The sequence below is a fragment of the Meleagris gallopavo genome, chromosome 9 (assembly GCF_000146605.3).
Source record: "Meleagris gallopavo isolate NT-WF06-2002-E0010 breed Aviagen turkey brand Nicholas breeding stock chromosome 9, Turkey_5.1, whole genome shotgun sequence".
Lineage (NCBI taxonomy): Eukaryota > Metazoa > Chordata > Aves > Galliformes > Phasianidae > Meleagris > Meleagris gallopavo.
Window position 1 is genome coordinate 11,471,896 of NC_015019.2, and position 72,089 is coordinate 11,543,984.

Genomic DNA, 72,089 nt, shown 5'->3' on the forward strand with positions numbered 1-72,089 from the left:
CAGGCATGCACTAACCATATGAACTCCAGGCACAATTTGCAAACTGCAAATACAACTTGGGTACTCTTAAGAGAAAGACCTTAACTTCTGTAAAACTGGACTCCTCCACAAAAAAATTTTTCTCTGCTCAATTTTTCTTCTTTCTTTTGCTCAAAGTAGCATTCCCAAACATTTACATTCTTAACCTGACACATCTTTCCATTTTCTGGAGCAGAACGGCTCCTCTCTTTCAGGACATTTGGAGTGAAACTTCTCCGAGTTACCATTCAATGGCACTCTTCTCATTTAAGCTCATCTATTCTGCCTTTGGCACACCACAACATTTTGAAGGCTGTCATGATATAAATCATAACAAGCACAACTCTGATAACATTATTCAACAATTCCACTAATCTCATATGACAGTTTTGGCAAAAATCATATCACAGCAAGATTTAGGTTTCTCAGGAAGACCGTAAGATAAAATATTAGTGAGATGGATGACAGAGGAGGTTTCTAGAGATGCTTTGTCCAACACTTTTCTTTGTTCTCGGTCACTTTCAGAAGTTCATGACATCATATTAATATTTCATAGTCTTGGATCCCATGGGTCAAAACTCTCTGTTTATGAAAGGCTTCTGCTTGGAAAATATGTCAGCTTCGCCTTGGGGAAAGCCAGTGTCTAACTGAAAAAAGAGCTATAGGAAAGGATTCAGTAGATGTGCTCACAGCTCGTCTCCAGCATTTTGTCCAGATGCTTGTCTCAAGCACTCTGTCTCCAGCAGTGGAGATTGCTTCAGAAGTACAGATGCTTGGGAATTCAGTAGTTTCGGAATAATCAGCACATGAAGATGGGTAATGTCTAAGTCTTAACAAGGAACAATCACCACATGTCTCCCCATGGAGAAGGCTGTTCTGCAGGGATACTGGGTGCTTTCTGCTGTGATCACCATCATCTTTCACCACATATTTTGATTTTGCTGCCTGACTTAAGAGCCATCTCTTTTCTCTCCACAGAATAACGCTCAGGCCTGAATCTTTAGCACTTACAGACACTGTGTACCACAGGGAGGAGCACTACATGGCACAAAATTCAGATCAGCCCTTGTGGATACTGAGAGTTACAGCAAGACTGCAGATCTGCAGCAGACACGGTTAAAGAGGCTGGACTGGACTTTTGGGCTACTTACAGCTATGTAGCCTAACAGGGAGGCATGGACTCATTGGTGACACATCATGGGATTAATCAATTATTTTTACAAAAGGAATCAATAACATTCATTTCCATATGGACTTTTTTTTCTTACTTTGATTTCCTAATGTCACTATCCTGGATCACTTTGAGCTGGAAAGACAACTTTGCAGATCTGGAAATATCCACAGAAACACTTGTGACAACAACTAAGGGAATCACAATCTGTTTAAAGTTCCTTCTGCAAGTTAAGGTATAATTTAATTTGTAACATAGTTGTACTAATCTGAAACTACTGAACCAATAAAGCTTTTCAAGAAAAACTACTTATTCTCAAATCCTTAGTGGGGAAAGAGGAATCACAGAATCATAGAATGGTTTGCATTGGAAGGAACCTTTAAGATGATCTAGTTCCAAAACCCCTGCTATAGGCAGGGACACCTCCCTCTAGGCCATGTTGCTCAAAGCTCCATCCAGCCTGGCCTTGAATGCTTCCAGGGAGGGGGGCATCCACAGCCTCCCTGGGCAACCTGTTCCAGTGTCTCCTCACCCTCATAGAAAAGAATTTCTTCCTGATATCTAGTCTAAATCTACCCTCTTCCATTTAAAACCATTTCCCTCATCCTGAATAAATTATCTAGTTTCAGATGAAACTGATGAAGAAAGGCAAATTCATGCAGAGCAATGTTAAAAAAAATAATAATGAGAAAGTCAATAAATGTTTCTTCTCTTTTTATGGAGAGAATTTGGAACTACATTTAGATTTGTAACCAGAAAATGGCATTCAGTATTCTGAAAAAGAACTGTGTCCACAAAGACTTAGCTTCAGTGTAATGTAACACAGGGTCAGTGTTGTTATCAGCTATCTCTAATTTCTACCCCTCTGAATAGATCTTTTCTGTCCAAGAATTCCATTAGAAGATCAGTCAAATGCTGCTTTCAGGCTGAATTCATTATCTTGTTGCAAAGGATCTGAGACTTCAAAACTAAAGATATTTTTCCTTTCTTATATGCCCACCCACACACACAAATGCGTAAGCTCCGAGGTTGTGGGAAGCTTTTATCATTGCTGGGTTTCTCACTTGATTTGAGATCATCCAGTCTTTGCTTCCATTTGTTTCCCTATGACATGTCATTTCACTGTGGAAATGTGTCATCGGTGCAAAAGAAACTATACAAGGCACAAAATGGAAGAGAGTGAATATGGAAAAAGGTAGAACCTCATTATGGTAAATAGCAACATCTGCATTCAGGCTTAAGTGAATAGTGACAAGAAGCAATTTAAATCTCAGCTGTTGAGCCTACATAACACATATTTAGCAACACGATGGGCAGGGACCACTGCTGATGCTGCTGCCAGCAAAGCCAACATCACCACAAACAGGACTGCATGAGGGAGAGTGCACACTTCTGCAGACACTCTGGCAGATAGCATAAAGGAAGGCCCAGCAATGTGGAAAGCAGAAGCAGGCCTCCCAAGTGCTGTGTGTCTGTTGGCTCTTTATGAGGAATAACCTGTTCTGGGAAATGAGTGAAAGTTGAGATGACGGATTTTGTAGGAGCAGCACCTGGCAACCTGTGAAGTGCTTTGGCTTTGGAAACCAGGTTTCTATGAGCACAGATGATGATCTGCCAGACAGTTACCCTTGGCAAGGTGCTGGATGTGCCAGCTCTGAGGAGTTCTAGGTAGAGACGGGAACAGCTATGTAGCCTCTTACTAAACACCGTGCCCCTTGTTTTGTCCTACTGTGTTCAGTAATGAGTTGAAGTTCAGTAAACAAAAAGACTGCAGAGGCAGCTAAAGAATATTGGAGGTGATTGTCCCTTATATAACTCAGACATTCTGATTATTTTGCCGGGAATAGGACTGATAGGGTTTGAAATAAAATTCTTAGATGAGGGAAGATGGGAGAGGGGCCTTAGTCACTTATTTGCCAGCAGCAAAACAATAGAGGAAAAGGATGTTAGACATTTGACTGAAGGAAGGATGGCACACAAATGTAATCCTGCCCAGTAGGGTATACATAAATCCGTTAAAAGACAGGAAAAAAAAACCTTAAATATTTCACAACATATGCATTCGCTCTGATTATCTGTAAAGCATCATAGATGTGCTTGGCACTTTACTGACAGAAACATTGGCAGGTCTCTGCCTCAGGGCATCTATAATTAAAGCACAGCAAAGGAAGATGATGGAAAAGAGTGTATGGGAGGACAGGGATGCAACGGTGAAAGAGCATGAAGAGCTTTACATACATTTCTCCAGATTTGTTGTTATTCTTTCCATTTAAATGTGATATATTTAAAATCTAGAACTGAGAAATGACAGAACTTCCAATACTTGCTCCACAAACTTTCTTCTACCCCAAACCAGAACAGAAAACTGAAGTTTTGAAATTTCTCATGAAACAAATGCATTCAAAATGGTGATCAAGAGATGGTATCACAGAACTGCATTACTTCGCCAGGTGGAAGTATTTTCAGCATTTTGAAAAGTGTTACGTTCAGACACGAGAAATGAAAAAACAAGTCTTCAGCTTTGCCAGTGAGAAATACCGATGCCCACAGCACAAAGTTCTTGAATGTCGGAATGTTTGTTTGCTACAAAATTTTGTAGGAGCAGATGCTCCTGTGAAGTGGTTTGGTGTAGCTCAGTGAACACTCTCTTCAGGAAAATAGCCTTAGCAGAAATCTTTCAACCGAATCCAACACAAAGACCATATTTTCAAAGAAGGCAGAACCAGGGAGAACATACTGGGCATAGAATAGTATTTTTCAATAGAGGAAAAATGAAGGAAGAAAGATGACTCCAGAACAGCTATCCCTTCAAAGAGGCTAAGAGCACCAGGAAAACTCTGCTTTTTTTTTAATATTTGAAGTAATTTCACAACTGAAGGAACTTTCTTAGTGAAGCTGGCATGAGGGTTAGGAGACTATGAAGGCAGTTGTTCAAGTCCTAAAGAGCAGCACTGAGGCACTGAGCCCCCAGAAGCCCCTCTGTCCATGAGCTGTGAGAGGTGGCACGTTGATATTGCTGTGGTACTGGAGGGAGGCTAGACACCAAGCAGGGCAGCTAGCATTTCATGGGCCCCTTTAAAACAAATCCCTTTCTTTGGTTACAAAAGAGAATAACTGAGATGAACTCATAAGTCCTATGGGAACCAAAGAGAGATCAGCTACTGACTTCCAAGAGGACATCACTGGCCTGGAGACATTAACAACTTCTGATCCACAGCCCCATGCAAGAAATCTAAGCAGGCAACCAATTTCCAAACCTTTTCAAGTCTGTTAACACAGTTCTGAAGCACAGAGCTCTCCCTCAGATCCATAATTGTGATTAGAAAGTCTCTATCTGTGTCTTGCACATTAATGAGTCACTGTATTTTCCTTCTGCCTAAGAAACAATGGAGGAATGAGAAAGGCAAAACATCTAGATTCTGAGGAGAAAATAACCTGAGTTAAGCCTTTACTTGATTTGCACTCACTAGAATAAGCCCTTGGGTGGCCTAATGTCACTAATAGGGAGGAGGAAAACACATTGAGTAGATTAGTACATGTACTGTGCTACAGATACACCTTTGTGAAGGCAAGCACATCAGGCTAGGAGCAAAGCAACAGAAAGCAGTCACAAGCCATGACATTCACCCTGTGCTGTAATCAGCCAGAGTGCCCCTTTCTCCACCTTATAAACACTAATGGAGTATCCGGAAACCTGGAAAATGACAATGAATTACTCTCAGCAGGGTAAACCGCTTGTCTGTGGAGAAAAAATTGTGTTCCATGCCATTCATAATGCAAACAACATCAAGGCAAAGGTTAGCAGGTGGCTGCTTCCCTTGGAGCTGTAATTAATATCATCTGAGCAATGCAAAGAGACCCAGAGAATGCCAGGTGTCTCCTCTCTGCAACCATCTGTGGAAAAAAAGGATGTTGATCCTGATAACAGAAGTCTTTCCTGCAAAGCAGGAGGTTAGGAGGATGGGGAAAATAGATTATTTGAAGGAGCATCTGTTAATAGTGTGATCCTATAGCATGTCTGTGAGTGTAAAAGATGTCAGCAACAGTGACCAACAAATTTGACCTTGACAAATTTGATCCTTTCAACATCTGCTACCATTTAACATTCTTTCTGTGGATGGCAGATAATTGCTGCTTGTAAGGCTGAGGGGATGCAGTAAATGGTTTTCATGCTACCAAAGAAATCTAATGAGCAGATATGAGTTTGGGGTATACCACAGTTCTGCACCATTTCCAGTAGGATTCCTCATCCATCCAAGAACTGATGCATAGAAACCACCTATTCCCTTGGATACTTCCATTAATTTACCCTGCTTTTCCTAAAACACACCAGAGCACTTTCATATCTAGTCCATTAAGGATCATATCTCATGGAAACAGCCCAGCCTCTGCTGTAACCATTGCTAACATGAAGATGACTGCAAACCACCTACCTGAAGGCTTAGGTGGCATCTACTTTTAAAAGAGGCTACATAACAAAGGAGACAGGAGATCTTTTCAGGTTGCTTATTGTATTTGCCTGCCTTGGGTGTGCTTTCTGCCCTTCTCTGGTAACTGTACAGAGAAAAGGTCTGGTACTACAGGACAGCTAAGGATCTGCATCAAGTCAGTGCAACAGTGGGGCTGCCTAAGGCCTCCCTGCTCCACCAGGAAGCCTACTTTAATGCACTGACCACTAAATTGCTTTGCACAGAGATTGGAAGAACCAGAGAATGGTATGTTACTGTTTCTGATAAAAGGGAACAGATAAAAAATGAAAATGTTCTGCTCATCTGACGTTACCAGGCCGAGTTCCTGCTTTGCACTGCCTGAGAAAACAAAGTCTGAAGAAAGTCACATCTTGATACCATGCTGGTTTTCCCCTACCAGAAAGTGCTTGTAGGTGAACCAAAAGGCTTTTAACTTACCTCTCAGTGTGTCTGCATTGTTTGTGTCTTGCTGCTGCTGACATCTAAAACTGTTCAGGGAGTGATTCTCCTTCCTCTGAAACCGCTGCTTTCAGTTGCACTGATTTGCTCTGTGGCTATAAAGATGTAAACCTGCTAATGGCCGGTTTGCAACGAGACACGGTGGAATACTTTTCCAAGGAACTTTGGAACGTTTCACAAGCTCAAACTTCTACCTCCTCTTCCTCTGAGCAATAACCTGCTACTGTTTGACATTTCTGTCTCATTCCCTCCCACAAAGGCAGTGGAGAGTATTAGGGGCTTACACTGCTTACAGAACATAAGGCCCACAATATGGACTCCACAGTGTTCTGCCTGGAACCAGTACTATTCTCACTTCACCCAATTCCAGGGATTGCAGCAGATCTGTAGCTAGAGGTGTCAAAGGCCATGTTCCTACTGACTACAGAAAGGTGTTTTTCATATGGAATCAGACTTAAGGGCTCTGAAGAGCAAAAATATTGCTGTTGTGAACATCAGCATTCAGAATTTCTACTAATTACAGCAATCTGTGCTCAGCAACTCCAAGATTAATTAGCAACAGCAGAAACAAGACTTAATAAATGAGAATATTATGCTCAATTGTCTTAGGGATGGAAGACACCAGTTCTGCAAACTCCAAGACTATACCTTGAATGTAAGTAACCTATTCCTCCCCATTCCCCTTCTGAGTTATGAGTCACAGAATGTTGGCCTCAACTCCAAATCAATAGTTTTTTCTTCTATTTCTCTGTGGCCCAGTAAAGTTCAGATGTTGGACAATAATCCCAAACTGATAGGATTGTTATTTTCCTCTGTTTAAAGAAGAATAAAATAATTTTAAACAAGTCTGATTTCCCTTTTCCCGGGAAGAGCTGGTATTTAGCAGACCCTATAATGGGAAACATTAAGTTAATATAAAATTTAACATCATGCAGCTTCCCTGTATGCATCTCCTTTCTTCGGTGCTATTTTAATAGGATCAGAGCAGAAAATATAAATATTGTTTTAACTACTGTTTCTGTACTTTCCTGCAACCTCCTATAGATTTTCCAGAGCTCAAGCTGTGTATTAACAGGCCTGACAGGTTTGTTCTGGGTGTGATCCTAAAAATCCACAGAGCTCAGAAAATTAATCCCAGTGAGTAATGAAAATATTTTTCAAGAAATCAGTGAATAAAGGGCAAAGTGTCCCCCTTTCTAGATGGAACTGCTTGATTTATGGATCTGCAGGCTGCCATCATTCACTCACAGCTTCCTGTTAGAGTTCCAGTTATACTGGTTCAGACTTATTCTTTCCACATGCTCCTGGCATCCTTTAGGTGCTGTAAGGAAGCTGAGGATACACCTTTCCTCACAGATACTATCACAAAGCCAGCAACTGCCCTTCTGACCAACTACTGCTACAACACAACACTAACTTTGACTCCTTATCCAAAACCATTATGTTCCACAATGGATAAGCTGATGCAAGCAGTGCACGGCTCAAGCAACAAAACCCTCAGCCAGCTGTTGAAGCAGGCTGAATCCCATTCAGATCTCTGTGTGAGGGGTCAAACCCAGCCTTGCTTAGCGCTCGTGCTAAATAAGCCGTATCTAAAAGATATAACTGTTTATAACAGAGGTGCCTGATTATGGAACCAGAGGCTCTGTAGTCCAGATTCCTAACGTGCCTGCCTTGGTACTTGTTAAAATTGTTAATTATAACTTTATGCAACAACAAATTATGTAGAACAGCTGTGCTGGCAGAACCGTAATTTGTGTCAACACCCTGTGGTCCCATTAGAAAAAGTGATCTAGGAATGCATATGCTGAAAAAAGATACTCATTTCCTACTGGCACATTTCACTGAAGGTGTCATTAACACGGCCAGTGATTGGTTAGAACAGGAGCAGCAACACTTCTAAGCCTTTCGTTCCCGTTACCAGGATTCTTCAATCATATCTCAATAATGTCAATTTGCTGGCACCATTAGCACTGCTGGAAATGGCCCCTCTGAACTCTTCAGGCACCTTGTTTTTAGCTGTGTTCTCCAAGGGTGCAGCACTGAGAGGAAAACACATATTACTGCTGATCAGATAATGAGACACTCCTGGATTATGACTGCCATTCTGTTCTTCAGCAGGTGCCGTTTCACCACGTGCTTCTTTCTGTAGCCAGCTATTGGGAAGCAGAGAGGTCACTATTGCCAGCAAGACACTAGTTATTTCAGCTCCAGCACAAACCCATGCATGCTGCACACTCAGGCCTGTAACACTGTCCTCAGTGCAGTTCACACTGTCTCCTTTCCAGAATCTGCTCCAAATGCCCAAAATGCCACATATCCACAAGTGGGTTATAAAACACCTTCCGTGTTTGCCCCAGAGCAACTCCCTCTCTGCACTACAAATCCCAAAGCAACACAGTTATTACCACAGGAAGCCAGTGACAAGCGGATGTTGCAAGTTTACTCATATGTCGGGGTGCCATATGCTGTATGGTAATATTTTGTGCTTTTAGAAAAAGCGTTGGTTTTCTTCTGTTTTTAATGTGTGTGAGAAATATCTACCATGAAGTAATGTCACTCCATTGAGTTAGAAGTAAGGCGTCCCAAGTACCCCTGGAGAATGATCTGTTTGGTCATGATGGGGTATTGCATCACTGCACAACAAAAACTGAGTGAGCAAGCGAGTGAGAGAACTCCCTGACACAGATTTCAGGAAGTAGCTTGCTGAAAAGGTGAGTGGAGGATGGTGGCAGCTGGCAGATACAAGGCTACTATGAACTCCGTGTTCAGCTGTCACTCACCCATTCGCTCACTCCTGGGAACTTGAGTAAGAAATTCCTGTCTCTTGGAGATAGCATCCCTCTGTGTAATGGGCATCTGCAGTGGGAACTGTTCTGCTTCGCTGTTCCTGTAAAAGTAGAGGATTTGTGTCCTCTGCCAACAGCTCCAAACCTACCCAGCACCCGGAGGGATTCCTCCTCGTAGTCACAAACCTGATGCCAACCAAAGGGCATGTCAGAATTCAGCAAAAGGACACAGAGCAGTTCACAAGAATGTCATCTAACAATTTTTTGCCAGACCTATTTCCAAATGTTTGATTTTATCTTTTTTTTTTTTAAATAAATCTAGTACTAATGAAAGAACTGTACACCAGTCTGACTCAAACATTTGCCATTATTTACCATAGATTCATAGCCTACACGGTTGAGTAACTAAAGCTCTTTTCTTTGTCTTGCTTATCTTCATAGCATAGCTAAGGAATTGATCATTCCTAAAATAAAAGGCAGAAGCTCAGTTTTCGCTCTTACTTAGCCACAGTCTTCTTTCTTATCATCAGAAATGTCAGTTCATTTTCAGTGATGAATGAAGACTGCATGTGTTTTTAAAGAGAGCTCTTTGAAATGTTTCAAATTTATTTCTTAAATACCTACTATGAAGCCCTGAATCTGAAAGACTTTAGTCTCTACAATCTAGATCTGGATTGCTTGATAAAAAGGGAGACCTCAATCTATTTTCTCATCTTTTAAATATGTTTTGCACAAAGAAGTATGCAGGCACTCTCATGTATGTGGAATTCGCATGAAAGTATCACACATTTTTACAGCACATAAAACAGTTAAGTTTCAGTTAACAGAAATCCGTAGGGAATCTTTTAATGTAGTGTAAGAAGAGCCCTTGCTCTTAATTATACATTCTCTCTGCAGTAGTGATTCACTGACATACAGAGATCTCAGATCCTTTTCGTATTTTCTAATTTTCATCTAATAAGCAGGATGGTATTTCTCACCACTAAGACAGCTCTTGCTGCTAAAGCCAGTGCAAGTCAAGGGGTGAACTGGCACGTTTGGGATGCTGTTGCAGTGTTACCAGATCTTGTGGTTCTGAACCAAAATGCTATACCCTATAATATTCCAATTTCCCAGCTCCTCAAATTAGAAAGAAAATGTCAAAAGCAGTCCCCAAACCACAAACTGCAAATGAAGTAAATGCTTGGAAACTGCCAAAAGAATACAGGCTTGTTTCTGAAAATCTAATAAATTTTATGTTGGCCTCAAGGTTTGTGAAAGGCTGGCACTGGCATGCTGCTATGGTGATATAAGGAGGTGAGGCTGCAGAGGCTTAGTGCTATTTTCTCTTTTTGAAGGGTACGACAGGTGGCTGATGTCATTTCTGCGTTATGCAAAGTGCAGGGAAAACACACCAGAGAGCTTAATACTGAATCTCCTGGCCTAGAGCAGGAGAACAAGACAGCACCAACATGGGAACACTAGAGGGAGCAAAGACAAGAAAGCAGATGAAGAGGAATAAAGGCAGGAAGGGAAAAGCCACGCCAGTTTCTGAGATAGCTCTGAGCAGGAGGGAAGGAAAGGAAGGTTTTGTGTCTCATGCCTTGAGCATTGTATCAAGTCCACCGAGTATGCAAAAAGAGGCTTCCTTTCTAAGCATGTATGACAGAAGGGAACCATCTGGATTCTCATTTTGCATCTACTGTTAAGGATTCAAGTTGTGCAGGTCAAACAGCCCTCATTCAAGCAGGTAACACACTTTTGGCAGTGGCTTTGCCTGAGTTCACCTGAAGTTCTTCAGGACAGGACAGACCAATTTCATTCCCCTGGTGCTGCATCTTGAGGGCAAGAAGTAATTAAATAAAGCAAAATGCATTTAGTCATCTCTCAGGGGGCTATGCAGACACGCCTGGTGCACAGAAAGCAGATCATCCCACCCGCTGCTTCTTTCATCCTTAGTCTGGAGCTTCCTAAAACCACAAATGCTAGTTTCATGCTTTCTCACTAGTTTTTCCAGTCAGAATACAAACAGTAGTACATCCCAACCTGCTGCTCTTCAAGTCATCAGCATACGACACAGCTGCTCTTCCCACAATCTAATTCTCTCTCTTTAAAAGTTATTAGAAGTTATTAGCACTTCAGGACTCATTTTACAGCTCCATGCTTTGATCCTCAGCTTACTCAAGTTAGTTCCCACTGAGCTGCTTCATAACATGCTTAATAGCTAATTTGTTTGGACATCATTAAAAGTATTAAGGCTCCAGGCAGCGAGGACATGCCAATTACTGAGTCAAGTGATTTAATTCCAAGGAGGCCAGTAGGAAGCAGCAATTTAAACTGCTTAAAGGCTTGTACCTCTTGCTGCTCAGAAAGCCTGATGATTTCAGTTCAGAGAGGTGTACTTCTGGATCATGTGCTGTGGGTGCTCTGCAGAAGCTGAGACATGGGCTGTGCATGTGAAATACCAGCTTAAGCGGCTCCGTCGTGATGAAGCCTGACTTAGCTCTAAGGAAACTTTACACCACTACAAAAGAAGGCAGTCTTCTGATGAGTGGCATTCTGGTGGGATTTTTTTAAACCATTGGTATTTGTTTGCTGGAGCTCTCCTTGCAAAGTCCTGAATCTGAATCTCAACACACTACAGCTTCATGTAAAAATTCTTAGTGCCACTTATTATTTCAAAAATATTCTGTAAAATAGGTATCCAAACTTGTCTACTCTAGGTATGTTATCGTAGAATCACAGAATGGCTTGGGTTGGAAAGGATTTTAAGCCCAATCAGTTCCAGCCCCTGTATGGGGGGCACAGATATTCCCCATCAGATCAGGCTGCCCAGGGCACCATCCAGCCCAGCATGGAGCACCTCCAGGGATGGGGCACCCACAGCTCTCTGGCTTTTTATAGGCAAAACCTTTGGAAAAGCTTTACTCCAGGGTAAGTTATACCTTATTATTTAAATCTACTGCCGTATTGATTCTTATCAGTAGAAGAAATCCTTATGAACAAAGCAATACATATTAACAGCCACCTATTAGTTACACCCTTTCTGGGAGGCAACACTCACAGCAGCCAATATGTCCTTTTGCGGTGCTCTTAAGCCAATTTCCCAGCAGTCAAATGGCTCCTTTTGCTGGTATTAATTTCATCTTCAGTAGAAATTTGCAGCTTGGCAATATTAAAGTCAGCAAACCTCTCCAGTATATATTCATTTTTTTAGTATTATTTAAAAATGCAGACACCATGGCATCCTAAGGCCTCCCTTGCTGTTTAAGAGCTCCAAAGTGAATGAAACTGCACCAGTAATATTGTACTTTGTATAATACGACAGAACTACCTGCTTGAGGAAAACAAATGCCACAAAAAGGCCAGATTTGGTGACACATGGGCTTCTGCATCACACAGCTTATATTCTCAAATGAGTTACCAAAATCTGACATTAGCTATACCACTATAAATCCTGTTCTAGCACAAGTGCAACTGCATTGGGAATTTCTACTAGCAAAATTAAAAGAAAGAAAAATCATACTACTGAGCAGCACATTACAGAGATACCACTTTCAAGTTAGCTACAAGTAATAGCTATACAAAAGACATTGACAGGCTTTGAGTGGAGAGTTCAGACATCCAGAAAATACAGTAGCATCTGGTGTGTGGAGCAGGAAGAACAAAGCTCTTCAGAATAAATCTGATAAGGGGGAGAAGCACTAGGGCTTGTGAAATCTAACAAGTGATAGATGTGCAAATGAGCCAACAACACATTTCACAAGTTACCACAGGTTTCAAGTTACTTTTTCTTCCCCCAACGTGAATAGGAAACACAACTGTGAATACAAAGACCAAGACACATGCACGCATAAATTCAAAGGCTGATGTAGATAGGAGGTACATCTAGCACATGGGTATAATATTAAAGCTCCATACCCAAACAGCTTCAGACCAACTGCTGGGAAAAGAAGACAAAGAAGAAAATAGAAACAGATCAAAAACTTGTCACATTTACCACGTTTCATAGAGAGAGAGATACTGCTGTGGAACTAAAACTGGGCTCGCTGCTGCAGCAGTAATCCAGGCTGTAGTCTGGGTTCCTTTGGTGATCATCTGCATATGTCCACCTAGCACTGTCATGCTGATAAGAATTCCAAAGCCATTGGCCAATTAAATCCAATTTCAAAAGGGTTCAAGGAAGACCACATTTCATGAAAACATGAGGCTGGATAGAGCAAAGAGACAGTAATTCCCCTTAGAGCAACACCTCTTACAGGAGCATCTTGACTGGGAGAACAGACTCAGTGTTAGGTCATTTGCTCTATGCTAATGATTGACACATGAGAGAGATGAAAATGAACCCCTTGCCTAAACAAAAGTCAACAGAACTGTGGTGTAAGACTATTGCATCTTAAATGACCTTGAATATTAACACAGCACTGCTAACAGAACCTAGTAACAGCAGTATGATCTCACTGGGTACTTTAAATCTGTGTCCAAAGTCTTGTTTGGAGCTCTAACTCAAAACTACTTCTGCAGTGGCTAATTCAGCACTGAAGCCACTTGTGCCTAGAACTGAGCCAGAACAGAAAAAAGATTGTTAAGAACTGCTGAGATTGAATGCTGTTGTCAGAACCTGAAGCATGCAGTTCTGATTCAGAAACCTTTCCTGGTAATTTATAAACATGCATGATTCTTTTAAATACCCAGAGCACTGAGTACCATCTCTTCCTACACAGAGTCATTTTCTTTCTGATATATATGCACATATATCATAACGAGGTAACACATGCAATTTGTGAGTTTCCGAATCACATCTCTGGAGCTATATTTTCTCATCTTTCCAGCTACAATTTATGCCCCAGGGTACAAGCTAAGCACTGAGTCTTCTGCAGCAATCTAATACTGACTTCCAGAATTCCAGCTCCACAGGCAGGACATTCCCCCCAGCATAAGCACAGGGAACGTCTGAATTGGTCAAAGAATACCTTTGAAAGTATATATATAGAACTTGTTACACATTACAGACCAAGTTCTGTGGTGACCACTAAGTTCTATTCTAATAGAGAGTGTCTCAATAATGTCACTATAATCTTGATCTAAAAATTGGTTTTTTAGTTGGTTTAAGTTGGTAACATTTCCATGATATGCTATTGTACATGATGAAACTCGTAGTAAAGGAAGACAAACCTTTCAGCTAATGCAGTGTGCTGGACAGAACGTTCTCCCTGGTTCTCCTGATCAATTTGTATTCCAGTCCTAGGAACAATTCTGAGTGACTCTTTGGCCACAGCACACAATGAACACCCAATAACAACTAAATAGGAGATCCCTTAAATGAAGGGATTTATTTTTATGCCTTACTACAGCAGTGTATCTAGTGGTCCTCCTGAAAGAGGTTACAAATTGCCTTTTCTTTTGTGTCAGTATTATGAGGAACAGCAAGAGAAACTCGTCAGTTCTCATTTATGTTCTATGTAATGATGAATGCAAAAAACAAAACTACAAGACTACAGTTTCCATAATAACTAAAGAGATGCTTTAAAAATTAGTTTGTTTCAAAGAAAATAAGCAAAAAACACACATTGTTCCTTATTAGCTCTGCTCTGGTGGTCAAACATGCACCTGCTCACTAGTGTGCTTATCACCTATTTGGAATATTTTGTCTTTCTTCAGCACAACGGAGTCTGCAGAGCTATCAGAGTGGGAACTGGATCCTGTTCTGGTCTAAACACAATGAACAGAGCAGTTAACTGAATTTGGATCACAGAACCTTTCCTGTTGGTAACAGCTGAACCAGTCGAGCTCAGTTTGACTCTCAGATCCCGTGCCAAGCTTGCAGCTGCCTATTATGAAGAACTCTTTCCTTTTATGAAGTGGACAGAGAAACCACTGAGAAATCCCAACCGTGGAGCACCATTAAGCTGCTCTTAGGGTTACTTGCAGACTACAGCCACAAAACACCTCAAAGCAAATGTTTATACTTTACTCCATTAAATACAGTGGGGAAACATTAAATACAGTGGGGAAAACAGTGGGAGTAATTTAGCATGCCAGAAAAGATGGCATCTTCTGCAAATATCTCCCTCCAACCACTCAGTTCCTAACCTTGCAGGATTTCAAAGTCCATAACTTCTTTTAGCACACCAGCTGCTTCTCCTTTAGAAATGGTAACAGCAGGCAGCGTGAAGATGACATGACTTGGAGACAAACCAGTTTTATTTAAAAACAACATTTATATATATTACACACAACACTCCAAGTTAAAAGAACATTATTGAGAATGCTAAGTCAAATAGTCAAAAATTAAGAAATGCCAGAATTAAAATTGCCTATTCAATCTTAATTTGAATCTTTTGTGTCACACAGCGTGCTACTGCCTTCACTTACATGATCAAATACAATTTGCTTTGCAGGACCCTTGCCTCGACTAGTGTAGAGGATGTATGATTCTCAGTTAATGAGCAACTATTCAAAATATGTTTTCTTCTTGCTGTTTAGCGTGCAGCCCATTTCTGATGGCTTGTCTCCACAGGGGGTTACTCAGAAACAGTTGAACAACTCCCTGATTGAATGCTTATTACAGAACAAGATCATTTCATCTCTGCTTAGTTTAACCCACTTTGCTTCACCAATCTCAAGCTCTACTTGGAGAGCATATGATTAATTTATTCATAGCTTTTCTAAGGTACACATTAGGAATACATTTTTGACAAATTTATGGTCCCAATACTTCCATTTTATCTGGATAGATTGTTGAAAAAATGATTAGAAAGTTTCTGTGTTATGAAAGTATTCATTAATTTGGGATATCCAATTTAGAAAATGAGAGCATTCTTTTTGTAGCATGCTTAGCATTATATGGTGCTTTAAATGCTGAAAACTCAGTTCCAGCTGCAGCTCTAAGTATACAGAGCTGCTGCAAATCAGATATCATCTCAAATTGAGTATCCAGAAAACGAGGAACATTCAGTTAATGAACACTTCAAAAAGGTTTCATTTTCAGCAACTTGGCATTAGAATCTTGGTAGTAAAGTCAGAAATTAAATCAAGTTTTCCAAGAGCACATTTAACCGTGTTAATAATGAGACCTAGTGATGCGCTTATGAAGAGAATAAGCAGTGCAGATGAAAGCTTGGGCTTAAGAGTAAGCTGTCACAGGGCTCCAGCACTGCTTTAGAAAACACAGTTTCCTGAACTTCCTTGCCAATATAGAGAGATACGTCAATTCAGTCACTAAAATTGTCTTCTCCCTCTGAATGCTCTCTGAAGGAGACCACGTTTGCTGCCATTTATAGGAGACCAGCACATTTATCTTCATGGGCTAGTTAACTCATAGTCTCTACAGTACTACATGTGTAACTTGGCCAAATGTCTAAACAGAGAAAAAAAAACATAATGGTGATAAATATCATCAGCATTCAGCTCCATACATCAGGACTAGAAGCACCAATACACCAATACCTTAGAAGAAAAGACCAAAACAGGACAGACATAGACAGTTGACAGCGTTACATGTTTGGCAAACTGTTCCAAAGAATTCAATTGAAAAATAGAGCCTAAGCAAAAAGCTTGAGAAAAACTCAGGAACAGAACAATTAACTGATGACCATTGGTTCATAATAAGAGATAAGATACCATGCACTCAAACTGATATTTTTCTGTTTGTCCTTCTGCCTCCAAGCATCTCTGTAAAGAACCATATCATTTCTGGCAGAAAACAGGGAACCAGCAGGGAACAGTGCAAGATACACAGATGCCTATGGTTTGACTTATAAGGGGCACTGATTTAGTGGGAATGAGAGTTAAGTGCAAAGAAGAGGCATACAGATCTCTTGGCAAGGGAAGAGAGAACAGAGATGGATGCACAGGATAACACTGCAGACTGCCCCTGGAATATGAGAGAGAATGTGCTGGGAGGGTGGCACAGATTACCGTAGGCAGCAGCATCTCGCAGGTACAGCTAGTTCAGTCTTCAGAAGAAATGAAGCAAGTGCCTTCAGAACACGAGCCGAGAGCTGCTCTCCCAAAGCTTAAGAGAATTTACTCAGTTTGAGCCCTCTTTGCATCCCCTTAAATCCAAGCTCCTTTCAGGACAGAACAATCACCATGACCACAAAAGCACTGCATGTCCACCAGCACACAGCAGCTACCACAAGAGATTGTCTCAGGTATTTAACAAGCTCCTCCTCTGTAAAATAATCCAAAATGCTAATCCCCTCTGTGTCCTAATACATGGATGTGAGGGTAGAAGCGAGATAAGAAGATGGAGAAGTGGGGTTCACAACGAGCAGCTGACCAGAACTCCCTTTTCCTGCAGACCCATCCCAGAGAGCAGCTCCGCAGAAGAGCCCAGTAACAGGGCCTCTGGGCTGGGCTTCCAGGCAATCTGTGCAGCGAGGCAGCCGTTGTCTTTCTCCTAGTGAGAGAAAATGAGAGACTGTTAACTGTAGATATGCCAACTGTTGCATACAGCTTTCTCATACTCTGAAAGCTTCTGTATTTCCATTTAAAAAGAAAGGCAGAGATGGAGAAGAAACAAAACACAGGAAGGTACGTATAGAATATGTGAGTAACCAGCCATTACATGAATGAGAGATACCGTCCAGAGGCATGTTTAAATTCCACCAGCAGTCTATGTGAGGCCAGACAAGCAACAAAAGAAAATCCAAAAAATGACAAGGCTGCTGCTGGTAGAGATCTATTCTGGGATTACTCCATGTCATTTCGAAGAGCATGACAACTTCTTTAGCAGTTCTGACCTTTGCAATGCAGCAGCGTGAGACAAGATGTACCTATACTGTGTGCATTAGAACACTCTTATTGTGCTTCATACTTCTGGCACATTTATTATTTGATTCAAGCTGTTTTTAGGAGAGTTTTGATCCTGTGAAAGACAAACACTGGCTCTCTACTCACTAGTGCTAGCACTAGAATTTTATGCATCTGTACACCAGAGTTGACCTCCCTGGAGAATTCTAGATCAAGGCCAGGCTGGATGTGGCTCTGGACAGCCTGGTCTGGTAGTTGGCGACCCTGCCTGTGGCAGGGAGGTTGAAACTAGATGATCTTTATGGTCCTTTTCAACCCAGGCCATTCTATGATTCTATGATTTATACTGCTGTTGTCGAACCAGAACTAATTCCTCACCTAGTAGAGGCATAATGCAATAAGAACAGTCCAGAACTGTTTCGTGCTCTTACTCATACAGAGGAAACTCGAAACAGAAAACCTGCCCCAAAGGGAATTTTCTCTTTGCATTTGTGAAGTAGCACTCATCTTACAAATGGAAGCCACAATAAAAGTGTGCTGCCTGTAATTATGGATGCTCTCATTTCCACATAGACACTTTACTGAAATCCTTCAACGCTTTCAATGTTAGTGGAATTCATTGTACCAATGAATTCTAGAGGAGAACAGCATGCTACACACAGAAGTAATTCCTTCCATTAATAGGATCTGTAAAATTTTTCAATTTCATTGCATTTCTTCCTAATCTCAAAAATTGCAGTGATAAATCAGGATAAATCTCTGAAGAAAACTTTCTCAGCTTTATTTGTCTTATATTTTCCTACCGTATCATCTCCTGCCTTCCTCTCTTCTGGAATAAAGAATTCAGGGACTGTCAGTCACCTTCAGGAGCCATTTCAGAGCTACTCACATACAGCAGGAGCAGAACAGCCATAGAATCACAGAATACCCCAAGTTGGAAGGGACCCACCCAGATCACAGACTTCAATTCCAGTCTGCTAATCCAACCAAAAGTGCCTTTAGAAATCTCAACACTCATTCCATGTTCTATGATCAGGTTGCATTCAGTTGAAATCAGTGATACTGACAGATGTAGCAGCAATACCACAGGAAGCCATTCATACTTTATGTGCTTATCCAAGAAATGTATTGTTAACTGATTTTTTAAAAACAAATTTTATCTCTACTCATAAAATCAAACCTCCTCATTAGGATTGAAGAGAAGAACAATATAGAAGCATTGAAACTTTCTGCATAATGCATATTCATTTCGTTATGCTTGGTAATAAATTTTACTCTTCCACTAGAGTATTTTTAACTTTATCAGATGAAGAGGAATTTGATGGCCTGGCTCTGATAAGAAACTTAGCTTGTAATAATTCTTTTTTTAATGTAAGCCTGCTGTATTCTATGTCAGGAAAGCCGTGCTCCTTTCTCACCGCACCAAGGTGAAATACTGACCTATTACACGTAATGGTCTTAGTTCAGTCTTTACACAATGAGATAACACTGACAACACTGAAGGCAGGAAAATAAAACACATTACCTTGGAATAATCCCTTCGTACCAGTTACCTACACTATTTGATCAGTATCATCAGTAAATGATGTGCTTTAATTTGTCACTGTAGTTTAAATTTCTAAGAGAAAGGACAAACTGGAAACATGAAAAATTACTAATTACAACATCTAAAATAGAAGCAGTAATGGAAGTGTCAACAATCTGACTGGGTCATCAGAGATTTCTGCAGTGATGAATAAGGAGCACTTCACTGCAGACTGGGGGAGAAGCTTTGGGTGATTTTTCAAAGCTTGAAGAACTTCTGAAGGAGTTACAAATGCTCGTTTTTCTCCTATTCCTTCAATTATCATTAGAACATCTTGTGGCCTTTCTAATGGCTCCAATGAAATTCCGATAGCATTCACTGTCAAGAGATAGACCAAAGTATTTTTGTGCTTGTGAAAGTCCTATTCAAGTCAGCAGGAGCTGGGCTTTCATATATCACTGCTGACTTAGACCTGTGGGATTAACCATGACATAAAGTATTTATCGAACCACTGATGTCCTGGAAAATAAGTGATTTCCTGCAGGAGACAGTGCTATACTACACAGAGATTGTTTTTAGTGAGACAATAACCCTCCAACATGGCCACAATCTTCATCATAGCTGATAGCTTCTGATCACTTACAAGCCTTGAAATAGCTTCAGAAAGATTCAGAAAGTGCTAAATCTGATAGTGTGAGAAATTTCAGTTTCTTAGACATACTGGATATTAAGGACAAGTATCTGAAAAAAAAAAAAAGACTCGGTGTAGCATAAAAACATATTGGACCATTTTCAGACATTCCATATTGGCTCACTTATAAGTTCAGAAGCAAACATATCAGGGAAGGTAAATATAACTAAAAAGGGAGGAAAAAAAAACTATCTTTGAACTAATACAAACTTATAGAAATTTGAATTGCCTGGACTTTGCGTGTAAAAACACATGCATATGCTACATCTCTAAACATATACACATATACATAGCTTTTCCAGGAGACATAAGAAACTTCATTTAAAAGCTGTGGATAAAAAGAAATACAGGAGGAAGCTTTCTGAAATGCATAAGAGAAAAAAACTTGTCAGTAAGGAAAAAAATAACTTGGAAAAGAAAATATAAACAATGGCTAATGAGACTTGCTAAGCTTTTTTCATTGCTGTCTAGCAATGAAAATATCTCTAACACCTCCGTTGAAAATCAGGTGTCTGTCCACCTGGAACAATTTCCAGGTCAAAAAACAACAGGTTCCCTGCAAGACTAGCTCAGAAATACACCATTTTTTAATTTAAAGCACAGGGACTGTTTCAAACTGTGTTTTCAGTACATCTGTATTGTACAAAGATGCAAAGTGCTTTTTCTACACTTCACTGATTTGCCCTATAAAGGAACCAATTGCTATTCTCTGTCCGCTCTGAGCAGCTGTATCCTCCATTCCTTTAGGAGACCGCAGGCAGCCTGCAACGGGCACTGGCTGCTCCTTTATACCCAAGGCTTGGGGAAACGAGAGCAAGAAGCCTAAGTTATACCCTACAGATTTACCTTCAGAGAATTTAGAGCTACGTATTTTGATTTATACTGACAAGAAGGTTGTTTTTCCTGCTTTGGTAGCTCAATTAACATGACTCCCAACCCAGAGGCTCCTACAAACTAACTTGAGCCCTTCATTAGGGAGTTGCCAACATTCAGCATTTTGTTTCAGCCTTTAACTGCCACAGCTGGCTGATTTGTCTGCGGGCTGAAGGAAGTGCAATTACTCTGTAGACAGGTGCAACTGTTGGATGACTGAGTAATTCTGGGGCACAAGGTGTACAGGCTGTCCTGCAGCTTTATTCAAACCAGACAAATGGAGCCTCTGTGTAGCGGCAAGCCGCTGCGTTCCTCATTTCCCCTTTGTCTGGAATCTTGCATTTGGGTTCTTTGGGGCAGGATGATTCTGTAAGCAAGAAGACAGCCTCGTTTTCCAAGTTAATTTCTTTTTACAAATGTGGACAGGGGAAAGGTGGCAGAAGGTGGGATGTGACGTAAAAGCAGACGGAAATGCTGAACAGTTGCTTAGCACCTATCAAAGTCAGGCCCACTTCTTCACAAGATAGATGTGTATTTTGGTAACCACATTTAGGAATCTGCATTTGAATTTGGGTCCCTAAATAACCTAAGTACATCAGAAGCTTTTTGAATGCATCACTGCTGATTAAATAAACACAGATATTAAAAGTAGTAGGAATCCTGCTGCAGTCCTTGGCACACAGGGACATCTTCTGCTTTACATACACCCCTCATAGGAGCTTTATCATCTCCTCAGGAATGTCAGATCAGAAAAAGGCATCACAGAAACTTAATTTTCAGCCAGTGGGACAATATGGGATCAGCCAGCAGTCTTCCTGCCTTTGTCTGAGCAAGAGATAAAAAATAAAGCTTGGAGTCGGAGACCATTATCCAACCCAGGCTGTTATATGTGGGCATGCATGTGTTTTGGAATGGGTCTGTAGCATCTATCCTGGACCTAATTGATACAACATGGCAGAACAGAGACAAACCAAGCATTTGAAATACTAAAAAATAAGCCAGTGGAAATGCCAAATTGACAGCCAAGGGGATCGTGCTCAGAATTATTCGGAAGCTGAAAACATTTCTTACACATTCCACTCTATTTCTTACTCAAGTAGGAAAACTCACCTGATATAAGGAGCAAAAGATTACCCTGTTTAATGACACAGATAAGGGAGGCAAACAGAAGCACTTAATTCCCGTAAGCATCTCTTGCCTTTGTCTCAGCTTGCTTTTCATGCCTGGATTATGCTAGCACCGTTAATCTTTGTGTCTGTGACTAACTCCTGGGTTTTTATGTTAGTGACCTGATTCTGCACTAACACGCTCCTCCCCATTCGGTGAAGCTCCCCATGTGATCTATTCTTCCCCCTAAATAAAGTTGAAAAATTTGGCTGCGCTCAGCGAGCGCTGCTGAGGGTGTGTGGAGTGGTTCCACCCTCCCCGCAGCTGCAGCACAAGTACGGCGCCCGTTCAGCTGCTCTGCTGTAAGGAACGAGGGGCACGAGAGCAGCCAGGCAGCAGGGGCTCGGGAACCTCCACAGTCAGGCTCCAGCTTCATCCGCTGCTGGCGCTCCCCTCTGAAAGTAGCCCAGCAGGCTGAGGAAGATGTGGCCGGAGAAGGTGAGTGCTGCATGGCTATGATAAATCCTTTGTGCGGAACAGGAGTCTCGTTAGAAAGAGAAGGGAGGAGGGGGCAGGTGCTGCAATCTTTTTTAAAACGAACAAAGTCAAAAGCCTCCCTTCCTTCCCCATTATGCAGAAGGCGTGCGAGCCTCTTTCAGAGGGAATCCAGATAATGAGCCGTTTTCCCGATAAAGCTGATTTTCCCATTATGGGGTACAAAACACGGCGGCAATAAAAGCCTGAGCAATGAAACTGCCCGCTGCAGACGTGCTTCTTGCCTGGCTGGGCAGGCAGGTGCCTTGGAGAGCAGCTGCATCCGGCTCAGCCCTCCGCAGCCTCCCACCGGACAGCACGGTGCGGTGCTTGGCACGTGGGGCGGCACGGTGCGGCACCCGGTGCACAGGGCTGGCACAGCACGGCCGGTACCCAAGCCTGAAGGGTTGGCGTGGCACGGCACCGCGCTACCGGCATGCGGAGCTGGCACGGCGCAGCACTGTGCAGCACAGCATCCAGAGCTGCAGGAGCACGGCTCAAGACCCCTAGCCTCTTTGTTCACCTACAGCCCCAGGAGCCCCAGCCCTTTGCTCACCTACAGGATGTGCCCCACTCCTCGCCCTCCATGCCCACACCGGGTCAGTACATCTCGCTGTGCACGCAGACCAAACCCTGCAACCCACACAAAGGGGTTCCCCTCAGTGCCCTGCATCCCCTCCCACTCACAGCTAAAGCACTGCACTCACTGCCTCTCATGTGTTACCTCAAATGCATTTCACATAACTTGCCCCCAGTCTGGGATGTGATTTCAAGCTAAAACATAAGTCAATCTACACTAATAAGCATTGAGTGCTTCAAGGAAGTCTTTATTCCCTTTTCCCCCACTGCCTATTCCTTTAGGCTCAGCACAGGGACCAGCTGACCACACGCTGGCTCTTTTTGCCCAAAAGACAAAGCACCTGTGCTTTAATTCTGGGAAAGAGGAGAAGAGGGCAGCAGAGAAGAAGGGTGCTCACTGCTTACCTAGAACTCTCAATTTCAACAGAGACTGTCCCAGACCGTGTCATGGGGAAATAAATGTGATCTTATTTCAGAAATGTACGAAGTAGCTGCATCACAAATGACATTCATCACTCCCCCTCTATCCCCCTCTGCTTCCTCCCACCCTTTAACTTGGTATTTCTCTTGCACAATTTTAAAGATAAAATCCCCAGAATACTGAATATGTTGTAGTCCTAGACTGGAGCTATCCATCAAGAACAGGCACACTGGCTGGAAGGAAAAGAGTTTTCTTTTCAAATGAGTTGGATGAACATTTGAATGTTCAAACAATCTCCTGCTCTTCAGTACATTTAAAAAAATGTTATCCCTGCAGGAGTTTCAATCTTGGCAGATTTTATAGAAAGGCTGTAAAGTGTCCCATCCGTAATTGCATTCCTTACCAGCAGTAGGGAAGCAGAAAAAAATGAGATTAAAAAAGGAGGCAAGAGAGGGATAAAAAATAAATAGATTTCATTTGTTCATCTTCTTTTCACAACCCATTAGCCCAGAATCAGATCTTCCTTCACCTGCAAGGAAAATGAGGCTGTAATGAAAAGGCTACTCATTGTCTTCAAATCCTATTTTATAAAGCTTCTTAGGATTTGTTCATCTGAATTCAGCCCTAAACTGCTTTCAGATTTTTACTTATCCTGGGATTCAAAAGAACAGTTAAACAATCTACTTGGACCTGGACTGGTAAGTATTTGCTCTGACTTAAAAAAAAAATGTAAAACAGAGCATAAGAACAAATTGATCTCAGAAACAGACAAATAGAAAAATCATAGAGTTGAAGTGTCAGTGTGGACTAAAGTATTGTTTTTACTTCAAGATTTGTGATTTGTGTTTTCACATAATAACATTTAAAATACAGACAAATGGTAGAATTTACAGGTTGCCTCTCTAAGTCACAGGCTGTAATTGCCCCGAGTTTTGAAGGGTATTTGGGAAGAACAGGGAAGAATGTTGTGCAAAAGAAATGAATACCAACTAAATTAGAAAAAAAGTAACCACAAAAAAAAAAAAGTCTCAAAGGGAAAATAAAGCACATTTTTTTAATAGGATACATTTTTCAGCTAGCAATAGAAGATTGCTCCTTTATAAGGAAAACCAGAGGGTGGCTTATCTGGAAAATCCATCCTCTGAGGACTGTTGTGTGCTGTCTTGAGAAAAGAAATCTTGACGTAGGCTTCACTGCATGTTAAAAAACTAGTTCTAAATGAACATCACAAAGGAACAGATCTGCTCAACTGTTTAGAGAACAGCACTATGATACAGCACTGTTTTTCAAATTCAAACCCAAAAAAATACACTCCAACTCCTTCCCCAGATATGAGCACTTGAAAGGGCTAACAGACCATGTATGTCTCTTCCCAACATGTTTTATTGCAGCATTCATAAGCCTCAGTCAGCATGCCAATTGGGAGCTTTTAATACTCAGTTTCAAAGCTACCCTAAAAATGTTATACTAAGATTTCATTGATCAGGATGATAAACTTTCTTTACACCAGTATATACCTGAAGCAGGTACATCTAGCTAGCACTGATTTGAGATGGGAATTCGTCGAGCATTCCGTCTACAGCATGATTCAGTTGCAGTTTCTTAATGGTAACAGGCATCAGTAGCTTCCACAAGGATTTGAATTGTGCAGGAACAAAAAGCAGTATTTGCAAAAACATGCAGTTATGAGAAGGCTGTAATCACACATGAACAGCTACTGGCATTTATCAAATCATAGTTATACTAAATGAGTGTGTTACACTATCACGAGGAGTCAGTAATCAAAGCAGTGGGATAAGTATCAATTTCAGAGAGAGCCTAAGTCTTACAAGTCTGTTTCTTTAATTGCCCTACTCTTCAGCAATTACTTAATTAAAATTAAAACCTTTAAAAAGAAAAGAAAAAAAGAGCAGAAGTAGCTCCATATGGGTACTTATAAACTGAATGCCCAAGAAAATAGTATGTTACATTTACAGTCCACATTAAGCATAGACACCTGTCCATGTCGGTTGTTCTGGAATAACTCAAAAGCAAACATCCTAAGCAGAGCTTACAGCCTGCAGCTGCCATCCAAATCAGCAGAGGCTGTTTTGCTCAGCATCTCTCAGTGCTGATAAGATGGTATCAGGATCTGCACTAAAGTTGTTTTTGTCATACACAGTCTATCCCTCAAAGTTATCGAAGCCTTTTGCAGCTTTAAGGAGAATCAGAATCCCAATAGACATCATTCCTTTTCCAGGAACAAGATTTAAACCTTCTGTTGATTTACAGATCTGATCAATGCTGGAATGAGGTAATGCAAGTGCTTCCATAACTTGCAATCTTTTCCTCCTCTTGCATCAGTAATCAGGAAACTTCAAAACAAAACCATAATATAGTCAAGAAAACTTACACTGTATTCCAAAGTATAATGAAGACAGAGCAGGCTGAACAACTGTTAAAAGCAGAGTTTTCTTGCTCACTGGGATAAAAATTGGGTAAAGCATTGTAAGAGACAGGGGCAGAAGTTTATACCCTTAATTAAAGAACAGACTGACTTGTTTAAAGTTGCATTTAAGTTGCCTGTTATCTCACTGCACATAATAGTAAGGGTATCATGCAAATGAAGTTTCTGAGGAATGATTCAGTGTAAAAATCTAATATAGATCAGTTTGGGGTTTTGTTTTTAGATTTACAAGGAAAACAAACAAACAAACAAAAAAGGTTGTTTCATTTTAGGATCACTCCAATAAATCTATGGTGCTTAACTCCTACAAATCCAGCAATGTGTTATAAACACACCTGAAGCATGCTGCTGTGCTGTAGCAACCCAATCTTTATTATTTAAGCCTATACCCTAAGTGCACAGAACCTACTGGGAATTACAAAACCTAGCTGGCTCTCAGCTGAAATCTGATCAGACTTGAAACCTCAAGATTTCCAAATGTATTTTATGCATCCAAAGATAAAGACAGATCTGTACTAGTATGTATAAGTGTTTTGAAAACCAAAGAATCATACAGTGGCTTAAGTTGGAGAGGACCTTGAAGATCACCTAGTTCATATCCCCTGCCACAGGCAGGATTGCCACCCACCATATCAGTCTGCCCAGGTCCCCATCCAGCCTGGCCTGAAATGCCTCCGGGCATGGGGTGCCCACAGCTTCCCTGAGCAGCAGTGCCAGTGCTTCACCACCTTCTGAACAAACTTCTCCCTAACATCTTACCTAAATTTCCCCTCTTTTACTTCTAAGTCATTCCTCTTGTCCAATTAGATAGTGTAAAAAGTATCAAATGTCTACAGCAGTCTTATTTACATACTTAAAATACCCATGAAATCTGTCCCTTGTTCTTATATAAGTTTATATATGATGCAGTGAAAAATAAGTAGCAATTTACTGCTACACTTCACTTTCTGAAGTCCTTCCTCATTGCCACATCTCACTTTCTGAAGCCCTTCCTCCCTTCTGCTGTTCTCCCATTCCTTCCTCCCTCATCTCTGCTTTCATTTGCTCTCACTCCCACTCCAGCTTTCATCTGCAATTTTGTGCACAAGTGTATTAGTAGATGCCTTGCTACACTAGTTCTGAAGGAGGAGAAAAGAATCATTTACATATCAGGTTTAGTATATGACAGATACATTTCATACAAATGTTTTCACATCAAAAAGATGCAAATATGGAGAGAGGAAGCACAATCTTCTGTAATGCAATAAAAACAGAAGATACAATTTGAAAGGCAGCAGAAAATTTACAAGTTGAAGGCAGAAAGAAAGCAAGCCTAAAACTACATTAAAAAGCCAATACTTATTAAAGATGATAGAAATGCTAGAAGGAATTCAGCATTTGATTTGAAAATGCTCTGTATGCTTGAGTACATGAAAGAGACACACAAGATAGAAACCAAAGATTCTCCTCCTCCTGGAATCAAAGAGATTTTTGATATTAATTCACAAGGAGTAAGTTATAGTTTCAGGTCAGTGATCTTTGAAAGGATGCTTTTATGTTCACTTGAGAACAGTATTATAACATTGCCTCGCTTTCTACTGGTTTACATGTGCTTATCAACTTTTCTTCCTCTGTGAATAAAACCAAAAAGTCACAGGAAAAAAATCTGAGTTAACCTAAAGATTAACAATTGGCTTCCTACTAAAACAACAGAACTGCAGTACCTCATTTAAAATTTCTGGTCCTCATTCTTTCAATGAAGCTGATGATTTCAGATGTTCACGGAATGCAGCCATTCCTTCAGCTGAAACAAAGAATCAGAAAACAGAGTTATCCTAACAGGAAAAAAAGAAAAAAAAAATTGGCAACTAAAACTCCATACAAGTGCAAGTCTGGCCTCCAAATGAGCATTTTGATTTTATGTGCTTTAAAGGATTCAGTATAAGTTCTCATTATTCTTTTCATTAAAAACACGAGTGACAACATTCTTCATTACCAAATCACTTTCAAACAGAGAGATAAGTTTTGCCCACATAAAACGGCAAGGATTCTCAGTGAAATAAAAAAAAGCTGATGATCAACATTCTTTCTTCTTTTCATAATTCAGCATTTGACAGACACCAATAACCGCAAGAACATTTGAGATTAATTTGTCACTAATTTGCCCTTTGTTTCTCCCCTGTAAGTTGCATGTAACTTTCAGAAGTCAAACTTGGAAAACCAAACAAAAGACAACAGCTGTTTCGTGAACATTACAAAATGAGGAACAAATTTTGTCCTTCTGAGCTTATACCAACTTTTGCTTTACTTCACATATCAGCTTGCTAAAGCATAAAGATATGAAAATAGGAGCCATAGTACCAAAGCCCATGTCTAGGTAAGGACAAATACCTTGCATTTAGCTTACAGATATTTTAGTATGCTTTCATTAAAAGTTTGTTCAAACAAACCCAGTTCACTGTTTGTTCCTGGCCAAAAATCACTTTTTTTTTTCTTTTGTAAATACCTGAACCATTCTAATATATGCTATTAAATGTTAATGGAAATTCCTCAGATACTAGTTTGCATATTTATAACTCTCAGACAAAACACATTGTAGACCTATGACTCACACATGCAAACAACCCAACAATGTAAGAACAATTTATTCTCTGTTTGAATTAAATCAGAGCATAGATACTGAAGAATGTTTTGGGTATTTTTTTAATGGAAAGTTTCCTCAAGAGAACATGCAGACAATGAGTCTTCAGTTGATGGAAACTTGAAACATGCATTGAGTGTGTGTACTTAATACAACAATTACAGATAATGTGAACAGTCCTCTCTAAAATTAAGCATAATGCTAGAGGCTTGACTCTTTTTCAGAAACCAAAATCTCAGACATAGTAATATGAGCTATGATGCTGTGACATTTACCACTGCTGCTACTGTTGTCTTTCCAGTGCTGCGTAGAAGTGAATAATCATCTTCTCAGGTTGCTGGAGATGCTCTTTATAATGCATCTCAGGGTGCCATTGAGCATGCAGCAAGCTCACGTTTAGCTAGGTATCCACCAGAACCCCAGGTCCTGCTCTGCAAAACTGCTTCCTAGCTGGGTGGCCATCAACACACACTTTGCATAAGGTTATTCCTCTCCAGGATCATGTCTTTGCATTTCCCCTCATTAAATTTTGCGTTACTTCTCCTCTACCCATTTCTCCAGCCTCACCATGCCCCAATCTTCACAATTCTCCAGCCCTTACTAGTTTAGAACTCTTCCAATTTGATTAGCAGAGGGAGGAGGCCTTCAGCCAGTACAAGTGAAGATTAAGACTCCTCTTACATCTGCAAGATTTTGAAGAAGTTATACCAGACATACAAACTATCATGTTATTCAATCATTGTTCAAACCAGATGACAACATCACAACAGCTAGTAAGCTCAAACCAGTTTGGTCAGTGTGTTGGCTTGAAAGAAATCCTACTTCCCACTCCTCTGTGGTTCTTGCATGCATAACAGAAAATACAACAATGGATTAAAAAAGCTGTTTTTCATCCCTGTATTTTTTTCTGATTCAGATACAGCACGGTACTGCAGAGTGTGAGGCTCTCAATGACACTAAAGCCTTCAATGGGAGAAAAATATAATAATATCAAGGAATGAGGTAAAGCAATCTATGATCCCAACAAGTTAAAAACAAAAGAAACAAAAAAGGAGAGTTAGCATTGACATAATAATACCTTCTGAGCTGGAAGATAGGGATGGGGAGCAAAATAAACCCCTCATAATTCTAGAGGAAACAGTTAGCAACCTACTACACTAGCTGGACTGTCACAAGTCCATAGGGCCAGATGGGATCCACTCAAGGGTACTAAAGTAGCTGGAAGAAGTGGTTGCCAAGACAGTCCTAGTCAACTGGGGAGGTTCCAGAAAACAAGGCAAATGTGATGCCTGACTACATAAATCATTGGAAGAAGGAACTACAGACCTGTCAGCCTGGCCTCAGTATTGGGGAAGGTCATGGAACAGATATCTTGAATGATATGACAAAGCACACGTGATCCAGAGGGTCAGGTCTAGCCAGCATGGATTCAGTCCTGCCCCACCACCCTCCTCTCCTTCTATGACCACGTGGGCCAGAGTGACTGGCAAACTGCATGGAGAAAAAGGATCTGGGCTGTTAATTGACAGCCAGCTGAACAGGAAGCAGAAGTGTTCCCAAGTGGCCAAGAATGCCAATAGCTCCCCAGTTTGTATCAGAAATAGTGCATCCAGCAGGAGCAAGAGGTGACTGCAGCCTTGTACACAGCTCTGGTGAGGCCATATCTCAAGTACTGTGTTCAGTACTGGGCCCCTCACTACAAGAAAATCACTGAGGCTCTGGAGCATGTCCAGAGAGGGGCAACGAAGCTGTCTGGAGCATAGATGTAATGTAGAAGAGCTAAGGGAACTGGGATTGCTTAGTCAGGAGAAGAGAAGGCTGAGGGGAGACCTTACCACTCCCTACAACTCCCTGAAAGGAGATTGTGGGGGTAGGGAGGGTCAGCTTCTTTTCTCAGGTAACTAGTGATAGAACAGGTAATGGCCTCAAATTGCACTGAGGAGGTTCACGCTGGATATCAGGAAAATTCTCAGAAGGACTAGAGAGGCACTGGAACAGGCTGCCTGGGGAGGCAGTAGAGTCACCGTTGCCAGAAGTTTTCAAGAAACTTGTAGATAAGCACCAAGGGACAAGTTTAGTGAAAATGGCTTGACAGTTGGATCAGATGATCTTAGAGGTCTTTTCCAACCTTAATGATTTTGTATTACCGGCAGAAACTGATTGGTTTGGTCACAGTCACTCAGGGCACAGAAGAACCACAAAACTGAACCCTTAGTCAGTATGCTTTGAAGCAGGGATTTGTCCATAAAAGCAGCCTCCTTCTCCCCAAATGCAGGTTAGGCCCAAGTAATACTTTGCAGACCTTAAAAATCAAAGCATTGTTTTGTTTTTGGAGATGTGTATCGGATTCTGAAATGGAATTACAGTTAACATCCAGTCACATCTCTGGAACAGTACTGTGCAGTACCTGATGTCTAATGACTTCACTTCTTCCCTGTAGGAATCTGATAGCTGTGGATACAGATGAGATGAAACACAGGTTCAGGCAAGTACATCATCATCTGATTTTCATTAGTGCTGAGACATTCCACCCTCCTGGACTTCCGTGTAGGTGGTGGACACAGCTACTTCATAAAACACAAGGGCATTTACTCAGTTTCTTATTTTCTTGCTATTTCTTCAGGCTACCTGAGAAAGCTGCTGAATACGTAACAAGGTAGCACTGAAATATTCTATTGCTCATAATCTCCTTATATACCCCTTGTCAGTAATACAACATGTAGACATTCATTAAAGTTATGGTCTGTTGCACTTGTTTTCTGAAATGAAAAACTTTCAATCAGCTTTACAAACACGTATTTTTTGTCCTAAACAACAGTATAATCTGGCTGTTAAACCTTCTTTAAAAATCAGCATTTATTTTTGACTGTGTGAACATATTGTTCCAAACTGGCAAGAACTGCTCATTTACATCTTTTAACATCAACAGAATACTAATTTATAGTAAACAGTCTTTATTACTAACAAGAATGTGCTGCTGAAAACACTGCTAATTAGTAAAAGAGACCCTCAGTTCTCTGCTAGCCTGAGTGGGATGAGCCACAGATTTTTGATAAAGAGGATGAATTACAATTGCATCCTATCAAACAGAGCATCTCCAAACAGTTATGCTGCACTATCTTTGAAACCTAATTTTGGCCTCAAAGCATTTGGGAATGGGGTGGAGGGGGTTTAGAACAATCTGTTATTTGAAATAAATAGCTCTGAAAGGGCTTACAGCTCCTCAAATTAAAATAACCTCAGCCAAACCTACTGTCCTGAGCCAAAGCAGAAACCAGTAAGAATGAGCCAGCCTTATTCCCCATCAGGTTTAACTTTAAGATGAGAACTACAATAAGGGGCAGAGGACAGACAATGTAAACTCCTCCTTGTACCAGCTCTTTTAACTTCACAAGTGCTCAGATGAATATATGTATTTTAGGATTTGTCACACATAGCATGTATCAAAGCCAACCAACTTAAATGTAAATGAAACTGTGTCAGATTCAATGCCTGTAGGGGAGTTTACCTCCTCAGTAATCCTATGTCATGTTTTTTACCTAGGTCATTTTTCTAGATTCCAGATTTGCAGTCAGTGAGGACATCTCCTAAACTCCAGTACACCAAGGACAAAATTCCCAAACCAAAATCATCTCTGGACAAGCCAAGTGTGCAAGCAAATATCAAAGAAGAGGGAAAAATAATATTAAAAAAAAAACCTGTTCGTTAACATCAGAGCTGTTTTATAACTGATTTTGTTAATGCCTATGATGTCAGCAGAACCAAGCCTACCCCTCAGCAAAAAAATCTGCCTTTGATTTCACATACTTTTAGGAATATTTGGGGAAAAAAAAACAACAAACCCTCGCTGAACAAACGTGCAAGATACAAACTACACCTGTTGCAGACCTTGTGGGGTTTTTTGTTTGTTTGTTTGGTTTGTTTGGTTGTCTTTTTTGTGGGTTTGTTTTTTTTTTTTTTGTTTTTTTTTTGTTTTTTTTTTTTTAAGTCCTGAGGATAAGCTCTGCCACCGCAGTGTTTCTGGAAAACTAATTCATTTTCTTCAATTATCTGTTTAAAAAGACAAAGGATCACAAACTGGCAGTCAAGCAAGCAGCTTCCTCTCACCTCTCAATAAAAGAGAGCAGTGCACAAAGGTTTCTAACTTCAGAACTCTGGATATACATGACCTTTGCTGTTAGCTTCGTGACACTTACTGTTATTCCCACACTATCTGGCTTCCAAAACAAACAAAACTTCTGAGCCTCACTTATGCCTGGAGAACCTGAGGAGAAAACTGTCTTATGAATGTCACAAGTGACAAGGGAACCATAGTTCGTGCTTTTTCAGAAATTTGGACTGAGTGAGAAAAGCTACTGAATCCCAATGAGGCCCAAGTTCAAAGAAGTTGCTGTACCCACACTTTTGGCTTCAACAGAATATGAGAACTTTGCTAAATTAAACACAACAAGAGACACTGAAAATCAGCAGCTAGAGGGGTCCCTCTCATCCACTATTGCACTGATAGTAGTGCTGATTATTATTTTCTGTTTGATAATGACATCCCTAGTAACCTACTGTTTTCACAAGTGGAAACTCAGAGATAAAAAACTGCAGAAAGCACAAGAGGAATATCAGAAAGACCACGAAAGGAGCATTTTTCAAAGCACGCCTGGACTCATTTCATAGAGAAAAAGAAAAAAGGATCCAACAAAATATTGTTGCATTACCTAGAAATAATAAAAAGAATGGCAACTATGAAATTTCCAAGCAAATATATCCTTCTTTTATCTCATTTATAAGAGTTGTTAGCAGTTTGGAGATTTCCTACGGCTTTATTATATATATTTATATATTTAGTCTCATTTGTGCAAAGTAAAAGCAACACAAACGTGTATTTTTAATCTCTATTGTATTACTAATACAGAAAGTTGAACTCTGTCCCTCCTGTCTTTTAAAAAATCCACCGGCCCACAGAAGGCAAAAGGTCAGATGTTGGTTAATGCTAGCAGCACAGCTGATACAAGTCAATGGAGCTGTGTCGTCTTGCACTCATCCAATCATCCACCTGAAGATTCTAAAATCCAGTTATAACCTTAAGTAAATTAGATTCACAGATATTCAGCAAGCAACAGCCTCCCCCGCAAGCCCGTAACTGAAGAACTTTGCCTTCAGTGACAGGTGCATGCAGGCTCAAGCCCTGAGCTTGCTTGCAAGTGGTCAGTCAATGTCTTTCATTGATCATTCAGTGCTGAGAGGTGCTAGAGGCATTCCAACCACAAGTGGATTAAGGACATCCAACGTCAGTGGAACCTATCTTATCAAGAGCAAGCCTAACATAACTCTTTTTTTCAATTGGGCTTGTAATTATTTTTAAACCAACCATACAGTGGTGTGTTTCTATTTTCATAGCCTGCAATATGTCTCAGAAAAAATGACAGCTCTATTGTGAGTAGCATATAAGTAATATTTTCTAACAAAGTGGTGGATGTAATACTAATATATGTAATTGTTTTAACAAGTATAAAACATGTACAATTACAAACAAAATCCGTGCTCAAGTATACAGCTTGCTTGCAATTACCACTGATGCTGTATGTATTTTTAAACAAGCTATAATACTGTGATGATGCTGTAAACTTCTGTAGGCAAAAAAATGTTCTATTTAAAAATGTCAAGATGAAGGATGTAAATGTTCTTAAAGTGCTATCAACTAAAGATATGAATTTTCACAGACTATTCTAAAGGGATCTGTTACATGCTACAGATATACTTTACAACGTATTTATGGATCACACACTAGTCTATGTGAGAACAAACAGTACTATTTTATTACAAAATAAATGAATAAATAAGCAAAGGATATCCATGCCCATAAGCTGGATAATTTATTTTTTTTAAAGGTATTTTGACCAATTCTACAGACCCCCTCAAATGACAGGAGTCGGTACCTCACTGACAGAAGGAAACACTCCCCCTCATTTCCCAGCCTCTCCTCACACAGATCACATTGCTGCTGGTGCAGGCAAAGAGCTCCAGAATCAGTTGCATGGCAAAAAGGAACAGTTAGCTGGTTGCATAAAAACACTGCTAACTTAGTATCTGTAGGATTAACGTATACTCACAAATTATTTATACTTTTTCTAAACAGTGCTACTTAGAACACTCACTGTTGCACTCAGTTACAATTTGCACATATTATACCTATGTTAGTTTTTATTGAGTGAAGACAAAAAGTCATTTTCTGAAAATCCATAATGAATAGTAATAAATCACAATTTGGAGAACACATGTATATTTCAAAATGCTTTAAATATACATGGCTGTAAGCACTCTTCCTGGCACCTACACATATGATTTAGAGTAACTGCACAGAAAGTGATAGTTCAGATTTTTCCTGAAGAAGAATCTGGTACTGTGTCACTTAACAGCATTGAGTGAGACATGATCCCTTCCAACAGGGACTTGTCCTCACTGGCACCGGATCAAAGTTTCTGTCAAGCTCCCAGTACGAACAAAAGGGTTTCAGATCCTCTTTTTGGAACCTGATCAAATTGGTTGTGTTTAAAAAACAAGAAATTCTTGAAGAAATTCTTGTCATGCAACAGAATTATGACTGAGATGGAGTTACGAAAAGGCAGTGGTCCCCAGGGAGCCTGAAGCACTTCATTTTCTAATACAGCTTTAAAGACACAAGATTAATGTAAGGATTGCAGGAGCTGTGGAACCAGGTCCCACCTACTCCACATAGCCCAGCCCAACAAGGGATATGATGACCTCCCAGCTTCAAACGTTCAGTGAGTATGTATTTCACAGTGCTGTGGTTTAACCTGGCAGGTGACTAAAGCACACAGGTATCTGGAAATCCATATCCAGACAAGTTAATTACAATGAAGCTTCATTTCTATTCGGCAAGCGCTAGTAAACTATTGTGAGTGAGATGGCAGTTTATCCCTGGGGAGAAACAAGTATGAAGTCCAGTGCCCCAACAGATGGTTGGGAACAAGACCACAGGATGACTGAGCTTGGATGCCAGCTTCAGCTTTCCTACGGAGAAACACAAGGAGAGTGAAAGTGGTAATCATACTGCCAATGTCCACAAGAAACTGACCTCAATGGTAATTTGAGGAACATAATTTTATCCAAACAGGCAATAATAAAGAATAACAACATGAAATCAGCATATATAAAACAAACCAACGCATATATGAAAAACCCTTCCAAGTTAGTGCGAAGTTCAGAGATAATCTATTCTACATCACCAATAATTTCTTAGATGACATAACACAAATGTGTACCATGAAAGCTAGAAAGCAAAAGATCCAGAACTTCTAGCAGTAGGCAGATTAATTTCTTGCAGTACTACAGCTGTTTAACACATGAATCATCCTTGATCCAACATTACTCTTTTTATGCCCAAGCAAGTACCAACAAGGGATATTTTACATTACATATTAATAAATATTTATTGGAACATAGTTTTACAGTGTTTCTTTGGATCAAAACAGAAATCTACTGCTGAGGATGGTGCAAGAGAGGAAACTCCTATGAGCAGAGACAATTTACTTTCGTTGCTTTCTATTGGCCACCACGTCAGAGTTTTTGGATCACTACTCTCAAACACCACAGGATTATGAAATAAATTGAGATATCCAGATCATTCATTCCATTTCATGTCCTCAAGTAGCTGCTACAGGAAAACACAAGACAAGCATTCAGTTAATGAGTCAAAGGAAATAACTGCAGTAAGCAGTAGGAAAAGGCAAGCAAAAGACATAAGCAATATAGGCTTTGACTTTTTCAGGGGAGCTACTCGAATTGCCTTTGTGACATTTATGCAAACAGAGAACAGTACAGCCTGTGAGATGGGAACGTGAGCACTATTTTACAGACAGATGTTGTCAGACACCAAGTCCAAATAGCTAATGCATAACTCATGTAACAACGCATTTACAGAAAGTTTTGAGGAAAGAGTTGGACAGAAATATTTCAGAATTCCCATAAAAAGATCTATATACTGAAAGCAGAACACCAAAATGTCTTTTTTTTTTTCCCTAAAGAAATAATCAGCCCATCTTTAAGAATCTCAAAATTCTTTTTGCAAGGGCTGAAAGATTTTTTCACTGGCAACAACATCATCATCACATTTTCAAAGAATTATTCCTGATTACCAGTTCTATATACGTGACAGTCCTCATAAGAATCTACACAGATTACTGTGGAATACTGGATGTCTTTTGCCTATGCAGATCACCAGAGACTTCAAAAGACTCAAGAGAAACAAGGAGTGTAGTCCAAAGCTAAATAAGGAACAGAGATGGTGTATATAAAATGAATAGGCTTAAAAGATTAGAAGGTAGGAGATTTAAGGGATTCAATCATTTCTAAGGATCAGAGAGTAATGTGAAAAACCAAGCAGGAACTTGCTCATTATGTATGTAGCTATATAACCTGCAGTGACAATTTAAAAATTAAAGCCACTTTTCAGGGAATATTCAATGGACTATAAAACCCACTGGTTTACAAGAAACCAGAACAAACCACAGAGGAAGCAATGAGGACTAGCTTTGAAGAATTTAGGGTTGCATTATGTTTTCACTTGGGGTTCAATCTGCTCAGGGTCAATTCATTCAAGGCAGGTGTTTAAGCACCAAAATGCAGGTATCTGCTAACATAGGTGGGTCTACCTAGCTATAGCCTAGCATTTCTTTTCAGGCTCTTCACTTGCTTGTGGGAAATGAAAACAAAAGTCTAAACAGCACTCTTAAAAACAATATAAGCATATTTAAGAAAATAATTAAAAGGATATAAAATACAAAATAACTACAACAGTACATATTCATGTCCTAAAATGGTGGTTTTTTTAAAAAAGCGAAATGTTATCCTTTTTTTCTTATTAAGCAACTGAACTATTCCTTTATGCATTCAGTTTATAGATAAGGATATTCCTTCAAGATTTCCACAGCCTAACGAGATCTAACTACGTAGAAACCAGGAAACCAGAGACTGATGAGACTCAGTAACTGTGACTCATGAAAGTCCAATGGCCACAAGGTCACTGCATGAGCAATGCAATGAGCTCTTGCTGTCAGCAATAATCAGAAAGCTGAGGTGCACTCAAAGAGCAGCAAGTATCTTTTTAGGCTACAATGAAGATAATGATTTTGTTGTCTAACCCATTGAGCTCCCCAACCATTTTAGTTGGATGCATACTGAATACTCAACTTTCATCCAGGTACGTTCTTTGAAAGATAGTCTCTGCCACCTTGAAAACCATTGTAAAATTACAACAAATTCCAAAGTACATTAAAAAACTGCCAAAAATATTATTTGATACCCTATGCCATTTTAAACTTATATTTTCTCCTCCTAGACACCTAACCTAGACAGGTTCTATGATTAATTTATTATCATTTGTCCTGCTGGCATCTTCAGTGTTACAGATTAATTTCTGTTATAGCCTCATTATTTCAGTTCTATAAATATCCCATTTCATTTTACTTCTTTCTACAGTTACTTTGCAACCTGCTTTTTCTCCTTCATTTGGGACTCTCACTTTCAATTTAACACAAGTCAGGAGGCAAAGATTGAGCTGAAACCCAATAATTACACCTCCCTGCTCTAGAAAACAGAATCATTTTTCTTACGGATGGAAGCTGTTCTGATATTCCACAAGCAATCCTAACAAAAAAATTGTAATAATAAAACAAACAAAAAAAAACTCATCACTTGTCAGACTAGTAACAGAAAATGCTGGCTTTCATAATTTGAAAAGCCAACCTAGCTGGATTACAATACAATATTTGCATTTGAGGAAGTGTACAGTTGAATCATAACCCAGACTTCAGCACACTGGGTATATCTGGTTCCACCTGCAAGAATATTAAACCTCCACCCGATTCATCACTGACAAGACAAGTTACATCCACAATAGCTGGCATTCGGTATGTGGCTGCCCACAGAAGACTTTTCAAGTACTTTATGTCCTTGAGTTTTGTTTAGTACTTTCAGGCTTTAAGTTTTCTGACCTTTGCCTTTCAGCTTTTGCCATAAGTTCCTGGAATCCTCTGAAAGTTTAGGAAAGCTTCTGAGAGTTTCTCCTATAAGCATGAGCACATCCTGAAATAAAAAGGGGACATGAAAATTATGAGGTTTTGGATTCCAGTCATTTGTCATGTACTTGTATCATAGGTCTGCCACTGGAAACTATATCCAGTCCCTCAAGAGCAACTAGGTAGGCTGTATCTATCATCACAATTTTGCTGGATTTTTAAAGCATCTTGTTTAAAAACTTTGTTGAACAATGTGCCAGTGATCTGGCCCATACATCACGGAAGCAGAAAGCTATGCTGGTCACTAGAGACCACATATCACTTCTACCTTCTGTGGATGGCTGCCAACATATATGACAAAGAGCTCAGGAGTACAGCGGAGCTCATACACTACACTGGCTGCTCCCCAATGGTTTCTTCCCCAGAAATGTGAAGGAAAAAAAATCTGCTGCCCTTCTTAGAGAAGGAAAAAAAGTGCAAAAAATGAAGCCTGACTTGAGACTGAAGTTCTCAAATTTCAACTACAGATAAAATGGATGCAAAAAAAAATAATAATCAGGAGGCTAGCATTATTAGGGAAAAATGGAATGTGTGGTACAGTCTACTAATTCCCAATCTGCTCACAAACACAGAAAGAAGTTCTGAAGTTTCAGAGAGCCATTTCTATCCTTTGCTCAGAAACAACTTGCTTTCAGTTTCACTCTGTATTAAGTGGTAGAACTCTTCCTTGAGAAAGAGTATCCTGAAGAATAGCCACAGAACAGGCAGGGAATTCCATGAATTCCAGCTTACATTATAGAAAATCCTTCTGGAATAGATTGTGTAACTATAATGCATGAATCTATGTTAGCATTGAGAAGACAATACTTTAAAGAAGTTTCACCACATCTGTAGAGAACAGTAGAGATCAGTCATTTCCAGACTCTATCACAGTTTATGCAGAAACATAGAATCTTAGAGGTATGTGGCTGTGACGTGTTACACAAAGTATTTCTGAAAAGGTAACAGAAGACTTGCTGCAAAGCTACGTTTTCCCCTCCAGCTCTTTAAGTTCCCACAAATTTTTAATTAGGCCTTATTTTTTTCCTCTGCCATATTCAGTTGGGAAGAAGTGACAGTCATCTCACAAAACTAAGTCAATTTTGAGGAAAAAACAAAAACATACACCACCAGAAAGAAAAAAAAAAAATCAATATGCATAGGCACATAGAAAAGCAAAAGCTCTACTCTAAAGCTGATATCACTGCAACTTAGAACAGCTGGGAACACACAAAACAAGTATACCTATGCTTCTATGAATAGTGTAACAGGAAAACTTTGGCATTCAGACTGTATCTTTGCAGAAAGTCAAATTCTCTTCCAAATTCTCTTCTCTTCAAATTCACTTTCCCAATGTTATCATATTCAAGCGATTAAAAAAAAAAAACATAAAATGACATCCCTGTCATGGTTAAGAAAAAGCCTTAGAAGCAGGTTTTAAGGAGCAAGCTGTCTCAGCCTCCATAAAATCCATTGCACATTGCAGTATCTTATTCAGCAATTCTTAAGGCAAAGGATTTGGAGAAAGACTAGAATGGGAAGAGCTAACTCCTACGTCATTTGTTATTTGCCATTTTGTTTTGGACAGTCCATCAGAAAAACTGCGGGGAACTAATCAAAATGTACCCAAAACACTTCCAGGACATCATGAAAAAAAGACCTTCAGCTTATATAAATCAAGCAAGCTTAAATTACTTGATCAGCATGCTAGCCTCATGGCTTCATAACAACATGGAGCCAAGTTCATTCCGAACTGTACTGCATTCAGATCAATTTGATTACATTACTATAAATTAGGGCAAAATCTGGCTTAAGAATTCTTTAGCTATAGTAAGTATAAAAGTGTTACAAAAAAAAACAACCTGATGCACTTGCTTACTCTGGAGTAAATTTGTTCTTCCAATTTTTCCCGGAGTAGAGCTCTTTCCAGTAGTATCTTCTTCTGTCTGAGAAAAGCAATTTTGGCTAGCTCTGCCTCCTTCTTCTGACAGTCAGGGCACAGTGAAGATTTGTGCACTTGAGCTTCTGTCACCTGAAGGATGAGACTTTGATGCAATGAGCAGTGTCTGTCCCAGCAAGATGGCTACTCCATTAAACATAATCAATAAAAGTACAGATACAGACAGCATCTAAAGATAAATATTTTCTTTTGTAGGCAGCTGTAAATAATTCCATAGTCTTTGTCACTGTCATCTTGATAAGCCCGTCTGAATGCCTTCACACTAAATATATTTGCTTTTCCTTATGTGCTGCCCTCCCCAGCACCGATAACATAGGCAGCTTCATTTAAAATTATCTGTATCTCAGAACCACAGTACCAAACTGTACTGCACTAGTTCTTCTGTAACAGGAAAAGTTTCCCTGACACTTGAGGCTGTGTACGCAGTACTTATTTCTTCTACCTTAACTATAATAGTCCAAAAAAGTTACGAATGCAAATTAACACATCTGTGAGCAGCTACACCAGCCAACAAAATGCTTTAAGTAGCATAAGTCATGGGTGGATGCTCATTATAAACTTCAATTTCACCAGAATAATCTCTGCATACTTTGTTAGTGTCAAATACATTAGGAGAACCGTCAGCCATTAGTTACTCTTGCTTGATGAGTAATTAGTGCTCCAGAGAGCTAGTCTGGGCGTGATATCCAGCCTTCCACAACAACTAAATATATTAATTCCTGAAGGCTCAATTAAGTTAAATGAATGTGTTTTATCCCATGTTTTCAGCAAGCTAAGAGTACAAAGACTTGATCATCACAACAGCAATTGTTAATCAGCAATAATTCCACCATATGCAACAGCCTGTCTGTAACAAAGCTGTTGTTGAGTAGCTATGTTGATAATAAACATAAAGCCTTATAGGCCATACAAGCCAGAGAGGTTACGATTATCTCTACAAATTTTAAGAGGAAAATAAGTTCTGAAGCAATTGGTTCAAACCTCTACGTGCAACTCTAAAGCAGAATACAAACAAAATTCTATTAGCAGTTTTATTTGTAAAAATAAGAGATACTAATTTGTTAGTTTATTCTCCATGAAACCTTGGGCATATTTAATAACATTACACAAATCCCAATATGTTTATGAATTATCAATAATTTTTATCTGATTTTATTTACAGAGATTCCATCTTGTTATATAGGCCTAATACATTACTACACAAGCAGTGGAATCAGTCCCACATCTCAAGCCTCTGTATTCTTACTCTTGATTTCTCCTCTACATAAAAGTGCTATTATGTGGTGGTAAGCACAGAAGTAGACATAGCAATCAAATTTACTTTATTATTTCTGCAATTTTACTGCTTTATTTCACTGTAATACAAATGAAAAAGCAACAAGAATTCTACAGAATGCTGGGTTGTTTAGTGCTAACAGAATAAAAGAATGTAGGTTGCTTATTTATATTGGTTGAGATTTCTGCAGGTAGAATCGAAGAATCATTATGCCAGAACTGACTTAAAAGTATTCTATCCCGCTCACCCAGCTAACAGAGGAATACGTCAGTCGTTTTTGCTATGCTGTATGGCAACAGATTAAAACCAGCATATATGATAGAATGAAAGTAAAATAAACGACCATAATTGCTATTACAAAGCTTCTTTTTTTTTTTTTTTTAAATTCAGAAACCCTTTGGCAAATACAGACATTCTGTACCAATTTCAAGCAAGGCACAGGCATTTGCCAAAGCCCAGATTTATGAGTAAAGGCATCTGTAGGTGATAATTGCTATAAGCACATATTCCAATCCATCTACATGCACAAAGTGAGAATGCAAGTATCACTGGCCAAATACTACCAGCCTCAACCCTCTGGGCAGATGCAGAGTTGAAGAGCTGTGTTAGAATGCCTATCTGACAGAGGGGGAAAATATACTGGGCTGATGAAAAAGAGAAGTACATCAAACTGTATAAAGATGATGTAAATGATTTTTAATAAAGGAACAGAGGAAACCAAGATTCTATTGGACATGCTTTAATTTTCAACATTACTAATATCTAACGGGAAGAAAGCTGGGGGCAGGGGGTGGCTTGTGCCTTTTGAAATACTTTTAGTACTAGAATTAACAAGACTACATAATCTAGCAATATACAAATACTTCTATAAATAACGAGTGCAAAGGTAACCAGAAAACAAGGCTTCTGGGGCATACGGTGGAACTGCAGTAACTGATCATCCCAGTCTCAGTCAACAACAAATCACCAGCACTGCTACCATCACACACAGTACCTGTTTAATGGTCTCCCGGAAGTTTTTCAGACGGATTCTGTTCAGCAGCTGATGGGGAACAATGCAGTTCCAGTCACTTGCCTCTGATGCCTTTGATGTGAATCCACGTTGCTGCTTTCTTGACTTGCCCCCACTTGCCTGCTTAGAGATCAGCTCCTGCAGCAACCTCCTTATCTTAATGATGCAAAAAGACTGGAGAGCATCCAGTTCTTCCTCTGATAACTCAGTAATTTCTGTCAACAAAACAAAGTGTCAATTATTACAACAGAGGAAGAGAATTACTGGTCTTCTATCTGTGCAACCTCATATTATCTATTTAATAAAAAACAAACCCAATGTCAAGCCTGGAAGCAATGACTGTAATAACAGTAATAACAATTTAAACCAGAATCTGGATAACAACTGCAGGCACTTACATAACAGATGCCTCTGAATAGTCTCCAAAGAGAAAAGATAAGAACCCTAAAGATTTATACCACTTAATGATGCTGCATAAAGTTATTAGTAAATCTAATACTACTTTTCAAGTACCGAATCAGAGGCTGTTGCAGTAACTCTGAAAAACAATTCAAACAACCCATAGTTATGTGGGGTTTTTTGTTGTTTTGTTTGTTTGTTTTTCCTGAGGAAATGCAATTACTTTAAAAGTATTTTCCTCTCAGGCTTCAATGATCCTTTAAGAAACTTTAATACGACCCTGTTTAAACAACATCTTTCACTCTTATCTCCTCCCTTGCCAATGACATGTAATCTGTTTAAGTTTATTATTACATTTCAGATGGGCATCCAAGGATGGATTTAAAACTTCACACAGTGCTTTGAGGGAGATTTTCCACTTATTTAAACAGAGTCAATCAATACAGACAACCAACAAGTAAGCTTTTTGATGTTGCAATTTCATTATTTCATGAGTTCAAGCACGTAATGACGCTGGGCTGTACTACATGGTCTTAAGAGATACCATTTTTTCAGCTATTTAAAGAGGGGATTCTGTTTCTCTACCTTTATAACACTAATTTTGTTGGGTTTTTTTTATGCAACTTCTGAAGCCCAGTGAAACACCTGACTGTCTATAATGAAATGAGAAGCAAGGGAACCAAACAAATCATTACTAGAAGTCTGATGGATGCCTCTGCATGTAGCTAATGCTAACACAGTACTCCCTTTTCAGAGCTGCACTCTGACAGCCAAAAAGAAGGCAGACAATAATGACTACATACGTGGTTTGTTTTGACTTAAGCATTCAAATGGGGAGTATACCACTTAAGCAGTCTTTCCTTATTACATGCTTCACACTCATTATCAGTAATTTCCCTGACATTCAATTTTTCTACTTCTGGACAAACACTGCATATTCCAGGGTGCTTCTGAGACAACCAGTACTTTGTCATTAATCTCCTTAAATGTACTGGCATACTGTACTTAAATGTACCTTGGCATAACCATAACACAAATCTTTACAACAATGAACAACATAAACATAAAACCCTTCCTAAATATGCTGTGATTAATGGCACCTGAAGCAGGCAAGTCACTGCAGTGGAATTTCATAAGGAAACCAGGCATGTCTTCAGAAAAGCAGTCAATCCTTATGAAGATTAAGTGGATCCACAGTTAAGACTAAGCAAAGTGGAAATCGGTAAGCTTTGCCTTATGGACATGGAAAATGTGTGATTTAAGTGCAACTGTCACAGTTCAAAAATCAATCATCATATAGCAATTTATTCCTCCTTAGAAGCTGGTATATCGAATTCACTAAAGACACAGTGATACTTCATATGATGAATAAGAACTACTGGTACTGTAAAATGCAATTTAATATTTTTTTTCCTTGGATAGGATCATGAAAATTTGCACAGGTGAACACCATCAGATCATTTTCCTTGCAAAACTAAGTAAGACATGCATCAGTATCTGGTTTAACTATATTAAAAAACAGATACATATTCACCTATGTTGCTCACAGACTGAATAAAAGAAATGAAAACATTACTGTGATGGTAAAAAAAAAAAAAAACAAAAACCAAATCAATTAAAAATACTAACTTGAGAACTTCAATGCACAGGTAAAATACACGGGGCCTGCTGAATACTTTGTGACAATTTAATACCAGACTAACTCATTCAGTGAAGTTTCTTCTGACACATCAAAGTGCACTTGAATCAAGAACTGGTTTCTAATAAAGCACACATTAATTCTGTGCTGCCAGGCATCCACCCATTTGCTCAGACACCCACAGACATTAGAAGAGACAATAGCAAAGAGAAGAGGAAGTTTTAAACTTTATCAGTAAATAAACTCCAAAAGAATAGAAGTGTTCAAAGATTTAGGACTACAATTTTACGGAAGTAAGAACCAAAAATGATGAGAGAAGTAAGCACACAGTTAAATTCAGGGAGAAGAAGAAAAAAGAAGAGTATTTTAACTACATAATAATTATTCAGACTTTCAGATTTTCTTCTAGGTAAAAGAGGTTTGCCTGTTCTTCTGCTGAAGGAAGTGAGATTTATGCAGCAGGATCCATGTTGAAACCAGTTGGTTTTCAGTTTCATTTCTTGTCTTCTCTTTTCCATCTTTGGACTAGACATGCTTGAATGCTCAATCTCCATTTGTGGTGGCAGATTTAAATGTCATTGTATATCTGTCTATAGAGAATACCTGCCAGTGCCAATTACTGTTCCAGAAGCATGCTTTGCTGATGCTTCATTGCCCCAAGTCGTGCATTCCATACCATCTTCCTTGGAGGATAAGGAAGGGAAAGGTGTTAAGAAGAACAAAACCAGACACCAGAACAGACATCAAATGAGAACCATGCATCACACAGACACAGGCTAACAAAGCACAGGCGTGTTTAGAAAGTAAAGCACAAACTGAACCAACGACTTGCTCAGATAAAAGCAGCAGTCAGTATCTCACCACTGGAGATAAAATAATCTCCACATCTACATTATAAAACCTGGCACGTGCCTTATAACTGAATGACCTACACAGATTTTACTTCCTGTATGCAACTGCATTTTTAAGGGTAAGATTTTAAATCTACAGAAGTGATGGAAGAAAAAAAAAAAGAAAGGAAATCTACTGTTTTCCTGAGTTTCCTTTATCTCTGATGTCTAATTTTGATTAAATAGAAAAAACTTAGAGCATAATAATAACAGATAAATACCACCTTCTACTATAAGAAGAAAAACTGTGGAACGGATAAAGGAGAGATAATTGTGAAAGTCAGTGACTGATTACTACTCAGTAAGATCAACACGATAACATTTTCATAATTATTTAAATTGCATTCATGCAATTGAGTATAGCAATTCAGATTAACACACTGATGGCCCAATCAGCAAACATAAGTTTCAAAAGATCTGTTCAGATAGCATAACACTGATAATAAGCCATCTGATAAACCAAGCTATTTAACAGAAATATGAATTCAAAGCCAGCTATGTTCTCCAGCACAGCGCAGGATATCCTCAGTTTCCACTCAACAATGATTATAAGAGACAACAAAAAAAAGTCTCACAGAATTCGTATTTCTTAGGAGAAACTCTTTCTCAGTTCCCACATGGACGTTGCTGGTTGGAATTTCCCCATTTGGCCTGTATCAATGCTATTTTACTACTGAATAGTAAAGCATTCTAACAGTTTGGTGGATGAAAAGATAGAACTCTGAAACCCCAGGGCCTCAGCCTGCTGGAGTCCCACACCTTGTGCATATTACCAAGTAGGAAGTGCCAACAAGCACAGGATTAAAAACGAGCCAGCAACGACTAATGGGTACCTGCTCCCTCCTGCAAACAATAGTTAGAGCTTCCTCAGTTTTTATAGGCAACTACTACTACTTTAGTAAGTACTTTTACTATTTCACTATTTTCCTTATACTATTTGCTGAGCCAATTGAAATACTGGGACATTTGGAAATTTGTTCACGAAGCATGCACAAACCAGATCTACTCTAGAAATAGCTGGGCAACTCGAAAAAATTAATAGAGAAAAACAAATCCCTATGCTTCCCTCAGTGCACTCACCTTACACACATGCCAGCACCTTTCACCCAAACACCACAAACTGCAGGTATTTGTATCTACCCTAGACTTTCTTACCTTTAGATTTCCCAGTGTTGATACCAGTACCATAATAAGCAGAGTAGTTTAAGTTGTCAAAATTGACCGACACCCTGCATTTCAGTATTTCAGCCACAGAGTTGTCTAATTCTGTTCAAATATTTCAGTACCTCTAAATAACATGCACTAACAACCGAAACTCTTACTTTAGCTGGCAGCAGTACAGTGGTAACACTGCATTAAAAAAAACCCAACAAGCAAAGCATTTAACACAAACACCTTACAAGCTAATTTAAGTGTGAAATCTCTCAATAGGAGCACAAGCCAGGCTGCTAAAAAGCCCCACCTGAACTTTCAGACATATGTGAACCAAAGAACTGTGGTTTCCTGTAGTAAATATCAAAGATGATTAACTGTCTTCAGAATAATTGAGAGACTTGGAGACTTAGAAGAATAGGGTGGTTTTTGGTTTTTTGGTTTTTGTTTTGTTTTTTTTTGTTTGTGATGCATTTTTCTAATAACTAGTTGCTACACGACTGAGGTAAAGGTCCAAGAAAGAAGAGGAGAAAGCAACAGTTACAGTAAAAACTTCCTCACTTCTCCTGATGCAAGCATCAAGGTTTTTCTTCTTTTAAGCCATAAATAAATCTAGCAAAAACAAGAGTCATGTTTCAGGACATTCCTACATGCAAACCAAGATTTTCCTCATTTTTTTTTTTAAAAACTCTTGCTTTATTATCCATAGATGAATTCAAAAGTGACATACATATTCCGTGCATACATCATTCATTTTGCTAAATTTACAGAGGGGAATTAACTGTGCAGCAGCCTAGCTCTAGGAGATCTCATTTTCTATTATGCTTTAAATGACATCAAGTTGATAATATCATAAGGGGCTCAGAGCCTACCGAGTGCTGAATTAAGTCAAAGGAGAGGAGACATCCATAGGTATCAGCATACAGAAGTTGCTGTGCTTATTCTGAATGTTAGCTGTGTACTTTTTTTTTTCTAATAAACGTAGACTGCTAAATATCAATGATAATGATGATAATTTGGGGATAATCTGCCCACTGCATGCCAGCATTGTTTTCATACGAATGAAGCCTAAGCATGAACCTTCATATTGACAGAGCTAGGAAGCACACTGTACCCAGAGTGCTTAACTACTTAGATGATCAGGGAGAGCACAGATAGAGAGCAGTGCATCATTTTACACATCACCTTGAGCTAAAAGACTCAGCGACCAGCCTGCCTATACCTACCCACAGCCTATAAGCTGAAGACAGAACGTTTCTTTGAGCAGTATTCAGAGGATGAAATCCTGCCAATCAATTTTCAAGGAAAACCCTGTAGAGATCTGAAACATTCTTAATGCTACATTGCTGTTTATAATTTGTTAAAGGAATCCGAATTCTCTTCAGTTTTGCTATCAATCAAATGATCATGAGACTCTGATGTATTTTAGGAAGATTATCTCAGCATAGCTCACCAGGAGAGGCCTCACTACTAAAAATAATGTACATTACTTGACTCCATGAAGAAACCCAATAATAGAAAGATAAAAGCTGAAGATGACTTAGGAACTCATAACACTGACTCACCACTGTTGTGAATGAGTTATGCAATTAAGAGAAGTGTAAGAATGATCTTAGGGCACGTTCTCCTGTGGTGTATGGGGAGCTTCAGGATGCTTCTATACAAGTGCAATGCCACAGAGTACCTGGACCTAGTTTATCAGTCTTAGAGCAGACCTACAAAACTTTTGATATTTTTCCCCACATACATGCAAAGGAAGATACCCTGCCTCAATTATTTTTCTTGCTCAACTACAACTTTCTTGCTCTTTTTTTTAATTAAAAATAGTATCTCTGACCCACTTTTTAGAGAGATTTGAGCAGTACTTTCATTCCACCATCTGCTCTCACATTTCCTTGCATAACCAGTGCATGCAAAATGCCTCCTTCTTTCCTCTCTTCCCCACTCCTCCTCCACACACTACATCATTGTGTTGGTTGAAGTTGTTCCATTGTTCTTGCCAAAGCTGGTGCCCTGCTGCCTCCTGCAGCTTAGAAAAGGAACTCTGAGGTCTGCTCTGTAAGTAATGCCTCCTATTTTATTACATTGGCCCACGACATCAGTAAGAAGATATTGGTGGTATGGCAGTAGAGGTTGAACCTTCCCATCAATATTCCATCACATTCTGTTGCCGTGTGACAGATGGCAGCAGAGGGGCAGTCTGACAGAATGGCATCTGACATGGAAGAGTACATGAAACCAAGGTGTGTCACTGGATTCCTCTGTGGAAAAAATTGCACTCACTGACATTCACTGATGCTTGCTGAACATTTACAGAGACCAAACAAAGGATGTCAACACAGTGAGGAGTGGGTGCTTCATTTCAGCAGTAGCAACACAAGGACAGTCATGCATAACTGTGACACCACGAAATAAAGAGCATCACAATTAGTTCACCTGCATGAATTAGCTAACGCTAGTGACTATGCTGAAAAACTGTTTAGTAGCTGAAAATTTGCTCTATTAGACAGTGTTATTGTGTTCTTTGTATCTGCTGTCATTTCCATGGAAATAAATAAGAGGCATTACTTTAGGAGCGACCTATGTAAAACATAGCAAACCGGCAATTCAATAATTAACACAGATGATCTGCAGGGTGGAAACATTTCACCTGTTCTGAAAGCATGTTTACTTTTAAAGAGAAAACACACCCCAGTACCTACACAGCTGGAGAGAAAAAAAAAACAGCCCAGTAAAATTGAGATTTTACAGTTAAAGAAAAGTTATCCGTTTTAAATTTCTGCAGATTTATCCACACCTTGTAATAACACATGAGCAGTAAAATGTCTCTGCACCACGAGCAACAAACCCATGTGTTACAGCAGACAAACTGTTTTGTTTTTTTCTTCCAAGAAAGCAGAGAAGAGAAACTTACTTTATATACCTGGCTAATTGAGTCTGGTTAATTACCTGGCTTATCTTTAATAACTTATACATGACATTTTAGAGTAGTTAAGAATTCTGATCCCTTTTTTTTTTTTTGTCAAAAGAAGAATTATCAACTCTACTTAAGTTAGTGAACTCACCAGCACGAGTTTTGATGACAAATTTTTCTTGTTTAATGCCAGTTTCCTTATTTTTTAGGACATCAATCAATTTTCCAATGAAATCTCTTTCTGCAGCTGCAGATTCAACTACTTCAGACTGCTCTTCTACAATGGAAAAAAAATAAAAATTTGATCATATATTGTTACAAAAAAAAAAAAATAATCAAGATTACTAAATCAAGAGGCAAATTCTCCACTTGAACATGGCTGAGTTTTCCTTGGTGCTGAAAAAGAAGCCTCAAGCCACAGGACTTTACAATTGATATCAACAACTTTAGGTTGAAATACCAAGGAAGTTTCTGTCCCATGAAAGTATCTCTCACTGCTCATTTCTAATCACTCCACTGAAAGATTATAGGATAAGCTGAAAAGAAGAGAGTTGCACATTCCATTTTGTCTGCAGTGCTAACTTAACCTCGATCAAGGCCCGCATAGGCTCCTCATTTGTGGCAGCACAAATACTCATGGGAGTAAGTGAACTGAATCTGGAAAAAATGAAAGACTGAAGTAGTCTGAAAAATCAGTGCCACTGACAGAAAGGTAAGTACGGCACGGTTCCAGACAGCAGCTGTCTTCTCTAATCTGTTTTCAGAATAGCAGTAGCAAATTCAATAGGCTTATAGAAGGAGATAATGGAGACATCAGCGTAACAGGTTTTACATAGTTATTTATATATGCTGCTCTCTATAAGGTATCAAGTGCAGAAAACTATCAACTTCCCAAAACATTTTTTCTATGCATTATTCCCTGGTTTTTCATTTGACAAGTAGCATCCAGAAAACTCCATAATTTCATGGCATATTAACCTCATAAAGATACAAAGTGGTAGTACCTACTAAAAGCACCTCCACAAACAGAGCACATGCTTCTGGATGGCAAAAACAAGGACTTCAATGGTTAGGCATGGAATGATTTCAAGATGTTGTTGTATATCCAGAAAAAAGGTTTAATAAACCCCATCATTTGTAAAAACTAATTTTTACAAGCCAAACTGTTCAATCTAATCCATTAGACACTGTTCAATTATAGAAATGTAGCATGAATAAAGACATCATAGCAATAATAATCTTTTTCAATTTTTTTAAGCACTGATCTCCAAGCCTATACTCCATTCAGTTTTCTTTTTTTCTTCTTTGCAAATTCAACTCTCCAATGCCCAGACCTAAAGCTGCAAGAGATAGGTTTGTAGGATAGTAAGCTCTCCATACCTGTATGACTTTGGCCTGCCATCAACATGCTTTCCCCTGGATCCAACACAGCAGAATGTTTTGTATTTTCTGTGGAACAATACAATTCAGATGATTTGCTCTCATGCTGGCAGGAGGCTACTTCTTCCTCACTGAAGGGTTCCCAGGTGTCTTCTGAATAGTCAAGGACAGAACTAGCATAACTCTGGTTCAATTCCTTCTGCTGCTTTTCACAGTCACCAGAGCCATCTGATGAGGTAGTAGTCATGGTGCAACACTACAAATAAAAACAGAATAAAAGCATATTGCAGTTTCAGTTACACAGGAAGAACAACTGAATTACTTACAGCTATAGGGGACACGTGGACAAATACTATAGCTCAGCTCAAATCCTATTTAGCCACCAAAACAAGTGGATGAAATAACTACTTAATGTGTTACAACAATGCAACACCCTTGAAAGCACTACTGCTGATCAAATAATGCATCATTAAAATCTGCTGGGTAAGCATACAATAACAATTATCATCAAGCACTGCCAATGAATTTTGATGAGCATTCCTTCTGAGTTTGCATGCAATGAATTACAGGTAACGCTTGGATTAAGTCATTCATGAAAACAAAGGTGATTTTAAAACATATTTTGTTTTTCTTAGATTAAGCCTCCCACCTCTCAAAAAAGCAAACTCTCCTTATTTAGATTAGATTTTGTCTAGAATACTAGAAAATAAGCACAAGCCTGCTAATGTTCTCAAAATGAAAATAGCCACGCTCACAGTGTAGGAAAAACAAAAAACAAAAAGCTCTCCAGAACAAAGTTTGAGGAATAAAACAGACCTCAGACAGGGAGCTACCACATAACTGACAAGCTTTAAAGCTTTATTCTTTTCTTTTTTTTTATTAGAATGATTCACTACCCATTCTCCCTTTGAATCTAACAACTCTTCTAAATAATTTCACCCCATTTCTTCTCCTGCTCTCATAAGGAGAATAAATGAATGGGTGGCATGCTTTTTGAAAGATGTGGCTCTTCCATCAGAAAAAACAGAACCCCCGAGTGATGAAAGTGGCTAAACAAAGGAACCATCACCCTGAAGTTCAGCTACACCACTGTACTTTGGTGTTCATTAACGGTTTAGCTTGGACAAGAGTAGGCTTCTGGAAGGCCTCACTATGGCCTTCCAATATTTGAAAGGAGCATATAAACAGGAGGGGTACATCTGTTTACAAGGGTGGATAGTGATAGGATAAGGGAAACTGAGACAGGGGAGGTTTAGGTTAGATATTAGGAAGAGGTTTTTCACTCAGAGGGTGGTGACACACTGGAACAGGTTGGCCAAGGAGGTTGTGGATGCCCCATCCCTGGAGGCATTCAAGGCCAGGCTGGATGCGGCTCTGGGCAGCCTGATTTAGAGGTTGGTGACCCTGCACATAGCAGGGGGGTTCAAACTCTTTGATCACTACGGTCCTTTTCAACTCAGGCCATTCTATGAACTTAGTTTTAAAGGTGCTGATTTTAGCTATTTCTCTCCTAGAAGCGCACTGCCGTTTGCTCTACATGCTTGTTACTACCAAGGTCCTTTGGTGAACTGTGTACAGACTGCATGCCCTAAAAAGTTCAGGGCTTTTCCCAACAGTTGATTCCCAAAAGCAATTTGTAACACCAATTTCTAAGACCAAAAGTTTAATCTTTGTTTTAACATGTGCCAGAAGTTAAATAATAGTTCTGATCTAACCTTTAAATATTAATAAATACTTAGTCATTTTTTTGTTCACTACACCAACATTAATTCAGACTTATTAATTAGATGAGATCCAACAGAGAAAAATAATAGGAACTGCAAACTGAGTCAGTGTTCTATCCACAGCTGGCCTAAGGAGCTACAGCTGCACACAGCACACAGATAGGGGAGACAACCATCAACCCATCCCTGCCATTTCCAGTAACCATATTCCTCAGTGCCACATCTACACATCTTTTGAAAACCTCTAGAGATGACTTCACCATCTCCCTGTGCAGCTCGTTCCACCACCTCACTGCTCTTTCTGAGAAGAGATTTCTTCTAAAATCCAACCCAAACCTCCTCTGGCACAATTTGAGACCATCACCTCCTGTGCTATAGCAGTTACCAAGGAAAAGAAGCTGACCCTCACCTTATCACAACCTGCTTTCAGGGAGTTGCAGAGAAGAGTAAGGACTCCCCTGAGCTTCCTCTTCTCCAGACTAAGGAATTCTAGTTCCTTCAGTCACTCTTTGTTAACACCTGTGCTCCACACCTTTCACAGCTTCATTGCCCTCCTCTGGATAGACACCAGGGCTCCAAAGACTTTCTTGTAGCGAGGGATCAAAAACTGAACACAGTACTCATGGTATTGTATAAGGTATAAGAGGATATAGCTGCCACCGACAAGTTCTCAAATCACCCAAGAAAGATACTGGTCAAATTCAGTAACAAAAAGAAACAGCTTAACCCTTTCCAAGGATAAGGGCTCACTGAAATATTCCTAAAGGAGACCATCTCCAAGCTGAGGTACTTTCCCTTCAGCTGCCAGCCCCTGAAAGAGATTAGACGTCCATTCCTTCCAGTCACACAAGTGAATTACTTCATCTGTGCTCCCAGGGTTGGCCAAGCCCCTTCTCCAGGTGCTCAATCACCGGTTCAGGCTGTGACCCAACAGTTGCCATACACCAGAGCTGAGTACAGAGGGAGGATTATCTCCCTGCTCCTGCTGGCTGCACTATTTCTGATGCGAGCCAGGATGCTGCTAGCCTTCTCGTTTACCTGGGCACACTACTGGCACCTGGTCATCTGGCTGCCAACCAATACCCTCAGACCTGTTTCTAATCACTCTGCCCCAAGCCTGCAGCACTGCAAGGGTTTGCTGTGACCAAAGTACAGGACTCGGCACTTCGCATTCTTGAAGCTCATACAATTGACTCCAGCCCAGCGATCCAGCCTGCCCACATCCCTCGGTAGGGCCTTCCCACCGTCAGGCAGACGGCTGCTTCCTCCCAGCTTTGTGTCCTTATTGAGGGCACTCGATCCCTTTGTTACAGCAAGAAGCAGCCAACGGGAAAGCCTTCTGCATCCACTTCCCGGTTAAAGCCCCGCCGCGGCAGACGTTGTTCCTTCCGTTATTAATCTATATCTTTTATAAGGACAAATTCTCTTCAGGATGTCGTAAGCACACGCTGGGGCCTTCCTTTACAGTCAGACTGCGTGGCGCTGGGCCCGAGCGCTGTACTTACGGACGCAGCCTTACACGCAGCCAAGAAACACCTCTGCTTCCTTTCCCCCGCCGTCTCCGGCCCAGCAGGGCACGAGGCCCGGCCCCAGCGGCGTTCCGCCCCGCCCCGCCTGGCCGCGGAGCAGAGAGCGGCGGGGCGCCGTGCGGGGCTGGGTTTGCCGCCCTCACGCCCTCCCTGCTCCTCAGGCAGCGATCATCTGTGAAAAACGAGGGCACCCACCACCTCTCTGGGCAACCTGTGCCAGCGCCTCACCACCCTGAGTGTAAAAACTTTCCTTATGTCCAATCTGAATCTCCCCTCTTTTAGTTTGAAACTTCTTCCCTTTGTCCTGTCACAAAAGACTCTGCTAAAGAGCCTGGCCCCTTCTTTCCTATAGCCCCCCTTAGATACTGAAAGGAAGTGGGCTGGACTAGCTGAGGTCTTAGCTTGACTTTGATATATTTGGGACACGAATGTTGTCTTCTCTCATGTTTCATTATGTGCAGCAGCTCAAGTGATGTGGATTCTCTTGAAATAGAGAATCTATTCTATGTGCCACTCTTATAATGTAAAGAAACAATTTTGCCAGCATAAGAAGAGTGTAAGAGGAATGAACAGCCCATATTGTTTAAATGTTTTAGCATTCAGTGTTTCGCTGCTTGGTGCTGGTCCTTTTCAAGAACAAAAATAATTTACATGGTAAACGTTAATTTCATATTCCCCATCAGTACAAATTAGAGTAGCGATCAGTTGGGAATGGAAGGGGCATCCTGCAGGAACTGGGAGTCAGCTGAATAACAATCAGAGCAGAGATCTGCATAAAACAGCCTTTTATTTAGGCTGTCAACATTAGGAAAGGAGAAAAATGTAATCAAGAAAACACCAGCTCTTTAGATAAGCAAAATCTGCATTGTGTACTAAACCTTTCTGACCTAAAGATTCACCTTTTATTGATTGCTTTTATTTATATCTTTCTTCTCAGGAAAGTAATGTTGCAAACAGGCCAGCAAGCACCCAAACTGAATAAGAACACTTTCTGGGAGAATCTTAAGAGGTAGGCTGACAGTTTTCATGCTCTGGGTTATAAATGATTGTGAAATAGTATAGGGAGGAACATTACGTTTTCCTTGAAATTCTAATCAAGATATACAGAGAATATCACAGAATAACACAGATCTCACAGTTCCCACTAACTGCCTCCCTGTCAGCTTGATACTTCATTATTTATCACTGCCCATTTTTTATGGTAACAGTTGACATTAGATTATTACTGACCTGGTTGATATTTGGATTTATTCCCTAGAGGTTAAAGACTTTGTAGTTTCATTTTCTCAGTCCTTTTTAAAATTCATAATTTTAGAGCATGGAATATATATTGTTCTATCAAGTTTATTTCCTTGACATTTATTCAGTGGAAAGTGTGATCCTAATATTAAAGGCATTTGATTTGAAGCCCAGGATACAAATAAATCTTTTAACTCATCTTCCCTAAAACAGGGCACTTTATCACTGTGGTTCCTCTCACTGGTGTCTAGGAAGTTAATATGTTGAACAGCATAATTATTTGAACCGGTATTTGTTTTTAAAGGATTTGTAGGTGATAATAGATGGACTAACTCAGTTGTGTCAGAAAATATTCAGAGTTCTGACTGCTAATGTAATGGTGTTGGTCCTATACAGAGCCATAAAATATCATTGTGTGCGAAGTAGTGACAGGATTTTACTGCAGCTCTTTATCATATGTTACATTAAATTTAAACAAAATTGTTAAATTTCTTTGTGTGGGTTTTGATGCCTTCTTCTATGAAAGTTGTAATAATGCTTTCAACCAGAGGGCTGCATAAGAATTTATGCTTGCTAGGTGTCTTTCTCACATAATAAGAATCTCATTAATGTTGCCAGCAGAACTAATTGGACTGTCATAGTAAGGTTCAGTACCCAGTTGGACAATTATGGTGCGAAGCCAATAGAATTTAGCATATTCTGCTGGTGGGCAAAGCTGACATAAGTCATTAATGAGATGCTTCTAAAGCCTTACTCTCCACAAAAATGCAGGTATTCTGAGGGGCTTTCTTGGACTATGTAAATATGAAGGACAAATGCAAGAACTCTTCTAAATTTTTCAAAAGCAAGTTGTTGACAGTTCAAGATACAGTAAAGGTTTTCTCCTTTATCAGCACAGACATTGAAAGTACTGCCAGGTAGCACCTAGACACCATAAATCATTGATGAGAGTGAATAGTTTCAAATTAATACAAAAAAAAAAAAAACAACTTTAAGGCACAGGGCATCTAAAGAAGTCATTGTCTAGGGCCTGCTGCTTTTAAAATGGTCATTTCAGTTCCCATTAATTCACATCTCTAATTAGGAAATGGATTGATCTCTTGCTTAAAGTTGCTAGTGACTGGCTGGTGTCCATGTCAGATCAGAAGTGTGCATACAAATTAAGTATTATTAGTGACTGCTGTTGTATAAGTTTAAATAAATACAAGCTAAATGAAAACTGTGGACTGTGTTCTATAGGCAGAACAAAAACGTATTTCAGATCTGATTCTATCCATAGCTCCTGATGTTTATGCTCTGAATCGTAGTAGGAAACCGTGATCAGTTGCATTTTCACTAGACTGCCAGGTGGAGAAAAGAGGACTAAAAATCTTGTGAAACAAAGATAAACCTCTGAGTCTTGTCCATAGCATCTCTATAGGCAGGTATAATTTCATCTGTGTCAGACTTGGTAACCACCCTGGGGAGGAATACGTTATGAAGTACCAGGTTGTGAAGAGTGTGACAAGTGTCTGTTCCTGACAAGTTTTTGTACACGTTGGTTCTCTAAGTTGCTGGAGAGCATTGTATTCCAGTGAAATTCCTTAGGATGAGACAGAAACAATAAGTAACGCTTGTGACTGCAAAGAAGCCCCAGCTGTATTTCCAAAGTTTGATATTGGTGCATAGGCTAGATTTCAATTAGCATAATTACACTCCAGCTTCCTAATTTTGCTTTATACTTGAAGATGGATAATTATTCTTACTCACTGTGTGTCTGAATGTGCTATTAAATAGCAACATCCACTTTCCCATATTTGGGTGCATTTCAGTGCAGACTGCATACACAGGCTGCAGATTGTCTTGTGAGTCTTTTCTCCTTATAATTGCAGTAACTGCAACAAATTGCAGTAATCTTATGGGAAAACATCTGGAAATGCAACAGAATTCAATTAGCCAACATTACAAAATGTCTACTCACGTGCATGTACGCATATATATGCATAAACATACAAACTCCCCACCAGAAACATAGGGGCCCGTTTGGGAACAGGCAGGGCTGCGGGAAGTGCTCTACCTGAAGAGCAGGAAGAAAGCTGACCTGGTATTTGACAGTAGTTTGTTACAGTGGAGGTGTAGCAGAAATGCTAAATCATGGCTTGAAGCAGTGATTGAGCACCTGGTGGGGAGGCAGGGCCAACCCAGGGGAGCTCAGGGGCATGCAATGTACCCGAGTGACCAGATAGGGTGCAGCCAGGATCCACCCCTTCCCAGACCTCATTTATGGGCTGGTGGTGGAGGTGAGGCTGTTTTGCTGGAGATCCCTGCCTATCTGAGGCCTTCCAAAGGTAAATAGCTTTTTTTCTTTCATTTCTTCATCTATGGGTGCTATGTTTGGGCTTGTTATCATTTGCTGTAGCTGAAGACTTTACCACCATGCTATTATTGCTGTACTTGAGGTAAAGTTGTCTTATGATACCTTGAAGTTCTTCGCTTGGAATTCTCTGTTTGCTGCTCTGAAAGTTATTGTTGTGTGGGTTGGGACTGAATGTCTAAATTATGTCTTTCCTAATAGACTTGGTTTTCTTTTTGGTCTGGATATAACAGTAACATGAGCCTAATTTTTCCTATGTATGATCCTGCTGCTTTCTTAGACAAAGAAGTAGTTTGTTAACACACTCTGCATCCTTATGTCTATTTGCATCTGTTCATTTGATGTTTTTCTCCTGCAGAGTGGCAGTAAGTACTTCTGAGACATTAAATAGTGGAACAATTCAAACCCATGATTTAGAACTGTCATTCTGAGGATGTATTCCCTTAGATGGACGGGTTGGGGTTATTTCTGAACATGAAATGAACTCATGCAGAAGAAGTCTTAGGAACTCTTACAGTAAGTGCTTGACTTTCTTTATTTTCTTTTCTTTTTTTTATTAAGTTTCCTTAATGATTTTCATGCGGACTGTTTTGAAGAATTCCTCCTGTCTTCTTGTGGAAAGAAACTTCTAAAGGAAAGATGAACTCATTGTGCTCTTTGGATAGATTGATACTAGATCTATTAATCAGTTTTCTTTGGTAATATGTTGGCTCTTGGAACTCTTTCAGTATGTGTTTCAAACTGATGAGTCATTTTGACACTTCAGAAAATACCTTCGTTCAGAAGTCGTAGCTTTTCACATCCACACTCTGTTAACCCATCACATATTCATCTGTCTATTGTTAAAACATAGTATTTATTCATTCATTGGCTTGATTTTGTGATACTAGTTTTCGACTAGTGAAGTGTCCTAAAGGTGCAGTGTGTTGTCTTAACAAGGTTCTTTCTGGTTTTGTTCTCCTAATAATTTACTGCTGGAGTATCCTTTCTACTGGAGAAGGAGAAATGAATTTGTGGTTTGTTCAGAATACAGTGTTTTGAGATGTTTGTAATCTCCTCTGAAGATACTTTTATTTCTGGAAATCTCATTACCTTGAAAGAACAACATTAGTGTTGCTACTAAGTTTTTCCTTGTTGGTGAGGAAGTGATTTGTTTCAGGTGGTGTATCTATGGAGAAAGACTTTTCTCTCAATTTTCTGGGGCTGCTTCAGAGCTCAAAAAAAAACAAAAAAAACAAAACAAAAAAAAACTAATTTTAAGTTAATGCTGTGTATGTGTAAATGTTTAAGAACATCAGTATCTGAGTCTAAAGGCCTTCTCAATAAGTACAAGCTCTGTAAACTCAAATACTGTTTTTCATTGTATTGATAAAGCTGTCATTCTCATACCAGTAGCTTACTTGAAACATAGCTGGTTTTTCCAGCTCCTGTGGGGATAGGTATGTGAAGGCAATCAGACAAATCACTTAGTGCTTCCAGGTTTCTTTACATTCCACTGTTTGTTGAATAATGCTGTAACTTTTAAGTGAATTTATCATTCTCTCCAATGTGTGTTGGTTATGAAGAAGATACAATTGCAAACTTGTTAACACTGAGGTCTTATTAACAGAAGAAACTTTACATATGTGAACTTTGGTATTTTTTCTATAGCTTTCCGGTTATTACAGATATTAGGTGCATAAGCATGCATATACCTAAAAGTCTTCTAAAGCCTCAGAGGTGTACGTACAGGAGTACACTTTGCAATGATCCATGGAATTGCAAAATGCATTCAAATCATTTCTTACTCTCAAAAGTCACACAAAACAAGGATTAGTACTGTCACACTATAGGTAAAAGCAAAGGCATCAAGCATAAATGACTCCTTCAAGGTCAGACAGAATAGCTGCGAAGACTTCTGGATTCTTATCCTGATGCTTCTTGCTGTGACAAGATGCATCCTGTTATTCTTCATCTCCTTAGTTCTTAATCTTTAATAATGAAGTTTTCTAGTGTGTTATCATTTGGAGTGAATTGCCACATCGTGGCGTTCTCAAATAGGCATGGAATCAGAACTTTCAGAAGTCAATGCCTCTTTCCCAAGTTATATAAACTCTCTGGATATTTATGATATAATCACACACCTCTTGAATTGATGAAGCAGCCACAGGAGGAGGAGATGGATAGTAGGAAGCTGACATGAGTTTGGTAGGCAGGTTAAATGATGGTGTGCGGATGGGGATTTCCAGCCTCTGAGTGTGAAAGAGGATTTTCAGCGTAACTAAATAGTATCTCATCGCTATCAAATGCGGTTAATATCTTGCTATGTCAGGTGGGGAGGCTTATTTTTTCTCTTTTTTTAGAAACTTGAACATAGTCAGATCATAATCTTTTCAACTTTACATCGTTGATCTTTGCTATCAGTTTTTGGGGATAGAGGCACAGCGTAATGAAAAGAGTGAAAAGCAAAGGTACTATCTTTGTATTTGATGCGGTCATCTGAAGGCTCCATGTTCTCTTGGACTGTGGAGGAAAACTGGTGTGTGGGAACTGCTGATCACGTCCTGAACCTCTGATTGACCACCTGAGGCAAGCAGTGAGTCAGCCCTGGGGGCACAGGTGAGGGCAATTCGGCTGTGCTACCAGAAGGAGTGGAGCCTGGTGCACCTCTGCTAGACCCCATTTAAGTGTTGACTGCCACTGAGGAAGAATCTCTTTCTAGAAATCACTCCTTGTGGAGAATATTGTGAGCCTACAGCATCAGTGAGCATTTTCCATTTATTATCTTTCCACCACGATAATTCTACTTAGCCTAACTTCTGTACACCTGTGATTCTACTCCGTGCCAGTAGACCAAGTCTCCAAAAGAAAATGTACCTGATGATCTAATTCTATTAGATTATTGATTTAATGGCAGTAATCTTACTTTCATGGTGGCAGTTGTTGCCCCAGTTGACTGGAATAATAGAATATTTGTATTAAAGCCCCATTTACACTGTGTTCTCTATTGAATCTTAAGCAACAATGGGAAGTCTCTAAGTATTTCAAAGTTATGGTACTTATATGGTTAAAAACTTCATGATATCTTCCCTGAGATTGGTAACTGGATATTTCTGGAGGAAGAAAATGAGCATTCAAAAGTCAACATATCCTCTGAATTGGTTCCCTTTCATTCTAAGATCTTATTTCATTGCTGGTTTTAAACACTGGAGGTTCTCAAAAATCAAGCAAACAAAACCTTTAAGGAAATTAAGCAGTATGGATGTGATATATTTAATTACACCAATATGAAAACAGAACTACTCCTAAGAAGATAATTTAAAAAGCAACTGAAACAGATGGAGTGATCTCCCGAATAATCTAGGGGACTAAGTGTCATTAGAGTTCTTGTTCAGTTACCTGAACTCAATGTGCTCTTGAAAGTTATCCATAAGACTGATGCAGGTTAAATATATGGAAAACAATTTAGGGTATATTACTTCTGAATAGATACGTTGGAAGAATTGTTGAACTTGATTGAGTGGAAGGCAATAATTTGTCCCACTGTGATCTGTACAATGTATTAACACATTACTCAGCTGGGGGAAGGTAGCTGCTCAGGAGAACTGCTGCTCTAGAGCCTGACAGCTGCTTCTCACATTTTAGTCTTTTCATTAAGAACATTCCTAGATCTGCCCTTCCATTGTTCTGCATCAAATAGAATTATGCACTACTGTTTCTTGTACCTATTTACCTTTATAAATCCTCATAGTCAGGAGCTATGAGGCCCTGTGCTTTCAAGCCCTTTATTCACAGAACACTTGCTGACTCTAATAGCTCAGCTTAAAAAGGCTGCAAGATTGATCCTGAATTTTGAAGAGTAATGTGCATTTATAATCCTCTCTTAGTAATGTAGACTGATAGTGCAGCCTGACCTCCTGCATACTGATGTACTAAGCTCTATGCATCTGTGTAGTCTCCTGGGGAGTATTTATGGAATAAGGGCTACATTCATCCACTGTTATATTTTGTGTATCAATCGTTAAACATTTAAATCAAGGAGGGAAGGATGTGTTTTAAATGGAGCTTGTGATAGAAGTATGTAAAGTAGGGAAAATATTACACTGGAATATGCTGCTGGTTTTAACTTAGAATATCTTTTTTATCAGGAATTTGTACTCAGGTGTTCAGAACTTGTGTAGATCACTTAGACACATCCGTACATAATTTGTATGAATAGCAGTGAAGAGATGCTCAGTCTGCAATGCTCAGTGTCTCTAACAAAGTACCATTGTGAAGTGCAGATCAGAAAAACAACAAGGAACAAATCATAGTTGGAACAGAGGAGATATTAAAGCTATAATTCAGCTACAAAGTTGACAGAGTGAGATGAAACAATGAAACTGTGGCACCATTAGCCTGTAACAGAAGCTGTTACCTGTGTTTAAATGTACTCTGCCCAAATACAATTGCTTGTCATTACAGCAGTGTCTTATTATCACTTCCGTCCTTTGCAGCATCAGGGAACTTTAAACAGAGAGTAAGTTTGTATCTTTTGGGGGGGGAAAAAAAGAGAAAGGTGACCTTGATCTAGGCTGATATAATCCCAGAACTTCTAGGATTTTTTTTTTTTTAAAGTTCAGAGCAAAGCTGTTATTTAAACATTATTTTCTTCCTTCCTCAAATAAGTGAAATATTGACAAAACGGTGAGTGCCAGCTGAAGAAGCTGATCTCTATCACTAGCTGCCTTCCTGGCTGAGTCCATGCTCACCAATGGACCTGAGTTACTGATTGGCAGAGCTCACAGTAAGACAGACCTAAAGCTGTTTTCCACCTGGATTGTTCTGGTGTTTACATTTAGTCATGCATGTATCCTAACCTACTTGATAGAGTAGATTGTTAGTGAAATTTGGTTCTCTCTTACCAATTGCTGCTGCTATTAGACTTGTAAAGCTTGGTTTGTTTAGCAAGGGGGATTAGTACTTTAGTTTAAGAACCAATATATTAGTTTAGCAAAAGGAATCCTTAAGTGATAGTTCTGAAAACTTCCTTTTCAGCTTTAGTGGGTGAACAGCCTTGCCTTCCCTCAATAATTTTGCAATGGAGACGTAATAGAATACTTACCTTCTACTTCAATGATTTTGCCTCACACGAAGTATTGGAGTCACAATAGAATACTTTTATCTTTTGCCTCAAAGTATGCAAGGACATCTTCCTCGGTTCCACATATGCTGTTTTTTAAAAGTGGCCCACTATGGCCTAATAAGCAATGGAGATTTTCCAAACTGAGGAGAAGTGAATGGAAATAGTTCAAAGGCTTCAGTGATGAAGCTGATGATGAAAAATGGGGAAGTAGGTGGGCACTCAACCATCCTAAATACCACTGAGTATGCCAGAGGGACATTAGCACATATCTATGAGACATTGAAAAATAATGAATATGCATGCCAGTATTCTGCATGTGCATGTCTTAAGTGTTCAAATGCAGAACCTGAACTCTGAGAGGTGCGCTTGCTTGTCAAGTTGCCAGGTGTTCATCGTGAGGAATCAAGGAATGCCACTTTCTAACAACTCATTGGAGTTAGAGTTTTCTTCCTGGATTTCAGATTACGAAAGAAATCCTGATTTCCAGGTCAGAATGATAAGGACTGAAGGGTACCTCTCTGATTTCTGCCTTCCTGTAATAGCTCTTGCTGCAGCTCTACATGGAAGTGAAACACAGATTTGGATAGTAGGCCATTTCTGGTTTGGTTGCTGGCTCAACTGCTGTTTGTAGCAGTATTGCATTAAATCACTGTAATGCAATAGTGGCTCAGTGAAAGCAGTTAAACAATTCAGTGTTGTGAGTGTTGTACCTCCTAGACGAATGCAGGTGATTAATTCAACTCATGAATTAGGAAACTGTTGTGATTATATGGAAAGGCTGTAACTGTTGATAACTACAGTGAGATCTGGGCCATAGCAGAATTATCTTGAAGAACAAACTCATACTGCAATAGAGTATCCTACAGGGTTTGTGTTACAGAGACAAACATCAACTGGCTTCCTTTTGGGATACTTTCCCTCAGTGAGACAGGGCTGGTTTGCTCCCTGCAGGCACTGGATAATACTGGGGTCAAAGAGCAGTGGTAGAAGATTGCAGATAGTGGGGCCTCCCATAGTTGTTTCCCCACTCACTTCTGGTTTTGATGGCAATTGCAGAATTTGGTGAATGTATCCAGCATTGCCAACAACTTCCAGCACTAGCTCTACCTTACCTTTTAGTTTTTAAAAGAGGTATTCGTGCCAAGTGGCTTTCTACTTGGTGTACAGGTGGGAATAATTCAAGAACTTAAAGTCTTTCTGTTTTCTCAGTACAGGGATCTTTGCCCAGAAATGACACAGGGTTTGACTAAGGAACTCTTCTTATTGCAGTTACAGCTATTACTTATGACTGCAGTGTCTGTGTGAGTTTTCCTGTGCTGTTTTCCTGGTTCACCAGTTGATTGGCAGGTCTGGGCAGCTGTTTCTACACCACTAGTTTTACTGGCAATTACAAACTTTGCAGCCATCTCCAGAATGCTTTGCTTCAAAATCGTTCCGCATGCATGTAAGACTATCAGGCCCAGCAGCACTCCTACACCTTCTACCACCACTGAGATAACGTAGTCAGCATCACTATCATGGGAAAAAAACACCACATTTTAGTATCTTGTAGTTATAAATGAAAAGGCCTTGACTGAGTCATGCCACCTTACGGATTGTGTTGCTTCTAGGTGGAGACATCAATACATCAATGGCTCAATGGCTTCTTTTAAGTTTGCATATTTGTTTGTTTACAATTTGGCAAGTAGGGCTTTATATGTATGACCAGTAATATATTTCTTATTAGAACCAAAAGACAACATCTGTCCTTGGAATGATGATTTCTTCTTCGTTCACATCAGATCTCTTCTGTCATTTTTAGGTTCTGGATAGACAAGAAAATGTATTCCATAAATATCATAGAGAGAATGAATAATTCTGATTGTAAATTAATAGATGTATTACTTGTTAGGACAATTTGACTATTATGCAATCATTTTTACAGAGCTGCCATATAGGTATCTCACTTTCTTTTTTTTTTTTTTTTTTCCTCTTGGATATATGTGTTTTCAGGTGCATGCTTGGAAATTAAGGTTATGTGCTTCTCTTGCTTGTGTGAGGGACTCTGTAGCATGCTCCAGTGAAATAAACCCAGGTGTGGACTGGTGTTCATGAGCTGTGTGGTACCAAAACTGCCAGTACCATACGTTCAATATGAAGTGGCTGATATTAGCTATACTCTCTCAATACAAACTGAGCACAAGCTAGTTTCTTGAAAGCATTAATTTTGGATATGAAAGGTGTTAAAATTCAAGGTTGACGTTCAGGCAACATCTCTTGCAAGAGAGTATTTGGCAAGTCTTGAAATAGTTTTTTAAAAAAACCTCTCTATTTCTTCTTTAAATAGTGCAACAGGAGCTCCTGTCAGGCTGGAATACTACTGTCTGTGAGCAGAACATAAGGGTTACTACCCATTCAAGTACTGTGGGATTTGAGAGCTCTCTGCTATGTTGGCCATGCAACTCTTAGAACTTGTCAGTTCTGAGGGCGAAGTTTTCAGCCTCTCCAGATTCCATGTGTGCAGCAGGCAAGGGCAGGTAATTTTACCTAAGGTACAATCTAAAATCTTCTTAGCTGCAGGTAGAGTTCCTCAGGCTCTGTCATGGATTCCTTTGCTTCTATGTTGTCAAATTCTCTGTGTGATTTTTTTTTTTTTTCTGGCTATTCTCAGATACATTTTATTTTTTTTTTTTTAAACTTTTGGTAGTGTTTTTCAGCTCTTGAAGTCATCTCTTTCCCCATCAGTGAATGGAAGCTAGAGCACTGTTCCTTGTTATTATTACATTGCATATTAGGTTAAGTATTAACCTCTGTACAGGAGGAGAATGAGGTGGGAAAGTCTACATATTTTGGATGCTGCAAAAGTTATTTTGGACTGCATTATTAATCTCCTAAAGCAATTTGCTATTCCTTTGTAACACTTGTCTGCACTGAAATCAGATAGCATTTGGGCTTTAAGATAATGAGTTTCAGAGACAAGTCTATAACAAAATAGTATTGTAAGAAATGGAAAATAAAACCATCAGGAGATATTCTTGCTTTAGAAGTTTGCACTAAAAAAAAAGTCAATTGTCAGTGATAAAAGGCTGAGTATTATAATTTAGGTGGACTCGGTCCTATCAGATAGGTGCTCTGGAAACTTGGATATTGTTTGAGAACTAATTATGATGATGCTCCTTCAACACTGGCAACAACAGTGCTCTGTCACATCTTATATCTGTTCTGCACCATGTTCTCATGTAAAAATACCCAGCAGAGGTTTAAGCTAACTACTTTGCTTACTAATTGCAAAATAGGTGCAGAAGTAGTACTACGTTACAGGGGTCAGTCTTAACGCTACAGAAAGGCAGGACTTAAGTCCTGGGGGTAGCAGCAGCCTAAGTAGATTAATGTGGTAGTGCAAGGTCTCGAATAGTAGCACATCTAAAGTGACCTGATTTACAGAGCCATGGGCTGAGCTGGGGAGATTAAGCAAACTTTCCTACATCAATAAATGCCATTGCCAGTACGTGATTTGCAGCCCTGCATGCCATACTCCTCATCTTGTCCTCTGCTGACAGGACATCCCTGCGTCTCTAATAATTTATTTCTGTATGCAAAAGACATTCTGTGTTTTAGGGTGTTTGAAAGACAGAGTCAGTTCTGATTAGACTTCTTCAAGGTGCTGAAGTAAAACTTCAGCTCTGAGCAGCCCTATATTTTATCATATCTAAATTTTAATGTTGTGGCTTTAATGCATGTGTATTATTATGTACAACATATTAGCAGAGTTGTTTAATTGTACACATTCTTTCTGGAGACACTGGAGAATACTTTGGAAGCCTTAGGAGCTTCCCATCCAAGAGAATTAAAGCTGATGTGCCTTCTCTTCATGCTTCATCACTGCCTGTCTGTAGGTAGGTGTTCCAAAGATCTGAGAGCTAGTGGTACTCATGCATACATTTAAAACTTCATTAAGACAAAGCCCTCTCATTCTGTAGTTCAGTCTATGCAAAACAATAGAGAATTGAAGATGTAAAATGAAGACTTGGAGAATGTACTTTGTAGTCTTAGTTAACTGTCTTATTGTCCAAGTCCTCTTATTCCTTGGCAAATTGCAGAAAAAGTGGTAGAGTTAATGAATGCAGTTTGTCAAAAAGATAACAAAGTATTTAGGTGTAGAGCTGGCCCACTGACCTGAGTGTACAGCAGCTTCAACATCTGACAGAAAAGGCAAAGTGATTGGAATAAAGGTTAAATGCCAGCTGCCTTTGAAGTAATAAAATGTTATTTTAGGCCAAGCCACACTGCCTCACATTTTAGGCACACAGAGACAGCATTTCTAGCAATTTGCTAAGCATCTGTCACCTGGTAGTGAACCTGCTGGAATTTGGACTGAGCCTCTTGTTGTTGATATTTAGACCTCACTTAAAATAATCTAAGTTTTGCAGCCCTGCCACTGGTGATGCAGGCAAATGGTGCAGAAGGTGAGCATCATATGGAACATCTAATTTGTTTTGACAAGGAACTGTACTTGAAACTTCAGAATGCTCCCTGTCCTCTGCCTGGAGCATCATCATCCAGCAGTGACATTTGAGGACACAAAGGAGGAAAAGCAGTGCCCTATCTTATACTTTGACAGTGCCTTTTCCTGTGCTGAGATTCTTGTTTGTCACCCATTCTGAATCAAGCTTGTCTCTGAACCACTGAGTTAACCTCTTCTGAACCAAAGCTGCCACCACCAGCACTAGCCTCTACAATCTGCTTGCAATAAGTAGCACTGCTGCAGTTATTCCAAAGCAGCTTTGTCTTGACAAAAGAAATGGAAGCTCAAGTGACGCTATTCAGCCATGTAAAACTGAGTCTGCTTCTATTTTATTATGGATGTTTCACCATGCTGTGAGGGTTCTGTTCAGCCACCTGAAAACATTTAGTAAGTTCAGCTTCAACATTTCTTTTTCTGATTTATTAAAGAAGAAAATCTACCCTGGCTCACTCAAATGACCACTGCTGTTTAGATGATTGTGCAGGCATGAGGCGCTCCACAGCATTGTTTTCATGATAATATTTGGTATTATTTTATTTATTTACTAGTATGACTTATACAACAAATATCTGTAGGTTGGTTAGTGGTGCTTGCCACAAACAAAGAATTCTGAGCTCATCTTGATCAGCCTGAAGTGACTTTTGTAACAGTGCACTGGACGTCCGTTTAGGAAAGGTGAAGCCGTAGTGGACTTTTGCACTGCTAGATGGTTTAAACATGAACTGTTCAGATATTAAAGAGATAATAACCTATTTTTTAATCATTATGGTGGGTAGGTTTTACAGCATGTTGTTGCTTTATTTGATTGGGATTTCACATCCTGATCATACAAGCTGCTTTTTTTTAAGGAAAATTTCTCTCTAATCCAGTATTTCCCTTTGGGAGATTTCAGCCCCTTGGCTGGCTGGTGATGTGATTGCAGATTTTTTTTTTATAAACAGGTTAATAAAGAGGCTGAATGTGATTTTTGAGATTCAGTGGTTACTAAGACTTCTGTTCCTGCATATCTGAAATGGGAATTTCATTTGAATCATTGCAAGTTAGAGTGATGAGGATCAGATAAAATATTCAGTATTTGCGATTATGTGGCTGGAACCTCTTGAGGGATCCACAATTCACCTTAGACTATTATTGGGTAACGATGCTTTTCAGTCCTCAGTGCGCCTTCTGTGAAGGAAACTGGATGCCTTTACATTACCACATCATAAGCTGGTAACTTATGCAAATGCAAGGGGTGATCTGTGCAGCCTTCTCAGCCCCTGCTCACCTGTGTAGGTTTCAGAGGTAATCTGATCTTTGTGATGGCCATTTTCCAGACAGCCTTCCTCCCTGCTCTCCTCACCCTCGTGACATACTGTTTTCAACAGGACTTCTACTTTATACGTTGCAAGGTCAGCCTATTCTGCACATCTTGCCCTTGTGCTGTGGAAGATATACTCACAGTGTTTTTGTGATGGCTGAACGAGTTTGCATGCTGTTGTGGACAAAGCAAGAAATACGGAACTGCTCAAAACCTTGCCTATTTTTGAGAGCTCTTATACAGGGAATTTTAAACTATTTTACTTAAGAAGTTAAACTGGCAAACTGTCAAATGGTCGAATGATACTGTGATCGTTTCCCTGGTTAGAAGTAGAAAACTGACTTGCTCACAGACAGTAGTAGACAGAAGCAGGAACTGGATTGTCAGACTTCTGGCAGTGTGCTCCTGCTGCACCATGCAAATAAAGAGTCATTTAGGATGCTGAGGAGGGGAACTCTGTCAAATTAGATTGCTGTAAATCAAATCGCTTTTCAGACAGTGTTTGAACAGAAGCAATTCATTACTTGATGTTATACAAATACTGTGTGCACAAGGATGCATGATGCTTAGGCTAGTTGGTAACCCTTGGGATGCCACAGCTGTCGAAATGCGCATTCAAGAACAAAAGCTTGCAGTTCTGAAGAATTCCTTCTCCATAACTGCCCCTGGGCACCTCATTTTGCTCATGCAGCTTACTATTGCTTGGTATATTCTTTTTCCATGGACACTATGGTAGATTTCTCCTGGCTTTATTTCTGTTCACTGCAATATTCCTGAGGGAAATGAAAATTTTTGTATCTCACCTTTTTATGAGTAGAAGGATGCTTTAACTGGTAAACTGAATGTAAAGCTTTACCCAAGCAGGAATACACATTCAAAAAGCATTCAGAGAATGATGGCTGCTACATCAAGAAGGAACTCCTTTAGAGATCAAGAATGTAAGCAACGCCCTCACAATAAAATTCAAGGCAATTTTCTTTGTGCAGTGACAGAAAATGAAGACCATTCTATTGACCAGTGGAAAAAGAAACAGCTGTAAGTACATCTTTTTAGGCTTGGGAAGGAGCAATGAGCTTCTGTGTTCTTCAGTTTGGAAGCCCTATACTGGGGGCTCTGTAATTCCATTAGCATTTCAGATGAACTCTGGAGCTTTTACAGATTTGCATTCCTACATGCATGTGCTTGCACATAAATGTTAAAGTATCTATCTTCATCACTGGAGAGCTAACCTCCAGTAAGCAAAGCACTGGGGAACAGAGACATCACTTAGAATAGATTAAATTGCAGCCACAAGGAAACATCATTTGATTTTTCTTGCAGGACACACTGTACTGTGTTTCTTCAAACCCCAGAGTATGAATAAAACTTACATTACTGAGGTGGATAGCTTAGGGAGTTTCAGATAAGGATTAGACAATTATATGAATAAGAATAGGTAGGATGAAAAGAGAAGGACCATCATGCTGCCTGCATCTGCTTATAAATTCACCACCAGTGTGCAAGTAAGGTAGAAATCCCCTAACTATTGCCATCAGAGAGAAGATCTCTACGTGAGCAGAGAGATCTCTTGCAGCAGTGATTTTGGGCTATCAGTAGGTTACTTACTAGAGACATTTTTAAACAGATCTTGTTTTTTAAGAGGTGATTTTGTTCTTTCTGACACTCACGTTTCTTCATTATGCTAAAAGATCTTGCCTCAAATAGCTAAATGCTTTTGAGTATCTGTTTCCTACAGAAGCGTGTTGCCAATCAGCTGGGAGTGTTCTGAGCTCAGACTAAATTGTCCTTACTCTGAAGTTTTGAGTTCTGCCTTGTATATAATCATTTCTTACCACCAGAGGCAAACGGAAGCTGGACCTTTCCACTCTCAGCACTGTGCAAGTGTTACATGTGCTACAAAGGTATGGAGGAAGAATTTCATCTTCAGCTTTATCTTTAGGCTTACCTTAAGTGCCTGACTTAGTGAAATATCAGGCTAATCTTCTGAGGTATTCAAAGGGTATGAAAGTCTGAAGGCTCTATGCAGTAAAACATAACTTGGATGTCTTAAATCACCTTCTAAAGGTTTCTTTTTCTTTGCGCTCACTCTAGAGAGAACCGAAGGAGACTGAAAATCTCCACGCAGCTATGATACGCCACTGTGCTGATGCTGTTGGCTCTGCCTGCTTAAACAATTCTTTTCTTATGCCTAGCTGCTGCTTCCCAGCTCTGCTCTGCCTCTCACTTGTGCCAGTCAAACTCTTTTTGGGACCAGTCTGGAACGTGGCTCAGTGTCTTTTTAGGACATTACCCAAATATGCCTGGCATCACACCATCCTGTTTTCTTCTTCGAAGCGGTGGATTATATTGAAATAAATTTGTAAATTCCACAGATGTCAGCACTGTGTCAGCTGAGGCTAGTCAGATATTTACAATGTGAAAATAGTCTTGTCCTTCCTAAAATGGGGATTACTTTGCAAATAAACAGGGGATACATTTCCTTTAGATTATGTCACTGTAGGCATTTTAGGCATTTTGACACACAGATGAATGACTTTGGTTGTTTCCAGTAGAAACACACTCAAGTGAGAATTGTTCCTTCTCTGTTTTGTGAAATGAGTTACTGAGGAGAAACCCAGAAGAATGGCTATGGATAAATCTTTATCTGAATTATCAATGAAGAGTTTATCTCTTTCTCTCATTTTATAGACTGTTGACTGGCATTCCCATGCAACCATCTTTTAATAGAAAAACAAAATTTCCTCGTAGGCATAGGAAAAATGAAAAAATGATTTTCTTGTTCAGGTCATCTGAGTAGATGAAATCAGTTGGGACTGTTTATCCAACAAAAGAAACGGGAACCAATAAGGGAAAATGCCTTATGGCTCCGGAGATATCACAGCCTGTTTGGCAAAACACTTTCCATATAGATGGGACCTTGGCTGTTATTTCCTGTGGCTGTGGTCATACTGAAATGTTTGCCTTTATAACAGCCAGTATTGTGTATTGTTGTCACCTAGTAGAAATTCTGTGCTGCTGGGTGTCTTTCCTCCTGAATTATTCTGTGTTTGATTTACTACATATTACTCTCTTCCTCTAAGCTTGCTCTAGAGGAAAATAAAGTCAGTGCACCACAACAGATCTAACCAGACATCAGCTTGCTGTGACTGAAAGACTTAAAGGAAAGGGTATTCCCAGCAATACCTGCCATAGGTACCCCCACAGCT

The 72,089-nt window shown here is 39.6% G+C and overlaps 1 protein-coding gene across 1 annotated transcript; it reads right to left on the bottom strand.

The window, feature by feature from the left end:
• Positions 1 to 24,400: 24,400 nt before the first annotated feature.
• On the bottom strand, positions 24,401 to 54,468 carry C9H8orf48 (chromosome 9 C8orf48 homolog). The gene is made up of 8 exons (XM_010715329.2): positions 54,360 to 54,468; positions 51,131 to 51,386; positions 49,902 to 50,027; positions 42,739 to 42,971; positions 40,388 to 40,540; positions 38,446 to 38,536; positions 27,522 to 27,601; positions 24,401 to 25,726 (listed from the first exon to the last, which is right to left on the bottom strand). Exons 2-7 carry the CDS (start codon positions 51,375 to 51,377, stop codon positions 27,543 to 27,545), a joined length of 909 nt encoding a protein of 302 aa, XP_010713631.1. The 5' UTR covers positions 51,378 to 51,386; positions 54,360 to 54,468; the 3' UTR covers positions 24,401 to 25,726; positions 27,522 to 27,542.
• Positions 54,469 to 72,089: the final 17,621 nt, after the last annotated feature.

Coding starts and splice junctions, on each gene's coding strand:
- C9H8orf48 (XM_010715329.2), bottom strand. CDS start 51,377: ATGACTACTACCTCATCAGATGGCTCTGGTGACTGTGAAAAGCAGCAG. Junction 42,972..49,901: donor TGTCATCAAAACTCGTGCTG/GTGAGTTCACTA, acceptor TTTTGTTGACAG/AAATTACTGAGTTATCAGAG. Junction 40,541..42,738: donor TCCGGGAGACCATTAAACAG/GTACTGTGTGTG, acceptor CTCATCCTTCAG/GTGACAGAAGCTCAAGTGCA.